The 72089-nt window shown below is 35.4% G+C and overlaps 2 protein-coding genes across 2 annotated transcripts in view; one reads left to right on the forward strand and one right to left on the reverse strand.

Annotated features, from left to right (window-relative positions):
* Nucleotides 1-11716: 11716 nt before the first annotated feature.
* Nucleotides 11717-44350, reverse strand: LOC136819677 (Fanconi anemia group J protein homolog). Its single transcript, XM_067075922.1, has 31 exons — nt 44159-44350; nt 41618-41729; nt 41443-41478; nt 40537-40625; nt 39769-39884; nt 39309-39511; nt 38731-38820; nt 38228-38330; nt 37546-37653; nt 36998-37093; nt 35864-35999; nt 34689-34735; nt 34200-34355; nt 33833-33879; nt 32679-32925; nt 31973-32113; nt 31111-31179; nt 30174-30224; nt 29893-29964; nt 28396-28468; nt 27952-28008; nt 27247-27350; nt 26452-26586; nt 25602-25627; nt 22965-23029; nt 20716-22550; nt 20211-20265; nt 19628-19774; nt 18303-18427; nt 13142-13233; nt 11717-11902 (listed from the first exon to the last, which is right to left on the reverse strand). Exons 6-30 carry the CDS (start codon nt 39413-39415, stop codon nt 13189-13191), a joined length of 4137 nt encoding a protein of 1378 aa, XP_066932023.1. The 5' UTR covers nt 39416-39511; nt 39769-39884; nt 40537-40625; nt 41443-41478; nt 41618-41729; nt 44159-44350; the 3' UTR covers nt 11717-11902; nt 13142-13188.
* A 13889-nt stretch (nt 44351-58239) lies between these two features.
* Nucleotides 58240-72089, forward strand: part of LOC136819695 (uncharacterized) — an 18296-nt gene continuing 4446 nt past the window's right edge. Inside the window, exons 1-14 of the mRNA XM_067075936.1 lie at nt 58240-58904; nt 59506-59620; nt 60438-60562; nt 60894-60943; nt 61282-61342; nt 61797-61932; nt 62514-62702; nt 64623-64657; nt 65023-65098; nt 65931-66004; nt 66658-66745; nt 67637-67701; nt 68176-68302; nt 69087-69220. Coding sequence (XP_066932037.1) covers nt 58293-58904; nt 59506-59620; nt 60438-60562; nt 60894-60943; nt 61282-61342; nt 61797-61932; nt 62514-62702; nt 64623-64657; nt 65023-65098; nt 65931-66004; nt 66658-66745; nt 67637-67701; nt 68176-68302; nt 69087-69220 — 1887 coding nt within the window. The 5' untranslated portion in view covers nt 58240-58292. The remainder of the gene's footprint in view (nt 58905-59505; nt 59621-60437; nt 60563-60893; nt 60944-61281; nt 61343-61796; nt 61933-62513; nt 62703-64622; nt 64658-65022; nt 65099-65930; nt 66005-66657; nt 66746-67636; nt 67702-68175; nt 68303-69086; nt 69221-72089) is intronic.

Consider the following 72089-nt stretch of genomic DNA (forward strand, 5'->3'; position numbering starts at 1 on the left):
ACGTAGAAATAGAGGAACATAGACTTCTCTGATACAAGAATAAAGAAAAAGGGCTTTAACTAACTATGTGAGAACGTAAGTCGTCGATGGCCAAAATATCAAGAACATGTTAAGAACATTTAAAGGCTTCGTGGACTCTCAAAAGATCCATTTTCTTAGGATATCGCACAAAAATACGCATAAAATAGTGAAAATAAGAATATTTTAAGAACATTTTAGGCTCAAAACTTGAAAACATTCAATGGCTTCCAAAATTTTGGATGGATATTTACATCAATGTTCCCGAAAGTGAATTCGTTTGATCAAATAAAGGTTCGCGTATTTAAGGTACTTCTGAAATAGCATCAATCAAAACCTCTTGGAAGATCTAAGTAACTCAAAAATAATCATGAGAAAATTCAAAAACTTAAAATCTTCAAATTGTGACCCATTCGACTAAACATAATCATAAGTTATTAAATATAAAAGAATATAAATATCTTTCCAACGATATAAAGCTCTTTGTAATACGACAACTGGTTGGAAAAACAAAAACACTGTACACCTTTTGGAGACAGGATTTAAACCAAAAGCAAGAGAGTATAATAACTTTGTCATCAATTTGCGTGGTATAAATACAGCTGTGAGATGTGCTAAATAAGTGATAAGGATTTCGAGTACACGTTTTTTTGTAAAAACATCCAAACATTTTGAAGCCTTTGGGATGTTCTTAGCTTTTTGGGATTTAAGCATAAAAGTGCTCTTAAAATGTTCTTAATTTTACAATTTTTTGGGAGTTTGGAGCAATTTCACGAAATAATTTGGATGTTTAAGAGCTCATAACTTGTTCTTAAATATTGGTCATCAAAGCCTTATGTTCTTATGTGGTTTGTTCTTATTAAAAAACGTGTAATCACTACCAGATACGAAAAGAGAGAGAACCCCATCGGGTGCGATAGAAAATAAGACGCCATATGTTTGTCATATTCAAAAATAGAACGTTTTCACTCAATACTGCATAGTTTTGATTGCTGTGATAAATGCGTCTTTCGTTTCCCTTCAAAAATGTAAAATACGTCGTCAAAAATTGGGAACGAAAAGGCTAAATGCGTCTTTGCTACTCTGGCGTCTCTCAAATAAACATGATACTTCGGTAAGTAAAACACGTCTTCAATATACAAAAAAAATCATAAAATTAATAGATACATTCCATCGGAAAGAAAAGTTTTTTCTTACATTTCATGCCACTTCGGCGATCCTATGGAAGCATGTGGTTTTTTATAAGAACAAGCTATAGGTACAAGAACAAATGGCTTCGATGCCCAAAACATTACGAAGAACAAGATAAGAACATTTGTTTCTTGATTTCTTAAGAAAATGATCAAAAATATTTGAGAAAATGCCTAAAATAGGAACACGCTAAGAATATTTTTATGTTATGAAATTTAAAAAAGTTAAGAACCAGAGGCTTCAAAAATTTTGGAAGTTCTTAAAATCCCCGTTTCTTTTTTTAATTTCAATACTGTACTCTGGACCATTTTTCAACAATAAGCAATAAAACTTGCAACCAAATTTGTTTTTGGCTTCTTTGTTTAATCCTGTGTCACAGACCTAGGGACCTAGGAAAAATTACTAAAATTACATACAATGACTCGCGTTTATTTGCTTGAAAGCATCGAAAAATATACAAGTGACGTCACAGCAATCGTCACCTCTCATCTACTTAGAGAACCACTTTAAGTAATATTTTTTATCCAAAGTAACCATGCGTTTCTCTTAAGTAACTAAGCATCTTAAAATACACCCGATTTCAAATTTAACAAAATGGAAATTAAGAACGAAAACTTTGACAAAAACAAACGAAAACATCAATCTGAAGAAGCTAAGCAAAACAAAACATACACTCTCGTATCCTGCTTAGATGACGATGACCAAAGCCGTCTTAAACGCCGAAATTGCCACCACATGCACACAATTAGAGCTCTACCCAGCTTCAAATATTTGAGCGGTTTGGTAAAAATCCGCCAAATTAAGTTCCTGCCAAATTGAATTCCAACCAAATTTTTGTACTCATTCCCCAAATGCGTGCTATTTCAGGGCCTCGCTTAATAAAGTTTTAAACCTGCCCTGTCAGGGCTTTGAAATTAATGGTTGGTATGGTGCAACTTGCCATAAATCCTGGCTTAAAATATGTTTAAACATACATGATAAAATTAGCATTTAAAGCTCATTGACGTAACTATATCCTCAATTTTGAAATGTGATAAATCCTATCTACGATTATGACAAGCCCAAAACAAGGAACTTGTAACTAAGTTTAAAACATGTTGAAGGAAATGTAAGGCAAATCCTAACAACTTAAGTTTATCTGTGTTAATACAGCAATGCATCAATTTTTGGTAATAATTCAAGATTATTTCCTAGAGTTGCAACACTCATTAAGATATTTTAAAGATTATAACGACAGAATTTATCTTTTTCTTTGTGCTCTCAAATCCATAATAATCTTATGAGCGCAGCACATTTCTGACCAACTTAGTTTAGATTTACCGAAGTTTAATGCAATAAACAGTTTGAAGAAGGTTTTGTTACCAAGGACGAAACTTACTAAAAATCTTCAAGCTAAATGATGAAAGTCCTTGATTTTGTGGTCTAGACAATGTCGTTAATATCATCAGATCCATGATAAGCCAAACAGAATCTCAATTAAAACCCACCCTAAATCGGACTTAAACTTACTAACATTGACCCCGTTCTGATTTTTATTCAACCGACTTTTTCACCAGGGATAAAGTCATTGAATAATGTTACTATTACCATAATCACAAATACAATGTGGGTCTCTTTAACTCGAACTTCTTTAAAACTCGAATGTCTCCTTAACTCGCGAACAAGTCTTATGGTCTTTTCAGTTAACAATGCCTTATATAGACATTACTCTATATAACTCGAAATTTCCTTAACACGATAGTTGTTCGAGTTATGGAGACTCTGCTATACTCCAAAAAAAATTGTATTCGTTCAACACATGAAGACAACATGAAAACCATAGACTTACAAGTCTAATTGATGTATATTATGATGATTAAAATATTTCAGCCATCCAGTGATTGCCAAGAACTTTAAAATCATTTTAAAACACAAATTTCCTTAGAAATTTATCCATAAGGGAAGTATATAGCAGATGGAATAAAATTCTTGAGATTTTTTATGTTGTTTTAGCATGAACTTTTTAGCAATCTCTACAAAACTCAAAGTAAATAATATGAATCACATTAAGCCGATGACGCTTCCCCTGGCTTTTCCTATCTTTTTAATACTTGGTCATATTTTACAATATATTCATATTCTACCTACGCTTTCCTCTTTCTTTCCTCCTGTTTCAACATCGGAAATTTAACTTAATGTCTCTCCATCAAATAGTACCAGGTCAAATTAATCAGATATATACTTGGTCATTTTCTACCATTATATTCATATATTCTACCAACGCTTTCCTCCTGTTTCAACATCGGACGTTTGATTTAACGTCTCTAACAACTAATATCAGGTCAAATTATTCACAACACTAACTACGAGATGACTGTCCTTTAAAGATCTCCAAGGAGATTGTAACTAGAATCTTCTTCTGGATGAACTTAGCTGTTTGATAATTTTTGATAAGGCTGAGTCCAGTATAATGTAGATTGAGAGCACTTGACGAGGGCGACATTTTGAATGAAAAACACCGGAATTCTATCACGCTATCCAGTCTTACAATCAATCAAAAACACTGAAGTGGACTCCGGGCTAAAAGGAGGTCTAAATGGAACATTCTATCTGACACAAAGCGATGTTTCAACATTACTCAAACAACGATCCGGGAATACTTTAAACGTTAGATGTACGTTGAAACAATGTTGTGCTAGAAGTACGTTTTGCCCTTGACTTCTGAAATGTCATATTCTCACAACATCCAGACCAACCTGCTCGCTCCCTGCTTATTATCAGCTTTTTGTTGCTTAGCTGATAGCAACAGATAACATTCTCTGGCGTGCATCAGTAACGTAAATAAAGCCTGGAATACACTGGGACGAGATTGAATCCAGACTACTTCCTTAATGTTAAGAGAACCAGATTTCCAATGCGTTCTACGACCACAATCAAAGAATCCTTTATCGTTCCTTCAAGCAAATTACCACAATCAAGAGTAAATAAACTATGGCCAGTAATTAACCTCGCCATCCTCTTTTAAAGCAAAGTCAAAAGAAAAGGCTGGTCACCCGTAAGTCCAGAATTTGATTTTCTTTCTACATTCAACACATTCTAAAAATAATTTCAAAAGAATAAAAAGCCATAGGTATAATGCTTTTTTTATCTGATAATTCTGAATCAATTTATTTTATCAATGGTTTAATTGATCACATATCAGTTTGTGTTCGAAGAAAAATTCTCTGTTAAAACCAGTAGGACCAGTAAGAGACATTACTTCATCCAGGAATGAATTGGATCTTTGATTGGAAAAGACAAAGCCGCACATAAGAAAAGTGGATTTAGCATTTGAACCCTTTGAGATGTCAGAGAGAACAATTCATCATATATGACGCTACGGGGGCGCTACAAGTGTTTTTTTTATAAGGACAAACTATATAAGAACATAAAGCTCACTGGCGGATTTAAGACAATAGAGCAAGTACGTCAGAAACATGCGAACGAGTCCAACGCACGCTAAAAAACAATGAAATTACAGTTACAAACCTCTTCATCTCATAAGTTCGACAGGGTCTAAAACCACCTATGAAGCTTCGATGATAAGAACAAGTTAACCCTATTAGCCCCAAGCTTTTTTGACTTTTGTATCCCCAGGGGGGGGGGTAGAATCTACCACCCTCGATTATTGTCGATCTAGAAGAGCTATGGCCATGAAATTTGGTACATATGCTCTCCATCATGAAACAATTTTCCAGGAAGAAATAAAAAATTGATGACGTCATTCAAAAACTGATGACGTCATCACAAAATTTCCACCTGTCGGAAAAAATCCCAAATATATGGTTTACAAAAATGTCTATTACAGTCGAACCAATAAAGATATTTCAATTCTGTTTAAAGATTCTGAAAGGTAAAAGACTGTTCTTTAACATAATTGCCGGTTTTGCAATTTCCATGAAGAGTTTTGTTTAAAATCTATGCTGAAGATGAGTAAAATTTTCAAAATTTGATGACGTCATAAATGATGACGTCATCATTTTCAAAAATTTTCTTTTGATTTTTTAAGTTTGTATTATCAATGCCTATCACGTGTCAAAATTTGAAAATGATTGAATAAATAGTTTAGAAGTTATCAGCACTTTAAAATGTTGAGATTAAAGTGATTTTAGCTGGGTTTTATGTCATGTTTCACAATAAAGTCATAAAACCTGATCTGGACAACCTATGACCCTAAAATTTTGCACAAGTACTCTTAATAAGATTTTGATAAAAGTCAGAAAGTTTCAAGTCGTTTAAAAAATTTTTCTTCGAGATATAAACAAAAGAACTCCAGCGTGGTAGATTCTACCCCCCCTGGGGCTAATAGGGTTAAGAACATCTTAAGGCTTTTAAGAGCCCTAAAACACCTATTTTCTTAGAAAAATGGACAAAAATACTCACAAAATAGTGAAAATAAGAACATCTTCAGAATATTTTTAGGGCTTGAAACTCAAGAAGTTAAGAACATTTTGGATGTTCTTATAAAGAAAATGTGCATGATTTCATATTTGACATTGCGAATAGCAACACTTTAATCGTTGTTCAAAGATTTAACTGCTAAGAACTTCCAAAATGATTGCTGGGATATATAAAATTTGTTCGAATTACAGAGAGATTCGAATCATACAAAGTATTTTATGGGTCTTTCTTTCGATGGTGACTGGAGATAAATTGGAATAATGGAAGTTCGATTACACCGTTAGTTATTTCATTTTAAGGCTTTTAAGAGCCCTAAAACACCTATTTTCTTAGAAAAATGGACAAAAATACTCACAAAATAGTGAAAATAAGAACATCTTCAGAATATTTTTAGGGCTTGAAACTCAAGAAGTTAAGAACATTTTGGATGTTCTTATAAAGAAAATGTGCATGATTTCATATTTGACATTGCGAATAGCAACACTTTAATCGTTGTTCAAAGATTTAACTGCTAAGAACTTCCAAAATGATTGCTGGGATATATAAAATTTGTTCGAATTACAGAGAGATTCGAATCATACAAAGTATTTTATGGGTCTTTCTTTCGATGGTGACTGGAGATAAATTGGAATAATGGAAGTTCGATTACACCGTTAGTTATTTCATTTTCTACCCAGTAAAAAATTATTTTCAGGAATTTTTTCCTCATCAAAAAGAATTCCATACAAAATTTGACTAGTTCATTGAGGAATGTTATTTATTTTCCTTTCCCTCGCCCCCTGTAAACAAAACTTGACGAGATTATCCAGACTTATAGTTCAATAGCTCTTTTCATCGACGAATATTTGTTACGTACGAATGTAACCAATGTTACAATGTTAAGATGTCGATTATCGGTTTTATTTCTTCAATGATTTCTTCCTTAAAAACCACGCCCTGAGCCTTATACCACAAACAGAGAGGGAAAGATTGTTGGTGCAGCAACCTCTACTAAACCCCAGGTAGTATAGGGAGTATGAATCCACTAGTGGATGCCAGCAGCCTAGTAAAGTGGAGTCTCACTAACTCGAACCCGAATTGGGAACACAAAATTGTTCGAGCTAAGGCAGTTTCAAGCTATGGAGTAAGGTTTATGAGGCATTGACGAGAAGACTATTGTTCGAGTTAAGGAGACGTATTCGAGTTATAGAGGGCCGAATTAAAGAGACTTTGCTATATAACATGGACGGCCATTGGACGGCCCATAATAACATTGGGGACCATAACTCAACCCACTGGGGACCATCACTCAACCCACTGGGGACCATCACTCAACCCACTGGGGACCATCACTCAGCCCACTGGGGACCATCACTCAGCCCACTGGGGACCATCACTTAACCCACTGGAGACCATCACTCATCCCACTGGGGACCATCACTCAACCCATTGGGAACCATCACTCAACCCACTGGGGACCATCACTCAACCCATTGGGGACCATCACTCAACCCACTGGGGACCATCACTCAGCCCACTGGGGACCATCACTCAGCCCACTGGGACCATCACTCAACCCATTGGGGGGGACCATCACTCAACCCACTGCGGACCATCACTCAACCCATTGGGGACCATCACTCAACCCACTGGGACCATCACTCAACCCACTGGGGACCATCACTCAACCCATTGGGGACCATCACTCAACCCATTGGGGACCATCACTCAACCCACTGGGGACCATCACTCAGCCCACTGGGGACCATCACTCAGCCCACTGGGGACCATCACTTAACCCACTGGAGACCATCACTCATCACTGGGGACCATCACTCAACCCATTGGGAACCATCACTCAACCCAATGGGGACCATCACTCAACCCATTGGGGACCATCACTCAAGCCACTGGGACCATCACTCAACCCATTGGGGACCATCACTCAACCCATTGGGGACCATCACTCAACCCACTGGGGACTCATAAATACCATATAATAAAAAATCTTTGTAGAAGAATACCGTAATAACTCGTCGGATAAAGTCAAGACAATTTCAAAATAATACTTGACTTAAAATTCCAAGACGATACATAATTAAACACACAAAAATACACGTACTTAAAATCAAGCCAAAGTATTGTGAAACATTTAAACAACCAGAGAATCTTCTGCCAAAAAAGAACATAAAAATTTCTTTGAATTCGTTTGGAAGTCCAAAATAAACACTTGATTTTGTACCAACAATAACATAACCACCTACACAAATTGCCTCGTCATTATTTTTTGAACAATGATGTCATTCAGAAATAACATGCTCTGTTTCAGGGAGACACTATGAAAGTCTGTTACAGGTTAGGACTTTTTTACTCACTGAAATGGACGGCCAAAATTCTAATAAAGTATAAAAGTCTAATCATAAATTGAAAAAGTGATGCTTGCGTATTACACGTTTTTTATAAGGAACTTGAGGCTGAAAATTGCACGAAAAATAAGGAATTATTAAGGAACTCCTCAGGCTGAGAATAAGTAAACAAGTTAAGGAACATAGAGTTAAACTTGAATCTGCACACATTTACAAAAGCCTAAACAAACAGATGACAAACTATTGACGAAACGACACTCAATAAACGTCTTTTTCTGTACTTTAGTCCATTGTTATACTTATACATAAGTTACATACAATAGGAAATCCAAGGTACTTTGAGGCTGAAATTCTCTAGCAAAATAAAGAAATCAGGAGGCTCGGAGCCAAGTTAAGGTTCCCTATAATAAAAACGTGTACTTTTATAGAAAATAGTAAACATGGATAGACTTTAAAAAATAATGATAAACGTCTCGACCATATTAGAACTTGAAGAGGGAATCGAGCAGCAGGACTTGACAACAACATACTGTATTATCTGAATGAGGCATTTTCTCTCTTTCTCATGATGCGGCTTGTTTACTCTCTCAGTACTGTGAGAAAATTAATTTTCAATGAATTCTACAAACATGATTCATTCAGCTAGGACAATTGAAAAATGATAAATCTCAATGGCTTAAATTCGGTTTACAGTATTTTATGAATCCTAAATAAAGTTATATGAAAGTCTTATAAAAAACAAATTTCTTTTAAGAATTTTATAAAAAACATACGTATAATTCCAGTTGTTTTAAAGTCACAAATTAATTTCGAGTCATCCACTCATCTCCGTTTCGAGAAATCCATATTCTCGCCTTGCCGCTCCTGGCCACCGCCCGCCATACCGCCCTTCTTATTCATTGTCAATACCATTGTTTCCAAAAAAAAATCAAAACATTTCACTTTGTAAATGATGACGTCATTTGTAAGCCCCATTTGTTTGAACATCAATCTAGCTATGATCTAAACTTAATCACTTACTAGTATTATTGATAAGTAATACCAGAGAAATCTAAAATTAACTTCTGTTTATTTTGCATAGGCTTAAAATGCTGATATTCTATTATTTTTTATTATAAGATCATTCTTTTAGTAAGAAAATTCATATCCTTGATAATAAACACCCTTGTTTATTTTAACAATTTGATAGGAACATTATTAATAAATAATGCCTAGCCCTGCTGAGACATGGCTGGTTTAAATCCTTAATGATTCATAATAGGTTCCGTAATGATTTTACTGCACTGTGTTACTACCCTTGCAAACGGATTAAGTAAAGTAATGTCTTATTTAGCTCTCTAGACAACTAGCAATGAAAATTCATACAGTACAGTACAGTACTCTGTTCAACACTAGGTAGGGAACTTTAGCATCTAGGACGGCAACTTTGAAAAAGTACGGCAGGATTGAACAAAAAGACAGCCCTTAGGGATTGATATCTGGATCGCATCTAGATACTTCTTTTCGTATCAATTTTCTCATGAATTTTATTAATGTAATTAATGGACGTTCTCAAATCTCAAGAAGACTTGAAAATCCTTTTTAAAGTCTTTGGGACAAAAACGGTAAAGGAATATAATAACAATAGTTTTGAATAATATGCATGAATTCCTCGATAATTATAACGTCTATTTTACTAAAACTTGACTACATTTCAAATTTGTCCACGTGATTTTAAATCTAGGTAGAATCGGACAAAAATTGCCATTTTATTTTATGATTTATTCCACGTCCTCATTCAAGTCGTCCTAGATGCTAAAGGTGCCTCTACTTCACCTGAGGGGGGGGCTAAATTTCCCTCATAACATTTTTTCCCCAGCGTTTTTGGACTTTGAGCTATCGTCTTCTTCTAATTTTTTTACGTTATTTTCCGAAAAATATCTTCTTATCACTGCTACATTTATGTTAATAAGGACTTTTAAGAAAATTGGATCGATCAAACTTGTATGATAAGGTAAATTTCGAAATAAGCTTTGCCCTCTAATGGGGGACTCTAATGAGCGCAGCATGGAACCCTTAACTCATTTTAACTCTTTTGAGCATCTTTCCATTTTTAGTAGGTAGAGCATATTTGGGCGCTGGGGCTTGAGATATCCCTAAATATTATGACCTTGAAATGTTTACCCAGTAATAGATATGGATATAATTAAAGGGACATAACAGTACTTGCGAAATTTGTAAACAAACTGTATGCAGCGGATACAAAATCAAAACAAATGTCACATGTCAAAATAAAAAATCAAACCAAATATGGCTAATTTTGATTGTTCAATTGTTTTAGAAGTTTGTTTTGGACACGTGATTTGAATTGTTCTCTTTAATGACACGTGGTTCGCGCAATGTTTACATTTTACTACTTTAATGTCCCTTTAAAGATGATTTGCAAAAAGTTTACATTTTAAAGACTATCGTTCGATTTGACTGAAATTTGTTCCTGAAGGCTGGGTAAAAAAAAAGAAATATAATAGTAACGGACGGAATTTGACCCCATGATTTTTGGGTACACTCTTTAGACTGGTTCTTGGTCTGTAAAATACGTTTTGTCACGTGTGTGGATGGTCGAAAAATGTTGGGACCCCTCGTTTTTTAAGTTTTAAAAATATTTTAGTCTATAATTACCTTATTTTGGAGGCTTTTTAGAGGTTTTGCAACACCATCTCTTGGTCTGTAAAATCATGGATTTAATACAGAGACTTTGGATAAACATCGAATGAAACGGTGGAGAGCAAAGTATTGTATTCCCAGGGGGGGACTGGGCTTGCGGACTGATGGTATGTGCGGGCCAAAAATGGGCTTTTAAAATTGCACCCTGCAAAAGTCGATGAAAATCATACCCTTAGAGTGCATTGTTCCCCAAATTTTCAACCCTTTTCGTGCTAAAAATTGTCAAAATTCTTCCATTTTTGGGCCAAATATCTAGATTTCTCATGAATTTTCTGAAATTTCTACCCTGACAGTACATCTCTAGTTTTTCCGACCCTTACAGTGTATTTTAAACATTTTGAAAAAGGTACCCTTAGGGCCCGCACCAGCTGCCCCCCCCTCCCTCGGGATTGTATTTCTTTTGTTTCAGAAAACAATCAATGTACAGGCTTTGTCCGCAAAGGACAACTGTCATGGCGGCTCGAAGGACTCTGATTTTGAAAAATGATTAATACTCTTATTTCTAAAAAGTTCTCTAACTTTTTCTATTCGTACTTTTGCTGGCCAAAAGTTTGAAAATAAATGCTAGAATACCAAGCAGATACATTTAGGAAATCTGGTGTGAGAAAAAAATCATCAGACGAGTAAAATCAAACAAAATGCTTATAACGACACGAAATTTTGAATTGGGAATATCTTTCCAATATTTCTCCGAGAATAACTGAGATTGACATATATTACATGTAAGTCTCATAGCTCCACTGTGGTGGAGAACTTAAAGTCTCATTTGGGAATTGGATAAGTGTATTTTGATAAAAAATGCAATTATAATACTACGAAAAATCATTTAATGGTGGAAGGAGGGTGGACAATAATGTCATTACTGCGGACAAGGCTTGTACATGAGAAATTGGCAAAAATCAGCTTGTTGTTTTTCCAGTGTCTATAATAAATCCATGGTAAGATACACAATACCAGAAAGTGGCAAAGAATTGTTGATAAGAGATGCACGAAGGGTTAAAAAGCAAATAAGGTAACAACCGAAAAATATTAATTTTTGGTATATAACAGAAAATGTCTGCTGTATTTACGAAAATATTACTACAAATTTACATATTTACGAAAAAAAAGATAAAGAAAATGAAAACCGAAATCCACAATTTATGAAAATAGAAATAATAGAACTGAAATACTTAAAACACATCATGTAAAGCCTGCAAAGGATTGGAAGCACCATAACAAATTTCCTAGAAAATGTGGAACAAGGATATTTACCGTATTTTAAGACCATGTTCGCATGTGCCGGTACCGTTTCACTCCGAAACGGAATGAAGCCGTTCTATTGGTTAGAAGTGACGTAACACTTGAATGTAACCAATAGAATGGCTTCATTACGTCACGTGTGAACATGGATTAAATCACGGGAACAAAATTGGTTAAAAAGTACGATCGGGAAGATTTTTGTCATAGAGGGCAGGAGGAATTCGGAAAGCAAATTGATAAAAACTTTATTTTACGTCACTTTCTCCGTATTTTTTGCCGCTTTTCGCTGATAAGATCACAATGGATCACAGCATCTTTCTTCGACAGCATCAAGATGTTATAAGGGGCTCCCAGCGGTTTGCGTGAATGCGTGAATGGGCTTTATCACTTGCGTGAATGTGTGAATTTATGCGATTGCGTCAATTGCAGGTCCGCCTGCGGGGGGGGGGGGGGCTCTTATAATCAAACTTTTCATTTCGGTCACATTTGCCACACCATTGTCGAGCAGAAGAGTTGTTTGGCAGAATGAATGCCCTGTTCTTACGAGATAACAGTTTAGTAGGCACGCTTGACAATACCGTAATTTCTCTAATTTAATACGACCAAAAAAATAATTATTTTGGAGGTGTCGCACTAATAATAGGAGGATATAAATTGCTCTGAATCTGGAATCTTTTTATCGTACTAATAATTAGAGGAAAAACTTTGTAAAGGCGCGCTAAATTGGAGGAAAAATAAAAAAGACAATTTTTTCTGTCAAACGACAAAGAGATGGTAGCCAGATCATTTGAAGTATGTGGCATCACAACAACTGATCCAAGCAAAGTGAGAAGTGGAGAATTCTACGAACAATGCATGGGTAATGCTAAAACTATCTTAGATTTAGAGGACGATGCCACTGAAAAAGACGATGACGATGACGACCCTTTTGAATTGTAAATAATATTTTTGAAAATTTGAAAAATTTGAAAGAACAAAACTAATCCTGAAAAAATCAGTTCGTACTATAATTAGAGGAAAATTTGAACTTTACCGTATTAAATTAGAGGAAAATCAAAAGTAGGTAAATGGGTGCTCGCACTAATAATTAGCGGATTTAAATTAGTTCAAAATGACGAAAATAATTTCCTCGCATTAATTAGAGGACGTATTAAATTAGAGAAATTACGGTAAAAATAAAACCGTTATTACACATTAAAACAGAACGAAATAAAAAACCTTACCATAACTTAAAAGAGGGTTACGTCTAATTTATCTCAAATAGCCTTCACTATGATGGGTTGGATTCGAACAGGAACGTCTCAGTTTCTTTCTCCTAAAAAAATACAGAATTTACTAAATACTTTCTCTTGCAGTACCTTAGGGGTACTAATTTTCGCGGTAACTTATTTTCGCGAGACAATTTTTTCGCGAAATAATTTAATTTTCGCGGGACTTATTTTCGCGAAGACGGGAATTCTAAATTTTCGCGAGGATAAAATTTCGCGAATCAGCCCCTTTTTAACCGAATAGACGATATCGGCTTAACGAAATTCTCCCCGAATGATTACCCATGATGCATTGCGCAAAAAAATTCAGTCAGTCAATATAGTCTGTGAATTTTTTTGCGCAATGCATCATGGGTAATCATTCGGGGAGAATTCGTTAAGCCGATATCGTCTATTTCTTTCATTTTCCTAGGGGTTCAGGCAAAAATCATGATTTTAAATTTTTCGCGAGGATTATATTTTGCGAATTTCGCGAATCCACAGGTTTTTAAAATTTTCGCGGGGATTATATTTCGCGAATTTCGGAAAAACTCGCGAAATTCGCGAAATATAATCCCCGCGAAAATTGATACCCTTAAGGTATTTTGAATGAATAAGTTTGGCGGGTTAAGTTTAAGGAATCTCCAAATTTTCGCTATTTTAGACCTTAAGCCAGGTTTTTTGCTCATTCAATAACGTTTTCGGCCAAAAATATCCTGTAGCCACCAAATCAAATTCCCAGAAAATGTTTTCCCTTAAAGTAATATTCGGTAGCAGGGGGGCATAAACCACTCCAATTTTGCCTACCGAATTTCATAAAACCACACAAATACTGGCTTTATTCGCCTATTGAAAACCTATCCTTTGACATACAAAGAGTCATTTTTAAACACCAATAAGATTTACACATCAATATACGAGACACCTGTCCCTTTTGACGCCGACCCATTTTTGCGTTTCTTTTTTAGATGTGGGCTATTATGTATTAAGGGGGAGGCTTGATAAGGTATGGGAAATAACAATATGATCTGTAAAGTGCATATTCACTTCACAATTTTCTCTTCTCACAACTTAGGCTGCACGCATTCCCTCTGATTTGATTTGATATACTTTAAATGGGATAAACTTTCGCAGGGATTAAATTTCGCGGATCGGCTCCAACGCGAAATTTAATCCCTGCGGAAGTTTATCCCATTATTAAAGTATATCAAAATAAATTCTGGGGATGCACGGAGCCTACTCACAACTTAGCTCTCACAACTTAGGCAAGCTAAGCTGACAAGTTACAGCCTTATATAGCAGCTACAAATCTTTGTTTTGTAAAATGACTTGATTTTCTTCGAGCGGAAAATCAAAATTACAGAATTAAATATAGTGTTCAGCATAAGCGAAAGAACAGAAAAATCTGCATTTCGTTTTGTCTTTAAAAAATCTTTGCCACCTTCATAAAATCCTGTAAACCGTACTTGGTAATGCAAATATGCCAATGAGGAACCCTGTAAAATTAAGGAAAACATCAAAACAGTAGCTAAGATCACTAGAGTTTGAGCTGAATGTCGCTGTCTTTGTAACCTCGTCTGACAATCTGATGATAGGTTTGTCTTCTCTTTCCTTTTGATTACTTTCAACGTATGAAATATACAAACCAGAGCTGATATTCCTCCAATAGCGTTTAACAATGAAGAAACAAAAACGATGATCTGAAAATTGATAACAGTATTTTCAACGGATGTTACCCAGAGCCAATTAAATCCAATCGTTAGTGAAAGTAGAACTTGTATTCCAACTAAAACAAAAACACCTTTCGATTGATCCAGTTGATTCAATGGACAAGCAACAGCACGGTATCGTAAAACAGCTATTATTAAGGTTGTCGAAGTATCGTTGAAGATTACAAACGATCCAAGAGATATTTTCAAAGCCATGTATTTACATTCTAAACCGTATAAAAGACCAGTAGCCAGCACTGGAAAAACACAAAAACCAGCAATCAAATCAATACATGATAACAAGAGAAAAAGTTTTTGCGAGATTGAAAGTTTCTTGTTTGTTTTGATCAATCCGTAGATGAACGCAGTGTTACAGATGATGTTTAAAACTGCTAATATAACACAAATAATTCCTAAATGAGTTTCAAATGTTCGATCTTCGGTTAGTTTCATTAGGTTCTGTTGAATGGTGATGTCTGACTTGTTCAATAAATTAATGTAGCAACCATAACGTAAATCGTTAGCATACTTCATATTTGACAACTCTTGGATGGTGAAATTATACTTGTTGGACATTATTTGTATCTCTTGGAGCTTTGTTAAGTTAGGTACAGTTCTCCTTACTTTAGTTAATAGTCCAACTAATATTCTTCAATGTTTCAAAAATAAATAGTTAGTACGCAAAGTCATTATTGTTTTTTAAATTTTAATCAAGATTTTTTCTGCTTATGATTTTTTTAAACGTCGTAAATGACTTCTGTATATATTTGAGTTTCTCATTATGGTTAAGGAACCGTTTTTCAATGATTAGAGTTTTGGTGATGGAAACAATATTGAAAAAGTCGTGATATTGAAACAAGGGATTACAGGAACAGGAACGTGTAGTGTCATTTTCCTCGGAATGCATGTTGGAAAGATAATTCGGGAGTTGATAAGTGGTTGTACAGCAATTTTAAAGAAGATTTCTGGAAACTTTCGTTCATCATGATCCTACTTAAGTTAAAGTTTATGAAATAAAAGATGACACCAAATTTGAGCTATATTTCAAATGACGAATTTACAAAACTTAATTCCATCAATAAAGTAAAGTATGGTTGCTATCTCAATTTATTGAATAGCTCAGACATCACCATTCAAAGGAACCTACTGAAACTAACCGAAGATCGAACATTCGAAACTCATTTAGGAATTGTTTGTATTACATTAGCAGTTTTAAACATTGTCTGTAACACTGCGTTTATCTACGGATTGATCAAAACAAACAAGAAACTTTCAATCTCGCAAAAACTTTTTCTCTTGTTATCATGTATAGATTTGATTGCTGGTTTTTTTGTTTTACCGATGCTGGCTATCAGTCAGATATATGGATTAGAATGTAAATACATGGCTTTTATGATCGCCTTAAATTCAATGGTCGGTTTTAATGATGGTTCTATAACTTTGAATATTGCGATACTGAGGCACCGTGCCATAGTTAAACCTCTCCACCAAAACAATGACAAACTAATAACAAGTTTGGTCATTGTTCAAATCACACTATCACTGACCATAGCAGGTGGCTGGGTGATAATTTCTTTATTTTACGCAACGGCATCAAATTTGGAAATTCTGCTTTACATATGCGGTTTTATTATAGCTTTTTGCGGGATAGCAATTACCATTTGTATCATATATACTCTTTATTCTATCAAAAAGCGTCAGAAAATTGACTTATCGACTGACTCGAAAATACGACTCAAGAAACAGCGGTATTCAGCAAATACATTGATGGTTCTGGCATTTATTTTAATGGTTACGGTATCGCTTCAAAATGTTTCGATGAGCAATTTATATTTGCAAGTTCGAACAGAAGATTTTAGAAGGGCAGGGAAACGTTTTCTAGACTTTAAAAGAAATGGCGATTTTTCATTGGTAGCACTCATGCTTAATACAATCCTTAATGTTGTTGTTTTGATATGTCGTTGTCAGAATATTAGAACATTTTATACGAGAAAACTGTGCAGTTGCATGCAAAATTAAGCCCTTCATCGTGACAGCCGTTCCGGAATAAGGTGTACATGTACGTCATGCTCATTATTGATTGGATACTGCAGGTAGGGACATGAAAGCGCCGCAGCCCGTGCATCGTTTAATAGCAATCAAAGAGGCGGTTCAGTTGAACATAAATTGACGTTACAATTTTGTTGCACGAGCCTTGGAATGCTTACCTAGTACCATCTATGATTTTTCGGTGATATTGAAGAGTCACTACATTTTTATGGCGACGTTATGAGCCCTTTAATAACTTTTGATAGAAAAGGATTACACAAGTTTCGTATGGTACAATGCATTTTATGAGGTTACCAACGGTTTATACAAGACAAGACAAGACATACTCCTTCCCAAGTAAAAATAAACGCTAACCTAAGTCAGAGATCACGGTACAGGAGAGTAAATATAGTATAATCGACCGCCGGAGGCGGTTTCTTTCATAGTGGTACGCTAATCTCGTTTTGCCTTGACTCATTACTTTGTCTACCATTTACTTTCGGCTTTTTTAACTAGATTACCCAGGTGTTTCTCTTTTTTTTCGCTGAATGTCTTTTATTCGGAATTTAATAATCGAGACATGAAAAATGACTATATTGTAATCTGTTTTCAATGAATAATCTAAAATGTACTGGAGATGACATTTAGGCGTTAATAATGTGCGCGCGTGACTACGCGTGATGGAAGGCGGTCGTTTCAGTGTGGTTTAAATCCACACTGTGACCTAGTAAGTAATATATTGGACGTATAATCGACCACCGGAGGCGGTTTCTTTTATAGTGGTACGCTAATCTCATTTTGCCTTGGCTCATTACTTTGTCTACCATTTACTTTCGGGTTTTTTACTAGATTACCCAGGTGTTTCTCTTTTTTTTTCCTGAATGTCCTTTATTCGGAATTGAATAATCGAGACATGAAAATGACTATATTGTAATCTGTTTTCAATGAATAATCTAAAATGTACTGGAGATTACATGTAGGCGTTAATAATGTGCGCGCGCTCTTTTGCGAGCGTAATGCGTGATGGAAGGCGGTCGTTTCAGTGTGGTTTACATCCACACTGTGACCTAGTAAATAATAAATAGCTGCTAACAAAACAAACTAGGATGTGTTGTTAATTAAAACCGTTTATACTGGTTCAGAAACTTTTGAAACTTTTTGTGGCTCTTGCAATATGTTTACCCGCCCAACGATAGCACAGAAAATCTTTTTCGGTCGTTTCCGGTAGGAAAGATGACATATTCTTGACCTGACGGAATATCACATAGACTTCTGTTCATCCTCTAGCGAAAAGAGCTTCTTATATAGAAAGTATATCTATAGAGGCCTGCGATTCAGACTAAATATTCCAGGATACAAATATCAAATGATTCTGGTACAAAATAAATAATACCACAAACCTCAGCGTAACTGATAACTTGGAATCCAACCAGTTCGTTCAATGATGGTGTATTAGACCGACATCCAGCACAATATAAGGGAATGTAAACACAATCTGAAGCACGATCGTAATATGAGTTGCAATCTGTGGAAATATTAACAAAATGTTATTAAATGAGATTCAAATCGGCCACCGTGTAATTAGGTTCCTATGAAATTACTGTCGGACGTGCTAACCGCACTGGCACAACTTCAGTATCTTTTAAATTGCTCGTAGGCCCAATTGTAAATATAAGAAATAAAAATAAAAAAATAAAAATAAATTGAAAAAATAAAAAAAAACGCCCCCAGAAATTCACCCAAGGAACATGTATGCAAAAATTCAAAAGTCTCCAGCGTGCCCAAAAATTTTTAGCCTCGTTTTGAGGCTAAAACTCGTGACCATGCCCCTAAAAATCAAAATTTTGAAAAAACAAAAAAAATGCCCCCACATATTCACCCTAGGAGCAATTGTGCAAAATTTCAGCTGAACCGGACAATTTTTGAAGTGTCCAGTGTGCCCCAAAGTTTTGAGGTGACTGACGACTGACATACTGACTGACATACAGACATACAGACATTCTCAGATTCTAGCTCAACTTAAGCTAAGAATTCATGATATTCATGATGTAATCTTATGTAATCTTTTCGTTGATTGACACTCCGAATCAAAACATTTGGCCACCATTATTGGTGGCAAAACAAATGCGTTCCCCAATGTTTTCCAAGCAAGGACCCCCGGAAAAAATAAGAAAATATTAATACAGAAGTCCAAATACTCCAAATCAAAGAAAAAACTCTTTCATTGAAATTCTTTAATTATCTGCAATAGATTTCCAAAAGATATTTAATTCTATTATATTACGTCACAAGATATTAAGCTTTCTTTTTCGTAAACCCCCGGTTTCAATACAAAATAGGTTAGCGGGACAATTTTTTTGCCACCAATAATGGCGGCAAGTTGTTACGTCACATCTATTGTTTAGGCGCAAAGATTACATCATGAATATCATGAATATAATTTGACAAGAATTCTCAAAAAGAAAATGGCAGATAACATTTCAGTGTTCGGTTACACAACCTCTACTCCAATATGTGGTAAGCGGCCAGCCAAAATTCCGCAATCCATATTTCCAGATGTTGAAAGTTTTCCCTGACCTTCAGACTTTTGTCATGTCAGAACAAACTTTCTACAACATGTGGCAGAAAAGCAAGATAATAATTATGCACATGGTGTTCTGAGGAAAGCTTCACGAAAAATATAGATGCATTTGTTTCTAAGATCAGTTCAATAAAATAAACTTACTAAAGCCCTTTGCTTTACTCCCTTCACTTTCCGGGAGATCCCTGGTAATTTTCTCTTTTAAACTTTCCGTGGGTTGCACTTTGAAAACACTAACGTGTGTTGATGACGTCACACTTCGGGGAAGATCGTACGGTACCGAGAATAAAGCTGAACAATAAGAAGAAAAAAAACGTTGAATCTAGAAGAGTTTAGAAGGGTTTTCTGCATTAAAATATAGATATTGGCAAAGTTGATACGATGGCTAACTTCTCTTTGTAGCAGATGCCCGGCCCTGTATTGAGTGGTCTAGGAGTCGCCTCGTTAAAGTCGCCTAAGATATTTGCCAACTTATAAGACAAGACACTGGGATATAGTATTTGGATAAAGTACATTACTCCAGGGTGAACTGTAAGTGACGGGCTTCTCGAGTTTCTGTCTACTCAGTCTCCCTTATTTGACATGGATCAAAAGGCACATGTGGTAGTGAAATCTCAAATTAGTTAGTAGACTATGAGCTGAACATAAGGTGAGTGCGAATATCGACTTTTTCAGTTGCAAAAAGGTACCCAAAAAGGAAAGCGTTTCTTAATAAAATCGTACTTACACTTTTCTGAATGAAGAAGCAGCCCGCAATTCTTGCAAGCGACAATATCATCGACCTACAGTTGCGACGGAAAATTAATATTTCTTTATGTTAGCATACTAAACAATTCTCTTTTCACTTTCTTATGAGAATTTTGCCATGTACTTACAAGTATTAAAAGTTAACGGGTATATTAAAATACATCTAGACTAAAAATAAATGGTATCTGAGCTAAAAAGAGCTTAATTTTGTGCCAAAGTAACAAAAAAAACACTGACAGCTCTCCGTTTAGTAGTTCGCTATCAAACTTAGGTCAATGAAGACACATATATATGTGTTAACACTTATAATGGTAGTCCTAATTAATGATATAGTTCAACTATAACTTGAGCAGTCTATCCCTTAAAAGGTCCATAAAGAAATTCCAAGAGCACATTTTGTTTATATATAAAAAATATTCCAATGACTATGGAATTAGAAAAATTATATCCATTGCAATGTGAAAGTGAGTGGAATTAATACTTACCATTGCTTGTTCTTTTTCACAATGGTTTTCATCTTTGAGAATATTATCGACACTTTCTTTTCTTGTAGTTCTTCTCAGATTGCGACCAATCTTTTTACCTTTTGTCCTACGTTTCACCATTCCCAGTGTTTTACCCATTGATGTTTCTAATTGGTTCGTTTCATTGACATCGGGATATTCTGATTGGTCAATTTTATCTTTCTTGGCAATTGATTGGTCAATTTCGTCACTTAAACGTTTTTTGGAAGATGGCGGCACAAATTTGAAAATTTTCTTGTTGTTTGAATTTTCGCCTAAAGGTCTTGTCGAGGAATCATCATCGATTGTAATCTTTGGCTTAGTTTTATTTGATTGGCTACGGGTTCTTAATGTTTCGTTTCGATTGGTCGACGTGGAGCTTAAATTCAAAGCATTGTTTTTTGATTGGCTGACTGGTTTGGCTGATTGTTTCTGATTGGTTAATGGTGGACTGAAGTTTTGTTGATCTTCTTCAAAGTCAAAATCAAATAAATCCATATTCGGGCTTTCTACTGTTGCTTTCTTGACAGTCGGCTGAAAATCACACGTGGTCGAGTCTGCATCTAACAAAGAGTCATTTGATTGGTTGAGAAAACTCATACTTGAATCTAATTGGTCGAAACGCTGAATGTCCTTTTTTGATTGGTTAAACGGGGCACTTTGTTTTAAATCTTTAACAACAGACGATCTTTTTTTAAACGTGCTGCTGATGTTATGAACTATACTGTTTAGTGCGGGTAGCTCTTTTTTGACATCGCTTCCAGTTTTCAAGACCTGAGTACTTATCATGGATAGCTCTTCGTCATCACACACTTCGAAACTCATTTCAAAATTATCATTTTGTTTCTCTGAAGGTTTTCCAAGTTTTCCATTGTTCTCGCGTGTTTTTAACTTATCTGAACATTTCTGATGATTAGGATCCCCATACAATGACTTCTCAATCTTCTCTGTCGATTTTGGAAAATTGTTCTCACTTGTTTTTAACTTATCTGAACATTTCTGATGGTTCTGTTCCTGTTGATCGCTATGATCTACTGGTTTTATTGGATTGTTTTGTTTGTTTTCAGGGTACACAAATCGTGAAGCAATATTGAGGCTCTTCCGCTGGTTGCTAAGCTTCGTCTCGGGAAGATTTTCTTTAGACATTCTCGAAGAAGCAGTCTGGTTATTTGTGGTATGCTCGGGAAGGCTAGTTTTATACTCATCGATAGAAGACCTTGCAACATGATCTAGTGAAGTACGGCGTAAACAATCATTTTCTTTTTGCTTGTTTTCCTTTGAGTCATTTTTCACTGGAGACATTTTTGTACAACTCAGCGTTTCCTTATTCCGAAGACTCCTACTCAATCTTTGTTCTAATTTTTGTTTAGTGCGAATATCAGATTTTAAATCTTTACAATCTTGAAGATGAGTATTTTGTTCGTCTTCCGTCTGAGTCCGCATTTCACCTGATGGCCGTTTCTTAATAAAGCTACCAATAGAATTCACACGATTAACTGTATTATTCATGCCCATTCCTCCTGTATGAACAGGAGTCATTTCCCTTTCACACGCTTTTGAAATACAGCATTCCGTTTTGGATTTCGGGAAAACATTTCCCGTCGATATTTCGTTTTGCATAATTGATTCCTTCGATGCTGAATTCTTTGTTTCTTTGCTGTAACCGATTGGTTGTTTTCCTGACGTTACTTTTTCACTCGTTTCCAGTCTTTTTAGTTTTGGGTTTGTTTGGTTTTCAACAAATTGGGTGATAGATGTTAAACAAAATTGAAAATCGCGAAATGTTTGGAATCGACCACGAACCCATTTTGATAATCCTAAAGATAAGAATGAAAGATCATACTCCAGATTGTTGCTGATGATAAAAAAAGAAATAAATATTACGGCAATTCCCACCAACAAAGAACTACGATTAGCGAGACCTCGGGGGCACTGACATTGACCGATGGGGACGGGGACTCTGTCAAATATGAATGTTTGGGACTCTGTCAGAACGAAAAACCACCCTGTAAAGTTCCAAAAATGAGTAAAAGTAGAAGAAAAGCGAAAAAAATTTCGAATTTCTACCCTGAAAATTAGTAAATTTAGGACCATGGCAGATAGCCTCAAAAAGAGACCCTGTCTAGCGACACGTCCCCGTATCCAATTTTTCCATTCTTGCCTATCCCGGGAGCGACACTTTAAATACCAAAACTAATATTTAATAAAAAATAAATAATATATACTGATACCGTCTCGGTATTTGGGTGACTTTTGAAAACGTTCATCAATCATAATGATGGCGCCCCAATCATTCCTTTAAGAAAATGACAATATCAATTGAGAAAAGACAAACGCTAGTTCTCTTTTTAATTGCAGGAATAACAAGCAACATGCTGAATGGACCTACCTAATGATTAACATCAGATGAAAATAAGAAAAAAGTGACAATAATTGTACAAAAATTCAGAATGGAAAAATATAGCTTGTGTGTTGAATAATGTAAAATGGTAAAAAGGAATTTCCCCAAATACGAAAATCACTTAAACCATTCAGGCCCAAAAAACCTTTTTTTAAGCTGTTTTTGGGCCAAATTTACCCAAAAAAATTTTCCTTAAAAATCTGGCTCCGTCACATTTTGGGCATTGCCATTTTGCATCATTGTGCAAAAAATCAGAAAAAAATTATGAGTCAACATTGAGAAAAGCTATATTTTCTTATTTGGTTAAAGGGAATTTCCCCAAAATACGAAAATCCGTCTTTTAAGGCAAAAAGAATTTTCCAGGAAAAACCACTTCAGCCATTCTTTAGAGAATCTTGCCCTCCATCTTTGTACAAAAAATCAGAAAAAAGTAATGACAGGATTTTGCACAAAGTCCAAAAAACCCTATTTTTAGGCAGTTTTTGGCCCAAATTTGCCCAAATATATTTTTTTTCGAAAATCAGGCTCCGGCACATTTTAGGCATTGCCATTTTGCATCATTGTGCAAAAAATCAGAAAAAAATAATGAGTCAACATTGAGAAAAGCTATATTTTCTTATTTGGTTAAAGGGAATTTCCCCAAAAATATGAAAATCCGTTTTTTAAGGCGAATAAGAATTTTCCGGGAAAAACCACTTCAGCCATTTTTTAGAGAATCTTGCCCTCCATCTTTGTACAAAAAATCAGAAAAAAGTAATGACAGGATTTTGCACAAAGTCCAAAAAACCCTATTTTTAGGTAGTTTTTGGCCCAAATTTGCCCAAATAAATTTTTTGTCAAAAATCGGGCTTCGTCACGTTCTGGGCATTGCCATTTTGCATCATTGTGCAAAAAATCAGAAAAAACTAATGAGCCAATCCTGAGAAAAGCTGGTAACAAACGGACGGACGGACGGACGGACGAACGAACGGACGGACGAACGGACATGGGTTGATTTATAGTACCTCCACCGGGGTACCCGGAGGTAGGTCCAAAAATGTAGCTATTCTATAAGTTAATTTTCGCACTGGCGTCATACCTAACTAATAGAGTAGCTAAATGAATGACATGGAACCTTTTTTGAATCTCGGGTATCATATCCATGATATGCACCAATGCATTGTCTTCTGATATTACATCACGGACTCAATAGCTGATTGGTTGCAAGTGATGTATTAAGTGGTATACGTCACTTAAAACCAATCAGCTGTTTGGTCTAAAATCAAATGTCAGAAGACCGCAGCATGAAGGTAGAGCACTCAGCTACGGTGCACACGGTCGTGATTTCAATACTACTAAAAAGTTCAAAATGGTACTTGATGCCTCTCTCAGGGTGTCTACGGATTGTTTTTCAGGATTTTCAAGGTTTTCAAGGTTTTTTTGGTCATTTTAAAGTGGTTTTTCAAGGTTTTTTGGCCAAAACTTTGGCACTTTTCAAGGTTTTTTGATACTCAGTTGACATGGCTCTTTACAGGAATTTTGGTTTTTCAGAGTGGTAGGTGAAAGAAAAATAGAAGACAGCAAATAAAATGTATTTGCTTTTGGTGCCCGGGGAATTACTTCCACAGTTAAATTTCTATCTCCCTCTCGAGAACAATACCACAAAAAGAAATACTCCAGCTCCCTAGTCTTCCAACTGTAAAAATAAAGAATTAGAAGCAAAACCAATTGTTTACAGTGACCGAGGAGGCGCAACCATGGTTTGCGCCGACGAGAGAAAATTTTGATTTTGACCCTTTCAAATGGCTAAAAAACGCCTTGTTTTTGATTTTTTTTTAAACAAAAATCAATTGCCAAAAGAGTTGTTTTAAGGAATCCTCGAAATTTTATTGATAAACGGCCATTATTCCAAGACGCCCTGAAGTGATTTGAAAACTGGGGAACAGTCGATTTTTAGGGCTCATGCAGATGGAAAATTAGTGACAAAATCTCAGCTAATGATAAAAAAATATGTGACAGAATCGCAACAGAAACAGGGAAATATGGAATTCTCTAAATGTTATAAAGGTTTAGCGCCGCAGGCGGTTTTTTACTTATTCTTGCTTTTCGATTGACTGGATGGTGCATTTCAAGGTTTTTAACGATTTTTCAAGGTTTTCAAGGTTTTTCCCAGAAAATTGATAGTTTTCAAGGTTTTCAAGGTTGAGTGGTTCATTTTCAAGGTTTTCAAGGTTTTCAAGGTCCCGTAGACACCCTGTCTCTGCTTAATGCTTAGCAATTAAACAGATGGGGCGAGGGTAAGTTGAGAAGACCAGGGGAAATTAGTAGCGATCTCCCCCATCTTCGGCTACAAATAGCTAAAGAAAGGGGAGCATTCGGTTTGCCCTCACCTGCAGTCGCAAACTTACTTACTAATGTCAGAAGACATTGCAATGGTGTATATCATAAATATATATTAAAATTTAGCACTACCAACCAAATCATTTACCTGTGACGGATACAACGTCCAACAGCCTGAAAAGATAAACGTGGTAGAATTTATGAGAAGTTGAACCTTTAAGGTCTTGTAATAAAATAGCCAGAAAATTAAAGTTATGATTCAAAAAACATTTCGACAAATATTTTTCAGCATAAGCTTTTCGTTTTATTAGAAAAACATCATCAGTGCATATACTGATAACTTTAAGGTCTTGTTATACATAGTTTCACTAACAAATACACAACAACACATCACTTGTCTATCTCTAGAACTATTAATTTAGAACAATGACTGTTTATAAAACGAATAATAAAAGTTAAATGAAGGAAATGTAGAAACAAAAACTAAATATTTTAAAATTTTGCAAATTGGTGCAATTTCTTCTTCGAAAAATTAGTTTTTCGTATTTAGCACAATTTAAATTTAAGTCTTTGTACAAAAAATTAGGAAAAACTAATGAACAGATTTTATAGTCCAAAAAACCCTATTTTGGGGCATTTTTGAGCATTTTTGAGCCCAAAAAAATTTCGTTTCGAAAAATGAGCTTTTTCATAGGAAAAACTAATAAACAGATTTTTAACTCAACTTTTAATCTCATCCCCTTTAAATCTCTTTGCATATCATAAGAATTAAATTTCCCGTTACAAAAAAAGAAGCGAGTTTATGCATTTGCACTTTTGAGGACTGAAGCGACAACCCGTAGGTCTGGCCTGCAAAGTCGAGGACGGTCAAAGTGCTGATTTACCGTCATCCTGAATCAGTCAGGATGTAAAACGATTAAAAGCTTACCGTCTCCGCTGCAGAAAAAAAACACAGATATATAAGCTCTCTAGAATATGATAAAAAACAATCACGTTACCTGATTGAGAGCTCTGAACGCTTGCATTTCATACCACTCTCCGCCGTTCAATAAACCACGTGATACATTGGCATTGTTATATTTTCGTTTCAATTCCACTTGAATATCTTTGACATTGGGGAAAGGAATACCAACCTAAAAATAAGTAAGTAACGTAAGTTGGTCTAATGTCGACGTCCCTCTTCTAATTTCGACACCCTTCTTTTTTTTTTAAATAGTAGGATAATCGGAATGTTAGAGTCGCTGATGCAAACTATTTTTCTTTACTTAAAAATCAGAGAAGAAAAAATCTTTTGTCTATAAGTGATCCCAACCTTCTTTATTCCTATCTCTAAAGAAGGGTGACAAAATCAGAAGAGGGATCACCATCGAAGGTGACCCTGAAGGCTCTCTTTTCTTTAGCTTTCTACTTAGAAGCAGGGGAGGAGGCTAACTTTATTGTCGCTTCTTTAGGATGATGCATTGAATTTAGTGCTTCCTTTGTCTGCTTGCCACATTTTTCAAAATCTGGCAGTAAAATGTTACTCTAGAATTTAAATGTAAGCGACGCGGACAGCGCAACTTTTTCTTTTAATTCAACAAGTTATGTTTAGGGTCCGCATTTACATCTAAGGGTTGGTTCTTCAATTAGCGGTGCGAGTAATGACCTCGTCATTTTCGCCATTTTGTGAATATTTCTGCCCATTTCCCAGAGGAAATCGGATGTTTTGGAGTCCGCAAAGCCTTAAGCTTCTTCACCTTTAAATGTACGCCCACCTTAACTTGTTCTTATAACAAATTGGTGAACAGACTTACCACTATAACAGCTCTAGCGTTATCATCAGAGAAATCCAAACCTTCGGATACTTTACCACGGCATACAGCAAACAACAGTGCACCATTAAGGACTGAGCCATCTTCTAGAAAATGAAGAAATCGTGCATGTTTGTGTCATTTTACTCTAAGGTCCCAAATTACCTTAAGGGAACAAATTTTCGCGTAAAGAAAATTTTGCATAATTTAATTTCGCGGTTCACAGCTCAAAATTCAGAAATTTCGCGGAAGTTAATTTCGCGGTTGAGATAATTTTTTGTTTACAAAATTGTCTATTTTGCCCAAAAAGACCAATTTTAGAGGTGACTTTTTAAATCCTAAGAATATTCGTGTTTCATAGAATTTAATTTCGCCGATTTGTCAAAAAACCGCGAAATTAAATTTCGCACAAATTTGTTCCGTAAAAAATTCTTCTCTCAAGATATAGGGAGTTCCGAATAAAATAAGGTAATTATAAGCCAAAACCAGGCTATTTAGAGCACTTCAGCTTGTGATAGCTAATAATATTTTCAAAAATAAATAAACGAGGGGTCCGAAAATTTTCGAAAATCAATAAGCGGGGAGACGTTTATTCGGGACCTTAGAGTATATAAATTGTTTTTCTTTTCACCAATTCAATGTGAAATGGCTTGTAAATTCAAATTGATGAGTAAGCAAACGATATCACTCTTATTTATAAACAAATACCTGTTTTATATTTAGCAGACACCGATGCATAATAATTACCCAAAATCTCATCGAAATCTGCAAGAGAGAAAGAAAAGGAAATCAAACGCACTTTGTTACATCTGGTTTCAACTTCAAAGAACTTGCTCAGGTTGCCAGGTATATGCGATTATGGTATGAGGTATGAGCCATTACAGTCCCTTTTTCACACCCTTGAAAGTCTCTCAAAGGGGTACAAAAACCATCAAAAAGCAAATCGAGTCTCTGTAAGGGTTCCAAAATTACGAAAACAAAAAATTGACTACTTCAAAGGACATAAGTTTTAGAATTTGGACTAACATTTTAAATGGGGAAATAGTTTCTCTAAGGCTAAGGGTGGAAAAAACGTCATTGAGGGAGACCAGAAAGCCGATCGTCTAAATTAGAGCTTACTCAAGGAGAACAAGGTGAGATTCTACAACTTACCAGCTTTGTCTGAGCCACGAGGTTCTGAATGAACTGTCTTGCAAAGACAAAGTGTGTTCCATAGGTCAATAGTCTAGAAAAAGGAGGGAAATGATAGAAAGTGAAAAAGGGTGCTATCTACCACGAAGTAAAACCATTGACTTCCAAGCCCCGAAAGGACACGAGCTTCCTGGATGAGAAATAAAGCCTCTTATTTCCCAACCTAAACGCGTGACTCGCGTGGCTTCCACACAAACGCTACAATCAAGCTCATAATATTTGAGAAAAAAGGGAAATTCACCGGGAAGTTTTGAAACCACAATCGATTTGTAAGTGCTCTAACTTAGGTTGGAAGGGTAGAGTTTTAACTTTAAGTTTTAACATGAGACTTAAAACAGTTCAAAAATAGTCCAAAAAGGCTCAGAATATAGCCTGGAAGTCTGCCAACCCCTCCCAAATTGAAATTTTCGATTAAATTAAAGAGATAGACCAAAATCGACTTTCTCACCGGAACTTTTAAATCTTGAAAAACGTTGAAATAACCGAAATTCTCAATATATTTCAACCATGATTGTAGATTGAAAGTAAAACATATTGCCAGATTTTAAAAAATATACCGCATGAAAACAAAGAAAGTGTTAGATTTAATCCGCCGACTCTAATTGCGACTCAAATCATAGGGCTTCACTTTTTCTGGCTTGAGAAAAGTTGACTAAAGATTCATCTCTAACCCCTTCGGGTCTTTAAACTCAATAGGCTATGCCTTTTAGAGTGAATGCGTGCCATGCGCGGAATATTAGAATCTGCTCGGTAATATCTGCAAGGTATAACTTTAGACAGGAGTCGTTTAGTAATATACGTGCGTTATATAATAATATGATAACTGTTTCAGAATAATAACAGTTTGTATATAAGCTACAATTTGTCGATTCGATTATTTGTTTCTTATTTTCTCCTATAAGGTTCCGAAAAGAGGTGTCCCCCGAAAATTTTTCGGACCGCCCCCCAACTTTATTATTTTTGAAAATATTTTCATCTGTCACAAAGCTTCTTTTTTTTTGGTGGGGGGGGGGGGGGTGTTTAGGAGGTAAAATTTCGGACACACACTTTAAATTGGAACGACCGTAGCATGAAGGTAGAATCATGAAACATGAAGCTACGGTGCGCAAGGTTGTAGGTTCGATTCTCAGCCGGGTCATACCAAAGATTCCCAAAATGATACGTGATGCCTCTCTGCTTGATGCTCAGCAATTAAAGAGACGGATCAAGGGTTAGTGGAGAAATCCAGGGAAAGGAGTGGCGCCCTCCCCTTCCTTCGGGTGGACAGCTATACGAAAAGGGAGCTTTCGGGCCTCGACTGCGGTCGCAAACTTACTAACTTAAATTGGAACCTCCCTCCCTTTTTTCGGTACCTCCTACTATTTGGGGCCTTAGACTTTTTGTTTTCTAGCATGCTAGACTAGCATGATGAGTTTTGTCTAATGAGGCTCAGTTTTCCTTTGAAATTTTATTGTTTACCTTCCATCTTTTGATGAGTTTCTCCATCATGCTGTATGAAGGCAAAAAACACAAAACACCTTTTGGAACTGCCTAGAAAAAGCAAGAGAAAACATCAAGAAGTTTCATACAAGTAATAAGACGTTACATTACATTTCTTTAGAAGTTCTTTAAGGGTTTTAATTAAAAACACCCTGATAAAAACTGGTTTAAGCTCTTTACCAAAAAAATGGCAACAATTTGTAAGAAAGACGGAAAGAAAAAAGCTTTGAAAATGAAAATTACTGCTTTGCTATGTATACCTTGCATATCTGTAAAACAGCTTTTCCAACTTCGTCTTGAAAAGCAAAAGTCTGAAAACAAAGTTTCTGATAACTAAACTTTCAATACTGCGATAGGAGAGGGTATGGGTTTGATTTCTTCCCTTCTTCAATAACCCTCGCCCATTTTTTTTCCAGGTTGTCTTTCCAGGTTGCCAGGTAGGTCAGTCGGTAGAGCATTTGCCTTATAATCAAAGGGTTGTGGATATGAACCACCAACGCAACTTAGCGAATGATTAGCTTGGATTGTTGAATCTGATCGAGGCGGTAAGTTACTGAGAGATGAGAGTAGGTGTATCGCTCTACCTCAGTATTCAGCGCAAATACAGAAGGAGATACCTTATCGGGGAAAAATATTTGTCACTTGCTGGTAGTTGGTAAGCGCATTAAGGCCGGGGAAAATTTTCGTCGGGGAAAAATATTCGTCACTTGGCCAAAATTTCGTCACTTTTCCCCGACGAAGTTTTCCCCGATAAGGTAGACTCCCTCACTCTTGGCTCCACCGACAGCCACCAGATCAATATACCTATTTACTTATTTTCCAAGTAAACTCGACCCTCAAACTATGGTTCAGTGCCCACCCTAAGATTTTAAATCTTTATGACCCATTGTGAAATTTTCTGCTGATTCCCATGCAAAACCACGGTTCCCTTTTTAAAACCAATCTATACGATATATGCTGACCTTGCAAAGACAATGCAAAATATTTACACGGCAATAAAAAAAGTAGACCAATCGTTTTAGAATAAGACATTAAATTGTAAAATAAAACGACCAACTGACGTAGCACGCGCTGCTTTTTTTAAGATTCATTTTAACATATCTACAAAGTTTTCGCAAGCTCAGCATTTCTTTTTCAAAGCGATTTAATTATCGTTAACCTTATGGATGGAATTATATTAGTTGTAAAATTAAGTACCTCAGAATTTTGAAAATTAGCTTTGATGGCGATGTTTGTTGGACCAGAGCCAATGTTGCCAACCAAGACCTGGAACGGGAATAAACAGGACCATGTTCACACGTAACGTTTCCGTTTCGCTCCAGAGCGACACGAAGCCATTCTATTGGTTAATCGTGACATAAAACTTGAATTTTATCAATAGAATGGCTTAATTTCACTTCAAAGTGAAACGGAACCGTAGCGTGTGAACGTGGTCTACGATACCTTTTCGCTATCGGTAAAAAATTCATCGGTAAAGATAGTGACGAAATCTTTACCTGTGAATTTTTAGCTGACGATTTATTTTTGCCGACGAATTTTATTTACAAACTCATCGAAAGGTTGTATGATTCAAGCCGTAAACCAGGGACCAAAACCCTGATAGTGTCTGACTCCAGGTTATCAGGGCAGTGTCCAAAAGCTCGCAACATTACATTTTGTTATTAGAAGCTCAATTAAGTCTTAAAAGAAACGCATGGTGGAGTATAACATTTTAAAAGTTAGTCCGATATGTTTCAACCATATTTTATCGTAACTCGCAAAAAAACATAAATTTTGCGTCATAACAACATTACAACTAAAAACTTAATAACTTTTGATCGCGGAAACTGGTGTTTTTGCGAGTTGCGCTAAATTCAAGAATCTGAACAAATCAGGCAAAGTTTGAAAAAGTTTTACCTGATGTTTGCCCAATTTCTAAGCCCATAACCAGCTCCTTACAATGAAATGTAACGTTGCAACCTCTAAAACCTGCCTTGATAGTCTGGAGGACATGATAAAAGGTAATAATAACCTAAAAGCTTGAACCGACAGATTAAGGAATGGAAGAAACACCTTTTACCTGCGAGTCATCGATAACGTGATTGGCTTCTAAAGAAATCGGGAAATCGACACCCAATTCGGATGAAAAAGATTTCATCGGGGATAACGTACCAGATGTCAAAACAATCGTTCGCGCCATTTCACCGACTTGTGAGAAAACCTAATCGATAAAAAGTTAGACTGGAGTCGTTTATAACTCATGTAATACAGTGTTATTGTTATTATGTAACTATACAATAATCGTAACGAGATAACATCAGTTTGTATATTTTGTCCCTTCCATTATCTTTTGTCTGAATAAGTGGTAGTGGTATAAGTGTCAGAAAGTGGACTTAAATATTATACGATGAATTATACGTCTTATTTTTAATGAACATTTGTGCCGCGACCCCTATATCAGGCTCGCATTATGCTTAGCATTCTATTGTTCTTAAACATTAGGAGGGCCATTGTTTATGTACCAAAAACTGAGCCTGCAAAATGCAACATTAAAAAAACAAATTAAGAAATCCATAGATACAGTTTTAAAAAAATGTTTTCACTTGTATAATTTCCCTGCTTGTAATAGATTTTTACTCTGATGATGAATCTTTTGTGAGCGAGGTTGAATACATATATAGTTTTTACTAAACAAAATGAAGCTTCTGGTTTTTCCTTTACAATAAAGCTGTTAGCCCAAGGCAACATTTTCAAGAAAATTATGACAAAATAGTCCAAGTACTTACAACTGCTGGATTAAGACACCACAAATTTAATTTGTATGTCCATACTTTTTCACTACGATTCGATTTCCTTAACCAACCTCCCGGTGCTGTAACAATGACCGGCTTCATGACCGTTGTTCGACATAAGCCTACACGATAACCTTCAGCAAAATCTTTAGTTTGATCGAACAGTTTTTCTAATATGAATATGATTGAAGATAAGGTTGCAAGACTTTTGGTGTTAATACGAGGTGTGTCGTCGTCCTCTCTAGAAAAAAAGAATAAAGTTCTAAAAAATTGGTTCAAATTTAATACAGATTTTTTATATAAGAACATAAGGCTTCGGTGGCCAAAATATAAAAACAAGTTTTACAATATTTCTAAGGCTTTGCAGACTCTAAGAACACAATTATTTAGGGAATTGAACAGAAATACTCCCAAAATGGTAAAAGTAAGAACAGGTTAAGAACATTTTTAGGCGTCAAATTTAGACACAGATATCATATTCCTTTGACATTAGGCAAAGTTTAAACAATGTAATGCATTCTTCGCAGGTACCACTTTCAAAAAAAAACTCCGATCAAAGATGACGGATATACGTAAGTCCAGGGTTTATAAAGGTCAGTGATTTGAACCTCTGCCCCTTCCATGATGGCGGATTTTCATCAAGTTACGTAACTTAGGCAAAACCCAAAAAACTCTACAAATCACTGTACGAGATTAGCGTGTGGCATTTACATATGTTGAGCCTTATCGGGAAAACAATGTCGGGTTTTAATTAGTCTGGAAGAAAATTTCGTCGGAGAAATTTTCGTTACTTAGAGGCATTTTCTTCACTTTTCCTTGAAGAAAATTTCAAATTCGTCATTTTTCCCCTACTAAATTTACAATTTATACACGCCTTCCCAAAGACTAAATTGCCCAAGCTCCAAAAGAAATGGTTTCTCTCACTAGCTCGAAAAGAGATCTTGTAATTCGACGTTATTAAAGCAATGATTTCGGTTAATAAACACGTACAAAATTTGGATTTGGATTTAGGTTGGGGATTAAAAAAATTGGGTAAAAGTTTTGATAATAAAATGTCAGGAGAAGATTTTGTCGGGGAAAATTTTCGTCAATCCCTCAAAATTTACGTTATTTTCCCCGTTTTTTTACGTTTTTCCGCGAAAAGGTACCTGTTGAAAGCGTCTTGTTCTTCAGATACCAGTTTTTCGAACGCGTTCTAAAAAAAGGGGTAAAAGACAGTTAAGTTTGCCACAAAAGATACAAAAAAAAAACAAAATAAGTTAGGTGTAATAGTTTAACTCGCAGTGGACGAACTTAAATCAGTCTAGAGCCCCTTGGAAATTTTAAAATTTCAAGTTTTTACCCACTGGAAAAATGAAAAAACATTCGTTTACGCCATGGAAATGTTATATATAATGGAATGGCACATTTTTGTCCGTGTGAGTGACAACATAAAACAAAAAGAATATGGAAAACAAATAAATATTCTTTGTTTATGCTTTAATTAAAGCTAGAAATAAATCCTCTCATACATACTTGATAAAGTGTGAGAGTATGTGACGTCATTTTAGCGGGATCCTCAGCCAACATTTTGACCATCTCCTTCCCAGTCCACACCTTAGCCTCGTTTTCGAACCCTCTTTTATCCAGGCTGTCTTTAGTCTTGTTGATCCAACCCAAAATACCATTACACTGTTGGAGAATAAACGAAATGAAATTAAATCAAATTATTAAAACGGGAAATTGGAGCCTTGATGTCCTAGGTTTTTTCACAGATAGATCCCGTTACCACATCTGACTTAGCAAGACATTTCACGCTCTATTCTCATAAAGTGACGAAAAGTTAAGTTTGATATATTCGTTCGTTTCTGTAGCCTTTAAAGCGTCTGTTAACAACATATTTTTACAAAATATATCCGTTGTTAGCCTTCCACCTATTGTCAAATTCGGAACATATGAATAATGTCCATAATGTCCAATAAATATTTTTACATAGAAACCTTTTCAGATGCTGAACGTACTTACCAGGTTAAGAAGACAGTTATGCATGTTGACTGATATATTACAGCTGACTGAAAGGAAAACAGAAAACGGCGTAGATAAACATAAAATTTAGATAATAAACTAAGAATGGTCATGTTATATGTGGCCGGATAGCTCAGTCGTTAGAGCATTCGTCTTTGCGTGGGTTCGATCCCCGGTCACCGCCAACTTAGCGAATGAGTATCAGCGTTGATTGAATAATTAGATCTGCACGTTAATTAACTGCAAGCTGAGAGTAGATGTGGTGGTCCACTTCAGCATTCGATCTCCCAGTTCAAGCGCAAATAGAAATTGGGGTTTCCTCACTTCTTGCTCCGCCGACAGCCACAGATAAATCTACTTACTTATTAAATATTTCACTTTCGTGTACATTAAAACAAGCTTGATGCTAAGTGGACCTACCTGACCATGTCAAAAAAGATGAGGGAAAAAATCGAGGGAAAATAAAGCGAAAAAAGTTACCAGTTTCATTTGGCAGTTTGTGTGGGGAAAAAAATAGGAAAAGCTGATGATAAAATCTCGAGGAAATCCAAATACAACATTTCCTGCATTTTTCCAGCATTCCTCGTTACATTTAACCTTACTCATACTAGGATTTTAGGGGCGGTTCAAAACTATGGAGGGGGCTTTCCCTGTACCACCCCATGACCTTTGATCTAGTGGGTCTTTTTGGATGAAATTTGGCACACAAGATCCTTGTCATAAAAGGTAACTTTTGAAAAAAAATTTCATTAAGCCCAAAGTGAGCAAAAACCAAAAATTTCCTTTGTTCTCATAAATAGCTATTGTATTCTGAAGCTAGATAAAAGTTAGGAATTTACAGAAAATTTCATGCCAAAGGGTCTATTATACAAAAGTTATTAACATTAGCTTCACCCCGAACAGAAACAGCTCCCCCCCCCTTGTGTGAAAAGGGTTAAGGTCATGTTGTTTTGCATCTGTGTTGACAACAGAATAAACTAATGAACCATTCACGAGAAAAGTTGATTTATAGTATCCTCAGGTAGGTCCAAAAAAACCCATCCCTTAAATAATGGACATCGACAGTGGAGATTTGATCCGAAAAATCGAGGGCGGTAAAAGTGTCGATTTACCATCGTCATTGGTCAGTCAGGATGTAGACAAATTAGAAGCTTACCCTCTCCGTTGGTACTTACTCATATCGCTCAGATCTTTGACAGTGTCATCCAGTTGGATAGTTGTCAATTGAACACTTCCAGCTTCTCGTGCAGAATCCTCAATGTTGTGTGCTTCATCCAAAACAACAATCTGGTCTTTCAAATTGATCATCATCTAGGAAACAAAAAGAACGTCGCTAAATTCAATTATTTTAAATCAAACTCAAATCTTTCAAACTTTTTCAAAAACCCTTTTCAGCGTATGAAAAGGGACTAAACATGGTTTTAAAAAAAACAAGTACACAAGTACACAAGAATTACCTAAAGGGAAGGACCGGACGTTTCGCCTGACGGACATTTCCCTGGCAGACGTTTCCCCGACAGACATTTCCCCGATAGACAATACCCCAAACGGACTTTCCCTGAACGGAATTTTCCCCGACCAGGCATTTCCCCAAACGGGCGTTTCCAGGACCATGACAGACATTTCACCTGACGGATGTTTCCCAGACCGGATATTTCCCCGATAGACTTTTCCCCGGTAGAATTTTTTCCCAAAAAGTTATATGATTTGAGAAGATCTCATCACTAGTGCTGCAAGACACTCCAGTGTTCAGTAAAGGTTTTGTTAAAAAAGGATCAATATCAATAAAACAAGTGATACTTTTATGGACCTACCTGGTTATGTATTTAACACATTAATAATTGATATCTACGTGAGTGTTACCATTAAACAATCATTCAGAACACAAATAGTGACGATCTATTAAAATTAGTCGTTTGTTTCTTATAAAAAAACGTTTAGAAACCAAAATTTCATGCTCTTGAAAAATTCTTTCATATTCAAGACTTTGCGAGCAAAAAAAACATCGATCTCATCGAAATATCGAGTAATTTGGCTAAGAACATTGATGTATGCTTATTAATAGTGATTCTTATAGATAAAGGTCACTATCCCCCGGATAGTGAAACTATCAGCGAGATTGAGAATTGCTTGAGATTGAGAATTGATTGAGATTGAAAAAAAGTCTAAATAAGATTTACTCGTTCAAAGGCCCAAAGTATTTAAAATATGTAAGATGATTTGAGAAAATCTCTACGTTGGAGTTGAATTCCTCAATCAAAGATAAGTATCCGTTAAATCTACTAGCCAAAAAGTAAACTGACATGTACCTGATTACGAATCAAAGGATCGATGAGATAATTGTATGGACAAAAGATGACATCAGCACTTTTACATAGATCGCGACTAGCATAGTATGGACATCCCTGTATAAAAATAATAATAAATACCGATTTTATGTATCGGAGTATATCGAGGGCGATGGTAAGTGAAGTCGACGCAAAACAAAGTCGATACTTGGTGTACGACGCTATATCGCTTTTGCTCACCTAAACAGACGACGGTTTTCCGGTGTTTTTACCGTCGTCGGGCAACGTGGACGGCGATTTCGAAAACATGTCAACTTTTCTTTATACCGTCTCCTTCGATTTGTCTCGAATACATAAAATCGCTAATTCTCGGAGTCACAAATAAAAGATTTGGTAGAGTTTTGTTAATATTCAGGTCAGGATCATAAAGGTCATAGAACCAAAAACTGCTTAGTCAAGTCTTCTAATTGGACCCTCTGAAAACATTCAAGGCAAATGGACTTGGTGAAAGTTGTATGATTACGAAACTTTACAAGAGAACGAGACGAGAAAAAACTGAATAAACATACTTTGACTTTTTTACCAGCTGTGACAAGATCTTCTACATCCCAAGCTTTATTGAACTTTGGTCTTGCTGTCACTTTATGATAATTCGAATGAAACTTACAACTTTTTCCCTAAAAATAAGAGAAAATAAAAATAAAAGCACCAAATCAGCATTTCATTTAACTTTCTGAAGGTACGAAATTTTGTGCTAAATAGAACAGTCTAAAATTAACTCATGAGCAATGATCAAGGAAGTAAGTCTTACGATGGCAACGACCTATAAACCCTGGATAAACTAAGGGATACTTTAAACAGGGTTTAAAACCGATCAAACAGCATTAAACTTTCAAATTCATTCCTTGCAGTTCTCATGTTCAATTTTGCTCATTAACCTGGGATACGTGTTTTTTCTTATAAGAACATCCAAAATATTTGAAGCCTTTCAATGTTCTTAATTTCTTTTTGATTTTTAAGCCTAAAAATGTTCTTAACGTGCTCTTATTGTCACTATCTTTGTCTGTTTTTGTCTATTTTCCTAAAAAATCGGGTGTTTTAGTATGCACAAAGCCTTAATAAAATGTTTCTAACTTGTTCTTAATATTTTGGCAAACGATGCCTTATGTTCTTATATAATTTGCTCTTATAGAAAAATGTGAACAACCCCTTCTCCACACAAGATTTCTGTCATATAGTTGCTTTACCCACCTGATATCCTTTGATGAGGTTTTTACATTCTTCATTTTTATCACGACTTTGTGAAACTGCAGGATGAATGCACAGATATTCACGACTTCCAAGTATCCCCATTCTAGAAATTAAAAAGCAATATTTATAGCATTTTCATAAAGTTGAAATTTGCTTTGGGAAAATTAGATGGTTTGAGATATTTAGCCTACAGAAACCTTCTGTGGTCCTGAATAAAACCTCAAAGTATTTTTCTTTAACTATTTTCTAAAATTGAGATAATTTGAAATTTCTAAAATAAGATTCTTACACGGTCCTTACATTGAAATTCTATTGTTTTCTTACTAAAAGTCAAAACTTTTAACTTGAATATCTCAATGTTGCAAAAATATTTGGAGAATTTCCTCCGGACAATAGAAGAAATCCACATGTCAAATATCTCGAACCATCTGGCTATCCCTTTAATATTGTATTTTCGATAATTGAAGAGATTTCTTGCTTTAAAATAGAACCGAATTCCCAACCTGGCATCTTTGTATACTGTCTTTCTCAGCTCCCTGATGATCTGACCAATTTGTTTGTGTGTTCTTGTACCAAAATAGATCTTTGGAAGTCTAGATAGAACAAGCAACTTATTTTTAGACTTTTTAAAAGCAATGGTTTTTATTTCTATCGAAATAGATCAACCAACTCAAATTTATGAAATTCCCTTATGCTGTAATGGATAATTAAGCAATATACAAAGGGCAAAATAGCTCACTAGTTAACGCATTAATTTACAGCACATACGTCCAGTATTATGGCCCAGTAGCTGAGTCGATAGAGCATTCGCTTTACAATCTAAGGGTTGTGGGTTCGATCCAGGTCACAGCCAAATCAGCAAATGAGTAGCAAAGATTGGGTAATCTGATCTAAGTGGTAAGTTACTCACCTTGGCTCCCACCTTGGCATTTGACCTCTCAGATCTAGCACAAATAGAAAAGGGGATAGACTCCTTCACTCCCGGCTCCACCGAGAGCCACCAGATGAATATACTTCCTTACTTTATTCATCTTTTTATATATATATTAACAAGGAAAAACAATCCGTCAAGTCATTTCACCTGTCTGAAGCTTGAATTTTTTCTTTAGAATTTTTCGCTCCATCTTTGGATGATGAGGTGCATGTACCATCTTCAGATGATAAGTGTTTCGGTTTCTTCATTTCCATTTTCCATGTGTTCTCACTTGGTTTCAAATCATTCTGGTTAGGCTTTTCAATGTCGTCCAACACTTGTTTACTTTTAGGTTTCTTCTTACCTGACCTCTGAAAATAATAGGGTTTTAATCTTCAATATAGATACCCAAATTGGTGATCAATTTCTCCTGTTTCCCTCGATCTGAGTAATTTTTATTTTTCAACCTTCAACCAAGATTTTAATTCAAATAATACAGTAATGGTACAAGTTCATTGGTTTCCACCCTTAAATTTAAGAAATGTAACTCTTACCTGAGCATATGTATGCAGTAGTTTCAACAAAGAATATAAAATGAAAATATTCAATTTATTAAACTGCTTCTTACAGATAAACTTTTCCTTGATTTCTTTGCAGAAGGAAGAAAATCGTCATCATCATCATCTTTATCTTCTTTATTTCCTTTTTCTGGGTCTTTTGTAACAACTACTGGCTTTTTAAGCTCTAAGAAAGATTTAAGTAAAATTACAAATAAGTATCAAAACAGAGCTTACTTAAAACGGCTTAATAGACCAAGTAATCTATCTTTTAGATAACCAGCTACTACCAGCTAGTTTAGAGATGTTTTACCATAGGTATCTTATTAGAGCCACTCTTTCTTTCTCAAGATACAGCAGTTGAAGCAAAATGATGCATTATTTTTCCTGATTAGATCACAGTTGTAAACACAGTTCGGTATCCGACAGTGTGTTCAAAAGGAACAAACAACTGACATTAGTATCTCCATAGTCATTATATAAAAATCCCTGCTCTGGAAATGAATTTTTTAAACTTTATTTTCAACTTTTCTTTTGTTGTAAATAAAAGGCAAGTTGCGATTTGTATACTTTTTGATCACGTTATCATATTCGGCTCTTGGGATTGGTTAATATTATAATCACATGATCAAAATGCAAGCTCTAACGGGTAATAATAGAAATAAACAAAAGCCTTCCAGACCGGGTTTTTTTATAATGACTATGTATCTCCATCAACATCTAATGTTTTCCATAAGATATCTTTGACTAATTATATCAATGGACAATTATACAACATGATAATGGCAAATTCTGCGTTGTATAAAAGAGAGCAACGGATTCAAATGACTTTGACCAACCTGGTGTTTTAGTGTCCAATATCTCGATTTTATTGTGTTTGGGTAGTAGATCATCATCTGTTATGTTTTTACTTCATCATTCATTTCACCTACAACAATGAAATCAACTTTATTATGGAACAGAATAAACCGAACAGCACATTTTTCTGTAAACTTTGCTAAATAAAGATCAGGGAGTTAAAAAACTATGTGGTCTAAAATTGATAACAGGATATACAAACTTAGAGGTTTTTCATGTTGGTTTTAAGATACTTAATTTCCGCCAAACGTTCGAATCTGTAGTGACGCCCTTTATACAAATCCAATGTTTGCTTCCTCATAGTAGTGGTAATCATGTAACTTAACCAAACATGAATTGAAATGAATCTCAACTAAGCATGATTTAGGCATACCAATTATTGAGCTGGTTTTATCTACGCAAAAAAATTCGAATAAGTCAGATGTGCACTACAGCTGAAAGCATGATGGCATTCATAGTGTGTAGAGGGGTCCAGCCCCCAGCATTTTTCAGGGGGGGGCTAAGGAAAATAGAAATAATAGAATAGAAATAGAAACATAGTCCCAACCTCCACAAAGCAAAATATCAAAGAAATGTTGCATGGAAATTCTTGATAAATTAATTGCGCGACAGGCAAAATTTTTTTCAAGAGGGATAAAACCTTCCCCACAGCATAGATTTTTAACATGATTCAAAATATCTTCAACCTATCAGCTCTGCCCCCAGTTCTATTACACAACACTCAGCCCCCTAGCAAGCTAGCCCCCAGTATTTTTTGAAAAATACAGCCCTCAATCAAGCAAAAATGGTTTAGCCCCCCCCCCTTTAAGCTCAGGGGGTGCATTCTATGGTATTATAGCATTAGCTAAGAAATTTTCTTCTCAATCCAAGAATTCAAGAATACCTACATTTTAGAAAATCGCTTTCCATTCTCTCAATCTTCTCTGAAATAGAATAATAAAATAAAACATGTGAAACAGTCAAATTTTTGTAAAGCTGGACAGAGCAAAAGGACAATTATTTTTATTTCCAACTTTATTTCCATATATACCATTCTAAATATAAAGTTATAAGAACTCCAACCTTTTTGCGATTTTTGCCATGCCAAACAAGCACAAAGTAAAGCCAAGCTCTTGCCACTACCAGTGGGTGATTCAAGCAAACAGTTCTTCTTCTGCTCGATTCCAGATATTATCTTTAAAAAAATTAAGAACAACTTCACTAACCATCATAAAAGCTTCATCATTATACTGTCGACCAGTAGATGAATACAAAAATAAGCAAAATTCTTTTCAATTAACTGGTACCAGTATGATAAATTAATTCTAATTATAATCAACATTTTATCTAACCCCAGAGAAAGTGCCTGGAGAATTTTCAGCCAAAAAATTAATTTAACCAGAAATTAAAATTAAAAAAACAGTAATCAAAATTTCCTCTCTCTTTATTATAAATTTTTTATTTTATTTGCAATCAAAATTAAAAATTCAATATTGATGATTCTGATGTTGAATTTAAAAGATTCATAGGGGAATTTGCAATACTCTGCGGTGTAAAAAACACATTTTGAGAACCCACAAACAAAAGGGATTCACAATTTATGTCTGTAATAATGTGAATTTAAAGGAGATTACGTTTATCCATTGTGAAGAGGTAAGACAGACTTTAAAAAATATGGTACCTAGGTACGGTAACTTTGTGTAATGCCGATATACTGTATCTTGTCTAATTCCGCCATAGCAGCTATCTGGTCTTTTAAATGTTTATAAATTTAAAACCTTTTGAGTAACCTGTTTAAAAAAAAAATCACTCTAAATACTTTGCAGACCAGAAAGTTCCTATGACAGAATTAGACAGTTAGTGGAAATACCTCCATTTAAAGCAAGTTCAAAGATCACAATAATGACTTTCTTTTTATTACGAAAATCAAACGAGTGAGAGCAAGTCATTGAAATTAAAAGTCAGCGCTCCGTCGCTGTGACGTAGGTTTTGTAATCAATAATAATTACGGTAATTTTCAAAGTTTCTTGTTTCTACATCATATTTTAAACCTCTTAGTAGGAGAATGTGTCATTCTATAAGAAATTTTATAACACTTCACGGCAGAATAAAAAGACAATTAGAAAACGAAAGTTTCTTTGTTTATCATTTTCGCATTTATGGGGAAGAATGAAATTTTCAGAAGATACTTTATTCAATATGAGGATTTCCATTTCCGTAAATCACGATTCCCCATGGTTGCGAAATGGTAGCTATGGGTAATTCCTTTGTTATTTTGCTGTTTTCTTTTGTTCTATGTGACGTAAAGACGATTCATAAATTGAAGTACTTCCGCTAACTGTTAGACAAGGTATGTCGGGATTACACAAAGCTAAAGTTTAGGCTAGGCTAGACTTAGCACTTTTCTCTTTCCTATTCCAACAGAACAATGCTTACATAGTATGACACATACCGTCAACTGCTCTAACTTGGGACAATTTGTCGAAACATGGGACTGTTGATATTCTGGCCTGTATTTTCACTTACTGTTAAATCTCTTTGACAACAAATTTGTTTTGATAACTCCACCAAGTTTATCAATCATACTAGAGAACGCCCGCCTAACCGCCTATTGCCTGATGGGATTAACAAATAAAGAGTGTGTAACTTGCCGTACAAGTGACGTCAAACGCTCCATCGTTTTGCGTTTTGCCACTAATTTGTTCTTCTTTGTTCCAGACATTTGCGTGTGTTCCACTACAGATTTTTTTCATATTTCCATTTAAAAGACTACTCGGTGCGAAAGAGAAATCGTGTATCTTTTATTACGCCGTTCATTGACTCAAATCAAATGACTTTGGAGGTTCGGTGAAATGGTGGCCGAATTGCCGTCCCATGTTTTGTTAGATAGTCCCAAGTTAGAGCAGTTGACGGTAATACACATATTGACAGAGAAGTATTCCCAATGCAAAGTTTATATCAAAATCTGCAATAAAAACGAAAGTGGTCTTTTCTTCTATCTCAGTGGTTTTCTGTAAGTCGCACCATTAGAAAGTCTTTTTCATAGTACCCCCCCCCCTTTATAAAGGGGAAACCTTTACAAGCAGTTGGGTGTTTTTAAGATAAAAACGGCAGTTATTGCTCTTTTCAGTAATTATTGCCGAAAACGGCAATTTTTTAACAATGAAATGTTGAGTCAGCAGAAATGTGCTGTCCTTATAAGGGCAAAGATGTCAGAGGTGCTTCAAAAATGTAAAATTATATCGAGGGAAAGGTTTTTCGTATCTTTAAAAGTGATTTTTTTAATTTTTCATTGCTCAATAACATGAAAAGTTCTGAAATGATATGTAAAAAAAGATCCTGCATCGATGCCGAAACACAGCTAGTAGAATGTCAATGAGAAAACAGAACCCCCGAAATGTAAGTTTGTTTACATAATACATACATATGACTCTACTCGATTTTGTTATCTGCATCTCCAACGAAAACCAGTTGAAAACAAAACTAAACAAGGCACAGTGTGCCTACTTTGAAAAATTGCCGTTTTCGGCAATAGTTGCCGAAAAGAGAAATAATTGCCGTTTTTATCTTAAACACCAAACACCACGCACCCAACTGACAAGTTTTGCAGCAGTATATACATACCTTACTCATGATTGAAATCTGAGATGGATAGGCCTTCACAGGAAACACGACTTTAATACCATTGATATGATAAAAGTGATCGTTGTCAATTTGAACTGCAATATGTTTCTTTCTTGGTTTATTCCCATCCATTTTGACTTTATCCATATTCATGCTTTTTCCAACTTTGATTCACTCGAAAATAAAATGGCTGCCGGTCACTTTCGTTTTCACAATTTCCCGCGCAATTTATTTTTCCCGCCCGGGTATCTTTCGTGTGCACCGCATCGAGGAGAGGAGAGGGGGCACCCAAGGCGTCGGAGAGGGTGGTGAAGAAATGCCCTTACCCCCCCCCCTAAAAAAAGGCTTTCATTTTCGCGATTTGGAACTGCTGTAAATCTTTTTACGAGCAGTGGCGGCCTGGCAGGGGGTGCAGGGTGTGCAGTGCACCACCCAGAAAGACCTGAGAGGGGCGCCAAAAAAGCTTTTCAAGGGGGTGCCAAAATTTTTTTTGATGTTTGGTTGGGCGATTTGGCGCCCTTTGACACGTTTTAAGCGCCTTCTATAAGTGTAATGTAAATTTTTTTTCGCCTGCGGCGCTTCGTTTTATCCATCAGGGGTTAAAGAGGATGCGCACCCCCAAAATGAGAGATTGATCGAAACTGCCCGCTGTGGTTTTTGTGGTCTTATGCGGACTAACTTTCTCCTTTTTAGAATATCTTTTAAGCTGTTTGACCTTTCTTACACCAAATTTTTTTGCCTGCGGCGCAAGAATTACAAAGAACCCTTATTCCTGCCAACTTTTGAATTTTTGTGGCCTCTTCCAGCCATTGATCTTTAATGGAGAGTAAAGTAAGACCAGGAAATAACAAGGAACTAGATATCAATTTATTTACCTTCGTATAACTAAGACTTTGTTAACCCAGATATTCTGGGCGTTACTTTCAACAAGTCACTGCTCTTACAGTTTAATATTTTCACTTAATGGTGGAGGGCGCAAATAAGGACAAAAATACCAGGGGCGCCAATTTCATAGTTTGCACCACCAAGAAAATTAAGCCAGGCCGCTACTGTTTACGAGGGTAATGTTTTACATTATCAGCACAATATCATGGTCGAAATCTAATGAGAATTAAACTTATTTATTTCCTCGTTTTTCTAAATTTGGAGTTCGGGTTAGAAAGTCCGAGAAAGTCGATTTTGGGCCATCTCTTAAATTTAATCGGATTTTTCAATTTGGCTCGAGTTTATGGGCTTAAGTCTAATGTTAAAACTCAGAGTTAAAACTCTACCCTTCCAACCTAAGTTAGAGTGCTTCCAAATCGATTGTGGCTATAAGATTTCGTATGAATTTCCTTTTTTTCTCAAATATTACGACCATAATTGTAGTTCACCACTGTAGTCTCGGGAAAGGAATAACTTGGAAAATAACATACAATAGAGAGGATTAAAATCAATAGCATGAAAGGAATTGAGGAGGCCCCCAAGCGGTAACTAAATCTGATCACGATATCACGCATATATTTATTCGTCAATCACTATCATGAGTCTTTTCGAAAATCAGCAAAAAAGTGGCTCATCACTTTGTAAAACTTCAAATCACGTATCATATCACGGCTCAAACATTTTTCAAATCACAATCACATTTCGACCTCTGATCACGCAATCATGAAAATAATTCAAAACCACGTAATCACGCTACAATGTACAAAAAAATCCCTATCACGTCATCGCGCAAACCACTTTGGGACCTCCTTAAGTGATTGTAATATTTTCACAAATATAAATCATTTCATTTTTGCTGGGAAGAAACCTTTTTCGCTAGACGATGAGCAGAAGCCTACAATGGCTCCTAATCGATCATAGCGTGTGAACGTGCTACGTTGGGGGATCAATTAATATTTAATCAGGCAGTGCAAGTAGTGAGATCACTTTCGTTTAACATCGTCCACTCTCTTCCCCCTTGTCACACGGAAATACAACGATCGGCTAGGGCCCCTTAGTTACACCTTACCGTTTGATGCATTATATTACAGGTCGAATGAACACGTATGCAATAACAGCATTCTTGAAACTGTACATGATTTCACTTTTTAGCCTACAAATTCACTTGTGGTTTTCCCAGACGGTGTTAGAAAGCTTGATACTTTTATGATTCGATAAATGCATCATTAATTGATAGATATACAGTAAACTCACATAACCTACACTTATTCGAATAATTCAGTTATTCGAAGCGTGGCATGGCGCTCCCCTTGGATTTGGATCGTCTTACCCAATTCAGGTAAAAACACTCCCGGTTATTCGAACTTTCAGTTATTCGAAGCGATTTCTACTCCTTATGGGGCTAATTATACTATAGGCTAAATTGCCCTCAGTTATTTGAATTTTCCTTATTTGGGGCTTTGGGAGATCGTCGAGTGAGAACATTGATATTCTGCGATTAAAACACTTTTCAAAATATCAGGTTTCAATAGTTGTGGCAATTCACACTCTTCAAGCAATTTCTTCAAAAGTTTGGTATTCTACTTCGACGGTCCAGGCTGAACCAAAATGCCTCTATTTCAGAAAGTTCATTGCTTTGCAGTTCAGTTGAAAATCTGGCAGGAAAACGAGTTTATCAGTTATTCGAACTCCCGGTTATTCAAAGTAAATTCTTATCCTTATCCTATGGAGCTTCGAATAACCAGGAGTCTACTGTAATTAAATTTAAGTTTTCTTTAGGAATTGCCTGTGAGTCAAAAAAAATGTTTTCAAATTTTAGTAAGAATAAGAATATCAATTAGATAAGAGGAAAATAATTGGCCTTAATTAATATTTTACTATAATAAATGTTCACTAATATATCTTTTTTTTGAAATTTTCTCTTCCTTTAGTACACACTACGCACATTTTGGGTTGCGTGAGAAAAGTTTGTTTGTGACGACGTCTGGGACCGTTATTTATACGTAATGCGCTATACAGATTGTTGTTACATACATTTATTATGTACGATTTCAATTAACATTAATACAATAATGAACGGGTGACGAGGGCTGAAACGGAAAATGTATCCTGTGAATCAAATTCCGACTGGTCCAAATTTCATAAAGTTTTGATTTATATTTCTCGAGATATTCAACTTTTTGTATTTATGACGTCATCAATCATGACGTCATAATCAGGTTTTCTTAAGATATCTCTAATTATACTGAAAAAGAATTTAAGTTACACCGAATACGGTATTCTACATCCAAATACGCTTCCAAAAATGTATAGTTTGTTATGGTTTAGGGACTGGAACTGGGGCGGAAAAATTAATGCAATTCTGGGAAATGCATTAAGTTACCCAAGCTAGAGTGCGAATGGTTTAAAATGAAATCAACGCAAGCAGCAATATGCACAATCGCAATTTCTTTTAACATTTAACATTACATCATAGACCCAAAAGCAGATTGGCTCGTTTTGAAGTGACACGAAATCAACATCAGTGGCGTTATGCACAATTGCAATTTCTTTTGACATTACATCATAGACCCAAAAGCAGATTAGTTGATTTTAAAGTGATATGAAATTAAATCCAGTCGTATTATGCACAATTGCATTTTTTTGACATTATATCAGATTGCATTAAATCAAGTTGCGATTTTGTGCTCGTTGAAAATATATTTGTGAGTGGAATATTATCAAGCAAAAAAATTGAAAAAAAAAGAAAAGAAAAATGAACAATGAAGAAGAAAAAAATCAACTTCTTGCAGAAATGTGGTATAATAATTACCATTTTCACAGGAGTGATTCTTCAATCTTATATCATAATCACTGATTTTGATGAAATAAGCACAGATCTTCGTCATGTGTTTGCTGGGTTCTAGGCGCTAGGTCTCTTTTTAGCGATGTCTCTCTGAAGCAAGACGTAATTGCTTTGAAAATATTGAACAGTCTCTGACCACACCTGAAATTTTTTGGAAATCTTTTCTAAATTCACCCATCAAAGGTTATGACTGTTAATCTTTGGAAAAATGTAGTAAAAAAATATCAGAAACCACTTCTTTTCTTGGTTTTGAGACAAAGAAGCCATTAGAAAGAGAGAAGAAAGGCTTAGAAAGAAAAACCATTTTCTAAAAATCTTTTAAATCTTTTAAGATAGTCCTCTTCGCGAATTTCTTCACTTTCTTCCTCGTCAATTTTATTTTTCGTAATTTTCAAATAATCAGATCGAGGCATGGAACTGGAACTGTAATCCCTATTGAAAGTCGCTTTTATTTAAAAAATCACCACTGAATTTTTGAGTTAGAAAATCTACGAATTTTCGAGGATTAATAATTTCGAGCCTAAACTCATCAAACAGGTGTATTTTTCATAACCGAATTACTTCCAATTTCTCAAAAGTTTGCAAGAAATTTATCAAAATGTGTCCACGTTGAACTGCAAGATTACAACTGCGTGTTTACTTTTGAGCCGTTTTAATGACATACCGTCGTTTTGTATAAGATTCCCATTTCCTACTAAGATTATTGTCACTTTTCCGGAATCTTTCTGCTTTTTTTCCCGTGATAACCGGCATGATATTGGAAAGGGTTTTCTTTTAAAGCTACGGGAAATCTTGTTTACTCACGATTAAGCTGCCTCAGTTTACAAAGCTAAAATTAATCTCGGACACAATTTTATAAATAAAAAATAAATAAAAAATAAATCATAAATAAATCAAAAATAAATAAAAAATCTTTCGAAAAAAATTGACTTTTCAATTTTTTTTAATTTTTTGACAATGATTTTGATTATCAGTTCGTTATAATTTGAAAAAATATTCCATATAAAATTACTCCTATTCATAAATTCGAGATAAATCAAAAATAATTCAAAAATAAATCATAAATAAATCATAAATCAAAAATAAATCAAAAATAAATCAAAAATTAAAAATAAATCAGAAATAAATCATAAATCAAAAATAAATCAAAAATAAATCATGAATCAAAAACAAATCAAAAATAAATCATAAATCAAAAATAAATCAAAAATAAATCATAAATATCGTACACCATTTTTCGAGTGATTTGCCCCTCGTTCCAAAGCTTATTTTTCAAGTCCTGTTTTTTTTCCTCTAGAAAAGTGGAAAAGGGAATCTTAGTACGGAAATGGGAATCTTATACAAAACGACGGTACGTTTGAGGTTCAAGTGTGAATTTTGGAAAAACTAGCCGGATGCTGTAAACTAGGGAGATGAATAACAGATTATAATAGCAAAAATCGGCCGTTTTCGTGATATTGTGATGGGAGCTTGATGAGAGACTGATGAACCTACCCTGAGTATCAGAGGCCTGTTCTAGCTTTTGCTTGAGTTTTCTTGATTTAAAAAAACACTTCTTTTTAATATATAACAATTGTTGTGGATGAAGATATGAGCTGTAAAAACATCTATTAAACTGCTGTAGAAACTGCTAGAAACTTCTAGAAACTTCTTTAATAAACCGGAACCGTCGATGAAACGCTTAAAATAGCTGAAAATGCAATATATTTTGTCCATACAGCAATTATTTAGAGGATTTATGTAATGACTAGAGAATGTGTAATAAAAGTCTCGTAAAAAGTCACAACAATACATTCTGTCAATCAAAAGCAAATATAACCCGTTCCCTTTTTTGTAAGCATATGTTGACTAACATCTTACTGTTTTGTTTTTTTTGTTTACAAACAGAAATGCTAAATAAATAATGGCTTTAACTTAAGTTGTTTTTATTCGACCTCTTTATTTGTCAAGTTGAAAGGATTTATTAGAAAGGACAAAAACAATGTGAAAATAATTTGCAAACGTATGTAATGCTTGATTGAAATAAGATATTCTTACAACGAAATTATATCCTTCCGTTTATTTTTTTTTTTTTTTTTTTTTTTTTGCATACTCAAACGTTTTTTGTGGAAAAATCTCTATAAATAAAGGAGAAAGAGGAGAACAAGTCGATGATGAAATTGCAAGCATTTGCAAAAATACCCTTCCGTATAGTGGCAGCATGGTTCTACAAGTGAAAAAAAGGCTCCAGGGTAGATAAAATGATGATCTTCGACTTCTAAATAAGGAGACTGTGCGAGGCGCGGGACTGAGGCGAGGAAAAAGGGGCCACCACGCCCAGTTTCTAGTTTCCCGATTATCCCGATTATTCCGGTGGTTGCGGAAGTAAACAAATATCGGATTAGTATAGTACGAGATTTCTTCCACAGAAATTTCGATTCTTCAGACGAATTTTTGGTGCAGAACTTCCAGCTGCCCACAGTGGGGACCAAAAGAAAAGTATTCCAAGAACTGATTTTGCAATCTCAAAAGAGTTGACTGAAAGCTCTCACTATTCCTGTCCAATTGAAGGTATCTTTTCAGCTTTTAGGCTTATGTGTGTTATGCAATATTTTATGATTGAAAGTTCTAGAACTTGGTCTTGACAAGCACAAGAAGAGACTCAGCTCTCTACTCTGTCACTGTTTGTTGTTTGTTTTTGTCATTTTTGAATTTTGTGGCGGGCTGCTATCACCATCAGACAGGAAAAAATTTAGCCTTGTGTACATTTTATTCCTTTTTTCTTTATAAAGATTTTATTGATTTTATGCGATATCAATGGCATTTAGAAATGAGGGAAAAGATATAGATATTTTGGCAAATGCGACAGTCTTTTGAATAAAATTACTCCACACACACATTACTTTCCCTCAGCCAATAAAAACATGATAAATTATCTTGTCTCTAGGTAACTGGGCTGTGGCAGTGTGGAGTATAGTAATTACCATGAGATCGGGTAACTTGCATCAGTGGAGGCTAACATGCATAGCCCTCAAATGAACAACCTGGCTGGTCATTTTTAAGATAAATCAAAGCAAAAATGGTAAGATAGAACTGCGAGCAGAGCTGCGTAGTTGTTTTGAAATTTTGCTGCTTTGATTGGTAAGTCATTTGATGGCTATGCAAGTTTCCTTCCACTGATGCAAGTTACCCGACTTCACGGTAGTTATTCAAAAGAATGTTGCGTTCGCCAAAACAAAAAACGTAGGTCGTCATTAAAATGAGGATTCTGACCGGTAGATTTATCAGAATTGGACGATTTTTGTTTGTTTTGAAAGAATGATGGTTATTCTTAAAAACGAGTATGTTCTTGATGGTTTGAGACTGATTCAAAATGACAGATTTGCCAGTCACGGAAATCCTTGCATTTGCACGGGGTGTGCATTTGCAACGGTTTCAACGATTTTTTCCGACCCTGTACAAATGAGCTAGAACGTGTAAGGCAAAATGCGCGAAAATTAACAAATCTCAACTTTAAAATGAAAATGGCATAAAAACGATGACGAATGGCATTTTCATTTTCTCTTTAGAAGATTCTTTAGCCTTTTTAGAAATTTTTTGAAAAGTCAATAACGCTGAATAATATAAAAGCCCCACAGCCACACCAAATGCTAATATTAATATATACTAGCCTATAACGATAAGAAGAATATGAACGTTAACAGATTCCCCTCTGTCTATGAGGTGATCAATAAAATATACTATCAAAACATTTCATCATGCCAGCCAAGCAAAGCACACCAATAAAACAAATATCAAAACCAAAGACCAATGGTCATTGTATAAAAAGTCCATTTTCAACATAACCAATATCAACTGGAACAAATATATCCATCAATAATCGATCGCGAACCAGAAACTTTCAATAAATCAAAATCATCATAACTATTTAAATACCATTCTCATCAATATAAACCAAAACATATCTCACCATGTAATCAACATATCAAATACCAATATCGAATAACATTAACAACATCCTCTCATGGAGGACGTAGCCTTCCAGAAACAAGAACTTGATTTAATTTACTGGAAGACGCTCCCCGTTTCGTAAGGGAGTCAGCTAATTGCTTCGAAGCTTCGATCCACTTGATGGACATTTTATTATCGTGTATCATTTCATAAATGACACCCATTTCAATGCGTAGCCTTTTCTCCGATACCATAGTTGTTGAGTGAACATTTTGTACCAGAGATTTGTTGTCGACAAATGACTTTATGGGGATTCGATTCTTCTGTTGATCAGATTTACCGTAAATCAATTCTGTTAGAAGACATCCGATAACGAAAACACTTTCACAACCATCAGCAAGTGACAATGTTTCTGCAGCAAGGGTGCTTCTCACGACACGTTTAATCTTTGTAGACGACCAGGAAATGGGACAGCATTTATCTCCTTCGCCAAAGAGAAAAACAACTCGACCACCAGTACTGGAAGTTCCGTCAGGAAGATTGGCGAACGATGCATCATTGAATAACATTAGCTTAAGATTACTCAGTTCTCCAAGACGTGGGAACTTGATTTGTAACGCTTCAGATTTCAACTTTCTGATGACTTTATTCGCTTGAAGTAAATGATCTACTGTGGCTCGATTGGTTATCATACTCAGTTCAAGAACGTCATATGAAAGATCTGGTCGTGTCTGTGTTGTTGCGACCCAATTCAATTGACCGATTGCTGTTCTCAAAAGTTTTTCCTCTTCGGATGTCACTTTATCGTTCTTTCGTAACTTTCTCGATGGCGTGATTGGAATCTCCTTCATTGACTTTACGTAGATCGATTGCGATAAAGTTGTTTCATTTTGGTTGGTCGAAACTTCCAATCCGATGTATTTGAAAATATCAGTTCCCTTAGAACCAACTTTGTAAATTTCACACACCTTCTTCACAACAGTCTTTAAGAAGGTCTGTGAACCAGCATACAAAAAGTCATCAACATGTAGGATAAACATTCCTGCAAGCTGGTTAGATGAATCACGCCACATGAACAGTGCTTTGTCGATGTTTGATTGTACGCATCCAAGTTTTAGTAGTGTTTCTCGAATCGTAAAATACCAATTACGGGATGCATCGTTGAGCCCATACACTACTTTTCGTAGCTTCCAAACTAGGTTCTCAGCTACTTTTGCTTCAGTGGGGGGTTTGACATAGATTTCACGATGGATGTCTTCTCCTTGTAAAAACGCTGACTTAATATCAATCATTTCGATAGGCCATTGCTTTGTAGAGGCAATAGCAAAACATGTGCGAAGAGAGTCCTTGGATATTGTGGGAGAGTCACTTGGTATATCTGATGTCTCTTCAAATCCTCTCACTACAAGTCGAGCTTTAACTGTAAGGTTAGGTTTGGGTTGTTTCTCAGTCACTACCCATCTTGTTGAAATCAAGGGTTGGTTTTCGAATTCAACCGGTTCATATACGTCAAATGACTTCCAATTAAGAAGCTCTTTTTCTTTAGCTTCTTTGACAAGTTCTCTTTCTTGGTCATTTGTGGGATGAAATATAGCATTGAAATTGACACTTTCACTGGTATTTTCCCATTCAATCGCTGAAAAGTCAAGACATGAATGTTCACCATTTTCTACATTTTCGACATTGAACCACGATGCAAACTTTCCTGTCGCTTTACCTCCTCTGCTGATGATACGGGCAGTTTCCCATTCAGAGTTATTTTGTTTAATACGCACAATGTCCTGTAGTCTAGGAAAAAGTTGTCTTTCTGATACAGCTGCAGGCATTGGTGGTGGTACTACATGTGTTTGATCTGAGGTGGGTGGTATAGTAGCATCATCTTCATACTGAATTGTCACTGGGCTGTCAATCGGTTCTGTAGATCCGGTATCGATGATTTCCGATTTGTCACATGCTGTTGGGACTGTAACTTTGGAGTTAATACGTTTGGTTGGATTACTGTTTGGATTTGGGTTGAATTCTTCTCCGACTTTGAGGATTCGACAACTGGGAACTCTTACATAAACACTTCCATGGCGGACAAAGATAGTTTTTCCGTCCTGACCAATAACTTTTCCAGGACCTTTCCATTTGTTGCTAGACTCTCGTTTGTAGTATACAGCATCACCGACTTCGAAAATTTCGCTATGGCTTCGTAACTGATGTCGCAATGCACGCCTGATTCGCTCTGATGATTCAGCTTGTATAAATGCACGTCTCCCTGAGTGTAGACTGTTTAGATGTTGATAGAAACGTTCAGATGTTGTTGTACCCTCTAAAGCTGGTGGCTTATCGACGATCACGGATGGAAGATTAGGATTTTGTCCAAACAAAAGCTGATAGGAACTGTAGCCAGAGTTCATTTGTAAACAGTTTTTTGCATGAATTGCCCATACTAGGGCAACATCGGGTTTCATTTTTGGGTTTTCTTCCAGGACCTTTTGCAAACATTCATCAACAACGGCATGGTTACGTTCACATAATCCATTTTGCCATGGACTTTCTGCTGCAGTGTTTCTGACTTCGATATTAAGGTTAGCACACATATCCTTATACTCTTCATTTGCAAATTCACCACCGTTATCTGCTAGAAATTTCACTGGACAACCGAATCCTGATCCGATCCACATAAGCATGACTTTATCTACAATGGTCGACGGCTTTTTATCGTTTATAAATCTGGACATGGTGAATCTTGTAGCTGCATCGATTAAATGAAGAATGTATTTACCGTCTTCCCACTTCTTGAGATCCATCACTACGACTTCATTGAAGGTGGTGGCTAATGGTAAACTGACAACTGGCCTTGCAGGAGTTTTCTTAAATTTACGACAAATTTGACAATCAGCTGAAATAGCATCAATCACTTTGGAGCAAACTGGCGACAGAACTCCTGCATCTCGTAATAAACCTTTTAAGCGTTTCGGGGACGGATGAGCAAACTGCTTATGAAGTTTTGTGACAACTGCGGAAATTTCCTTATCGCTTTCGACACCGGTAAAGCAACATTCTATGTCAATAGATGTGTCTCTCAAAGGGATGCAATAATGGCCTGCTGATGTACTTTGTAGGTTAACAACATTTCCGTAAATTTCAGCTTTATCGTTCACCAAATCAAGTTTCATTCCTGCTTTTTTCATTGCATTTTTACTTAAAAGCATCGGAATATCACTATCAATAATATCTGTTTCAATGGTGCATCTTTGTCCGGCAAGGTAGCAGGGCAACAATGCTTTACCTTTTGATTTGAGTCGTTCACCACCTCCAAACTTGTAAATAGTTTCACTATCTTTGTAAATAATCTCACTTTTTTCACTGTCACTTAGTGAGTCGATAAAACACTCTATCCAATCTTGTCCAGAAACTGTCGACGAGCATCCACTGTCGAGAACGGCAGCATTGGTAGATTCTGTTAACAACACTGTCATTTCATCATTATTTTGGCCCGTAAACAGAGCAAATTGTTCAGTCTCTATGTAGAATGAATGTTCAAGATTTTCATAAGCATGAGGGCAATCTTTCACGAAATGTAATGTTGAATCGCATGCCATACAGCGGAGTATGTTTCCATCACCATCCAATGGGTTCGTTTTGCGACTGGTGGATTGACCTCTTCCTCTGTTGAACGGTCTGTTTTGGTAGTTGGTGAAACGTCCTCTGCCTCGTCCTCTGCCACGACCCGCGATTTGGAAATTTCTGTTTGAAAGTGATGTTAGCTTCCTCCTGGTTCGATTCATGGATATCCAATTTGATGCTTTTAGATGGTTCGGTTGCGATGGGTTTTGCTTGTTGTCCAAAGAACTTTTTCAATGAGTTTTTCATTTGTTTATATAACGTGGTGTGTTCATTATAATTAACTCCTGTCAGAACCATAAGACGATCATTATTTAGCAACCCTGAGTTCTCAAGTAGTTTAAATGCCAGGACACTTTCTGGCAACTCCATTTTGAATTTTTTTGTTTTATTGTAACGCTTCTCGAATTCAAGTATGTACGTACGTATCCATTGTTTCGCCTTCAACTTTCTTATATCGATCGAAATTGACGTAATATTCGTACACTTCCGCCAACTCATCTTTTTTAAACACTGTATCAAAGAACGCTATCAAAGTTTCTACGCCATCGTCTTTTTTTAGATCATCAAGATCAACTTCATTGAATACTTTGTCTCTTATTTGGGATTTGTCATCCTCTGGTAGAGACAACGCTACCGCTAATCCTTGCTTCTTCTTGGCAAGGTTTGTGACATAAGTCCAAGCACGCAATTCTTCCACATATCTCGTATAAGGTTTGTCATCTCCAAAGGCTGGGGGCTTTTGAAAACTTTCTGATGATGCCATTTTGAACCACTTTCTGCTACCATGAAAAGTCAATAACGCTGAATAATATAAAAGCCCCACAGCCACACCAAATGCTAATATTAATATATACTAGCCTATAACGATAAGAAGAATATGAACGTTAACATTTTTTGTCCAAGGGTTTAAATTTTGATCTGTGCATTTTTTTATAATCAAGTGTAACATTTTTCCACTCTGTGTAAGCAACGAGTCGCAGTGATTGAGTGTATTTGCACGGGGTTTTTTCGTCACTTTCGTTTTCGACCCGTTGCATTTGCCGCATGTCGAACCCTGTGCAAATGCAAGGATTTCCGTGACTGTTTGCGTCTGAAGGAAATATTATAACACCAAAATTAGATAAAAATTGCATATAACTCACTCTAGCTCTTTGGATATTGAAAATAAGGTATGAAAATGGGATATAGAAAACTTTCTATAGAATTTTCCCAGCATAATCCATACATGAATAGAACTATTTTCAAAAGAAATTGGTTTTCAGAAATTTGATTAAGACAACGTCTAAATCAAAATTGTCAATTTGAAAATTTCTAAATTTTCAGTTTGGACTTTGCATCATCGAAAATCTTGAAATATTTTATAAAAATCATAAATTTTACATGCATCGGGTCGTAAATTTAAGGGAAAACACAAATATGTTCATAGTTTCTCCTTCTATTACCACTGGGCTTAATAATTTGATTTTAACTACACCTACGTTTTGGGGGCCACAAACCTGCGTTTTGACAACCAGGGGTATATTGTAAAATCTTATCAAATAAATCTATGCCAAAAACCCTCTAAATCACATTTCCAAAATATGGTCAATATTTTGTAAATATTCATATCTTAAAGATATCTTGAAAAATCGCTAAAATTGCAAACCTCTGTTTTGGTGGCCATTAAAAAAAAGCTACCTATCTTTAAGCGATTGAAAAATATTGTTGAAATTGAAAATTTAAAAAAAGAACTTCCGGGAAATAAAGTAGAGATGTTAAAGTTTTTCATGCAGCAAAAATTTTTGTAAAACCTCTTTTCCTCTAGATTTTAGAGAAATTTTAAATTTGATAGACGTTTTGGGGGCCACATACTGTATTATGAGAACAGTGATATTTTGTTTTCTGTTGTTGCATTTTGCAACCGTGCACCCTTTGATGCAATACCGTGAACTGCTCTAACTTGGGACCATTGGTCGAAACATGGGACTGTTGATATTCTGGCCTGTATTTTCACTTACTGTTAAATCTCTTTGACAACCAAGTTTATCAATCATACTTTCTGTCATAAGATGTCACGATAACTTTCACTGATAAGTGCTCCCTTTTTAACTTTTTTGTTTTCATTCAAAATGACCGGACGCCGATTGGAGAATAAGAGAACGCCCGCCACCTAACTGCCTATCGCCCGAAACGCTCCTTCGTTTTGCTACTAATTTGTTCTTCTTCATTTCAGACACTACAGATTTTTTTCATATTTCGATTTAAAAGCCTACTCGGTGCGAAAGAGAAATCGTGTATTTTTTAATACGCTGTTCATTAACTCAAATCAAATGACTTTGGAGGTTTGGTGAAATGGTGGCCAAATTACCATCCCATGTTTTGTCAGATATTCCCAAGTTAGATCAGTCTTGGGCATTAAATTGGCAAAAAGGAATACTCCTTTTTGGGAGAACGCAACAGTCTTTTGCATAACTAATTACTCCATACATCAGTGGATGCAAGTAAAACCAGCAGGAAATTACATATTACTGGCTTAATAATTTTTGTTCAAATCAATCTATTGAATAACAAATTACTCCAGTATTCATGACTTTCCCTCGGCCAGTATCGTAAGTTGGTCTAATGTTGACATCCTTCTTCCAATTTCGACACCTGTCTTTAGAGATTGAGGAATAATGAGAAGGTCGGAATCACTGATTGGAACTATTTGCTTAGCGATCAGAGAGAAATAAATCTTTTTTCATTGGATTCCAACCTTCCTAATTCTGCCTAATTCCTATCTCTAAAGAAGGATGTCTAAAAAAATTTTATTTTCAGAGTATTATACAAAATAAAATTAAAATGGATCAGCCACAAGTGACTTACCGCTATCCATTGATCAGATACTTCTCCTTATTTGCCATTGCTTTGGTTATTGATATGTTACTATCAATATTCTTATGGATTGGAAAACCTGACAAAACAGAAATCATGCATACCATTAAACATTATTCTATTGATAAATCAGTCTTTGATCTGGCTTGTATATCTGTAGGACGTTGTATTCTTCTGATTCCAATTCTGGCAAGATTGGAAACAAAAACTATCCAGAATACACAACAAGGTGGTGGATCAAGATCTGGCTCACAAAAAATACTAAAATTTCTATCATTTATTTTGATTTTGGGAAGCATCGTTTTTGCAATTTACAAAGGTGTTAAAGTCATTCTCAGTTTTGAGGATGGTAAAGAGAAGGATTTTAAAACCACTGATTATGCATTGTGTATATCATTTGCTATCTTTTCGTTACTGTTCTCGGTTACCTTACTTGGATATTTTCAACATTTGAAACGTCTGGCATGTCATTATGCACAGTTTGGAGATGATGCTGAAATGGGTAGTGATGAATGTGCAGACAAAAACGAGCCAAAGAAAAAAGTCGACGTTGCAAGATTGATGAGCTTATTGAAACCTGTGAGTATGACTGTGAATTCTTTTTTGCCAACTTTTAATATGTTAATAATTGCATAACTCGTGTAACTTATGGTAAGTTAAAAAAGACATAAGTTTGGCGCAGAAAATTGGGGGCCTTAGGCATGGTCATTTATACGTTAAAAGAATCCTATTAGGATGTAGATTTCAGAACTATATGGTAATAGAATTAATTTTTTGGCTTTTTTAAGAAATTAGGGAAAAAAGTACTTTATTGAGGTCATTGATGATGTCATAAAACTCAAAATTTGAATATCTCAAAAACAAATGATCAAAATAGGACAAAATTTTCACCTTAGATGCATATTATCAAGAGGGAGCAATTCACAAAAATTTTTTTTGAGAAATGATGACGTCATCAATTTTTTAGCCAAAATAGATTTTTGGTAATTTCTGCTGACATCATCAACTATTTTTTTTTCAAAAGTTAGAGATTGATTTGAGACAAAATTTAATAATCCCTTGATAAGTACTTTTTGAGATATTCAATTTTTAAATTTTATGAAGTCATCAATTATGACGTTTTTTCAATTTTTCAAAGTTATTTTTTTTAATGCATTTTCGATAAACCTCTTTTTCACAGGAATCTCTGAAAATATTTGTGGGAACACTTGGACTGATTGGATCAACAGTATCAAATATGTTAGCCCCACTGTGGTTTGGTAAAGTCATTCAAGCAGCAGCTACTGGCACTATGCGTAAGACTTCAACTTTCTTGATTTTTATGTAATCAACACAGTTTATCTAGATCCAAAGAGGCTACATTAACCTGGAAGGCAGAGTTTAAAAGTATCTTTAATCATAATTCATGTATTTACTGCTACATCACTTTTAACAAGGGGTGATGCAGGGTGATGATCAATCAACAATCTAGTTGTAAAGAATTCAAAGAATTACTTTAGGTGTACAAACTTTCGCGAGCAGAAACTTTCACGATTTTCGCGAATTTTGGCCCTTTTCGTGAAATTAGTTGTATTTAAAAATTCTAGGAAGGGCCATTCGCAAAAGTTTATGCTAAAGAAAAATCCTTGACAAAATAGAAAATCTGTAAAACTTCAAACTTTGAATAGAATGTAACATTTATGGCACTTTTTAGCCTGCTAAAAGACTAATAAGTCAAAGGACAAAAGTTTCAAGCCATTCCAAGAAATATTTGTCCCTCTTTCTCATTTTTACGTCTGTAATCGCAAAAGTTTATGCTCGCGAAAGTTTGTCCGCCTAAAGTAATCTGAATTTAAAATTGAGCTTTAATGGTGTTAAGTGTTCCCATTTCATACCAGACACATGCCTTATATCAGGCTGGTCTCTCCTATTGTTTTATTGTGATCAATTTTATGCTGGATGAAAAAAAAGTTGTGTTTCTTTCACTCTTTCTGACCAATCTTGGTCATCCATTTCAATTCAATGTGAAAAAGCTTGTAAATTAAAATTGATGAGTAAGCAACGGTGTCAACTTATTCAAAAACAAAAACTTTTTATGCTGTATATTTATTATATTATTTTATCTATTTTTAGATGATTTGAATAAACAAACACTCGTTTTATTCTTGATCTATGCGGTTGGTGGTTTTGCTGCATTCTTCAGAGCTTGGCTTTACACTTTAACTGGACAAAGTTTAGTTGCTCGTATCAGAAAACTGGTCAGTATTTATATTAGGGTCTTTTAAAATGTGATTTTTATGAATTTATAGAATCCAGTTGAATTCATCCATGTAAATTTGGATAAACTTTTCATGTTTTTCTTAAAAACCCAAATAACTTTCTTTATTCATTCATTGCTCAGAGAGAATGTATACTTTGCAATATGCATAATATGGACAATTCAATTATGAACTTTCTAGACTTTCTATATGATGATTTCTTTGACTTTTGTTAACTTTATTATTTGTGTGGAATCTATGAACATCATCAGGGCAATCATTATTAACATTTCATCATTTCTAAATAATTTTTCATTTCTTTTATTGTCAGTTGTTTGCCCAAATTATTGCTCAAGAAGTTGCATTCTTCGATACTAGCAGGTATTATAATTTCGATCTTTTCTATGGGTAAATATCTTGGGAAAACTCTAAAAAGAAAGTAACTGTAGCTCTCGTCTGATTCTATATGAATAATACCCAATTTTTTTTAGTTCTATGGAGTAGAAAGGCTTTTTGTTTCCCTGATTCTATCACAACTTGCATTCCAGAAAAATGGTATTTTCTCAACTAAGGGTTATGAACACAAATTTTATGAATATGGTACAATATGAATTTGATGCAAATATTATTCGGTGGTATTATCTTTTAGTGTAAGAACAGCCAAAGGCTAGCTATGTATCTTGATTTCATTTCTGATCCCAATTTTTTGATTTTTTTAGGACAGGAGAGTTAATGAATCGTTTATCTTCTGACTGTCAAGTCCTTCAAAATGCACTTTCAGTGAGTCAATGTTTCATTTTATTCTTACTTTGAATTTAATTATAAGTTGATAAAGAAGTATTTTGGTTACCAGAGACGTTGGTCCAGCTTACTCACGACCCAATTTTTGCCTTGCCTATTCTAAAATTTTGAATTATATTATAGTGGGCAGTTAGCTGTCTAAATTTAATGCATTGCCCTCTTTTAACGTCAATGCAATGACTTCTTTCAATCTTTCTTAAGCTGAAATTTTTAACTGTTCGACTTTCTGCCCATTTTCTCATACTTGTGCCCTCTTTTAGTATAAGTTTTCCTTTAAACGAACTGGTCATGGAGTTGTTTTAAATCTCTAGATCAGACAAAAAGATACAATTACCAAATACACATATTCTCCACTAAAGAGAGCTCGAATCATTCATCTAATGTTTTAGAAGTTTAGAAGGTGACTTTTTTCTGTGTTGACTTGTTTTAACAGGTTAACATTTCAATGTTGTTGCGTTACACTCTTCAAATCTTTGGTTCCATTGGTATCATGTTTTATGTCAGTCCTAAACTTGGCGGTGTTTTGTTGGCTGTTATTCCTCTAGTTGGTATACTTGCACAACGATATGGTAAGGTTTTGTTTGGAATCATTATTTATGAGAGAGGGCACTATTTTTTAAACCAAAGTTATTTCCTTTTTGATATCTGATATCTTAAAAAGTCAACTGGCGAGTAGACTTAGTTGTTTGTAATTCATGTAATGTAAGTGTTACCGGTGTTAAATAATAATTCAATAAGCCTAACAAGATTATATATCAGTTTCTTTAAACTACAATTTGTCCCTTCCATTATTTTTTGCTTGGCTTCTAAATAAGTCGTCTAGCATGCTAAAATGGTGTGCATTGAAACATTTTGTACTTCCCATCAACCGTAGCGACCGTAACATAAAGGTAGAGCATCCAGCTATGGTGCGCAAGGTTGTGGGTTCGATCCCCAGCCGGGTCATACCAAAGATTCCCAAAATGGTACTTGATGCCTCTCTGCTTGGTGCTCAGCTCAGAAGGATCATCAAGGGTAAGTAAGTGGAGAAATCCAGGGAACGGAGTGTCTCCCTCTCCTACCTTTGGGTAGACAGCTAGAGAAAAGGGAGTGTCGGGGTCGTCCTCGACTGCGGTCGTAAACTTACTACTTTACTTCCCATCAACCACAGGTGCATATGTGCGTGATGTCCAGAAGACCTTCCAAGATGAACTTGCCAAGTCTGCATCCAGTGCTGAAGAGACCATCAGTGCTGTAAGAACTGTCAGATCTTTTTCACAAGAACCTAAAGCAAGAGCAGAATACGACCTGGCAATCGATAACAGTTTCAATGCTGGTGCAAAATTAGCCCTTGCAAGTGGTAAGTAGTATATTTGTACAGTCAACTCACAACTCAACCAGGGGGGGTCTTGCAGTTACTCCTTGACACTATGTGGAGTAACTGCAATTTTGGATATTTTCTACAGACACCACCACCCTTGCAGTTATTCCATAGTGTACTAACTGATTTTACCCTCAAAATTGGTGTATACCACCCCCAAAAATGCCAAATTTGGCAATTTTTTCACTGAATTCCTCATTTTTGATACCATTTTACTGCGTACGTCTTATTAACGACCGTTCAAGAGTTAAATATCTCAATCATTTTCCAAGTTTGTTAAAATATGTTTAATGCCTTGATTGAAGAAAAAATTTTGTGATTTTTTTTTGACTTTTGAAAAAAATGGTTGAATTTTTTTGCTTCCAGAATTTTTAAAAACCTAAAATTTTAAGTGAAAAATGGAAAAATGTGGTCACTTAGTACACCATATCCTACCAAGATCGACAATTTTGGGCTTAGGCACCACCCATGTTGCAGTTAGTCCACTGGTGGAGTAACTGTTTTCCCAAATTTTGGTTTATATACCACCACGGTAGTAATTGTCATAGTGTTTATATAATAACTGCATGACCCCCCCCCTGACTCAACTAACTTTAGGTGCTCAAACTTTCGCGGGCAGAAACTTTCGTGATTTTTGCGAAATTCGGTCCTTTTTGCGAAAGTAAATGTCTTTGAAAATTCTTGGAAGTGTTATTCACGAAAATTTATGCTCGCGAAAAATGCTTGACGAAATAGAAAAATCCGTAAAATTTCAAACTTTGAATAAAATGTAAGATTTATGGTACTTCTTAGCCTGTTAAAGCCAAATAAGCCAAAGACCAAAGTTTCAATCCAATTCAAGAAGTATTTGTCCGTCCAAGCCATTTTTCCATTTTATTTTTATGCCTTGATTCGTGAAAGTTTATGCTCGCAAAAAAGATTATTTCGTCAAATTCGCGAAAGTAAATGTTGCAAATTTCGCGATTTTTTGACCTCGCGAAATTTTCTGCTCGCGAAAGTTTGCACGCCTAAAGTAATTCGAACTTCTGTAATTCGAATCTTTCTGTAATATCCTCTCTATACTATTAAATGGATTTATGAAAAATTCATGTCACGCTATAGCCCAGCGTTTGACGACATCCCCGATCATCATGGCCGTGCTCATTGAAACATATTCCTAATTTTACGTCCGCTTAAAACGGTAAAATAAATTTTAAGATTCAGGTTTTTTGGAGAAGAAGTCATTGCAGTGTCAATCTGTCAAAAAAAAATTAAAAACTTACTTTTCCGTGGAAATAATTGACGTTTTTTGCAAGTTTGCAATATATATAATAAGTTTTAAACCATTTTAGGTGGTAATATTTCGTTTTTCGGCTTATGAATCTAAGTCTTTCGCCCATTTACTATCTCAAAGGCTTTTTGATGCGTTCAGCTTTACCTGTTTAGGCGGGTACGACACCGGGTGACGGCTAGATATAGGTTTTTATCATTTCACTATGATTGCTGTCTCTAGGAGCATTGCGTGCGTTCAAAAACACTTAACCGGCGTTTGTGACGACAGGAACCGTCTAGTTCAAACTAAACCATTATGTTCCCCTCAAATAGGAAATAGTGTAAAATTCTCTACAATCCGAATCTTTCTCCAATCTGAAGAGGATTCTCTACCCTTGAAAATCGAATTAGAGAGAATCAATACGAAAAATAAAACTTTTCACCACTGGACAATCCAAACACCAGATAGGTCGTAAATCGGTTTGGTGCATCCGGTGCGCGATAGAACGCTAAAGAAAAAAGTCTGGTGTCAAGGATTTGCGTATTTGGAAAAAACATCGGACAGTACGGTTTGTCGACAGGGTCGTTTTCATTGTCGGGTTTCAAAAGAGATATAATTAACTATAATCGGTGTCTTTTCTTTTGCAGGTATATTCAATGCAGTCATTGCAGTCTTAACTACAGTAAGTTGAAAGCTATTTTTTTCAAGTCTAAAACTATTTAATTTTTTTACGTGCAATCTTACAATTGTTTGTCGCTAAGATGAAAATCTGGTGTTTCGAGAAATATAATATATTATATTTAGACTACCTTATCGGCCTTTTTTACGGCGGTACTTATTGATGTTATTTTTTTTCGCCTCTTGTGCAATAAGGACCAGCGCAAGGGATCGGAATTAAATTAGGCCCTGGCTAAAATCGGAAAAAATGAGCTCTGACGTAAAAGGGGTCTCCGTAAAAAGGGTCTCCGTAAAAAGGGCCGATAAGTATGGATAAGTTATAATACAATTGCCAAATTTTTGAAAATCATCACTTTCAATTTGTTATAGGGTGCAATTGTGTTGGTATTATGGTACGGTGGCAAACTTGTTCATGATGGATCCATGAACGTTGGAAACTTAACGTGTATGTACAATTTCTTCTCTAGCTTCTTGCATTGCTACTAGTAGCAGACAAACCCTTAGGATCGTGGGACGCAATCGCATATTATTGGTTCGAAAGAAGATAAGATAAGATAAGAAGAAACTTATATGCACAGAATTTCATGCTTTTTCCGATGGTATCAATGATGTTCGTTGAATTCAACTTTGAAAAATCGTCAATTCTTTGAAAAACTGACGTCGTAGAAAAAGGGTAAGGAGATTTGCCTACGACGTCAGTTTTTCGAGCATAGCAAGCCTAAACCACGCCCCCCCCCCTCAAAAAATCTGTTTGCTTAGGAAACATTATTTACGGCTAGCTTATCTATTCAACAAATAATAAGTTTTGTATTGTAGTCTAACTCTCGTTGAAATTGATTAGATTGCGTTGTTTCCGTTTTCATTTGGATAATCGTTAGCAGCTTTTATAAGGGAGAACCTTTTCTTTACACTATCAAAACAATGAAAATTAAGTGCTTGTAAAAAGATATTAGCAAGTGTATGTATGTGTTTTCTCTGCGACGGAGACGGCAAGGTTCTAATTTGTCTAGATCCTGATCAACTGAGGACGACAGCAAATCAACACTTTTACCGTACTTGATTTAGCGGGTCAGAACTGCGGGTTATTTCAAATCACTTCAGACAATCCGCCGTCCTTAAAAGTGCAAATACATAAACTCGCTATTGTCCAACTGATGGTGAACGGACAGTAAATTACTTTTCTATTTTCATCAACGATTGAAGTTTGTATCTTATTCGAAGTTACCCACACACATTATTGGATTTGATTAATCTTTTTGACTTTCTTCCCTTTTCAGCTTTCATTTTATATGCGTTGAATGTTGCGATGGCTTTTGCCTTCCTTTCCTCACTCTATGGTGATTTTATGAAGGTATTTTTCATTTCGTGCTTATTTGATTCTACACTTAGTGAATTTGGTCCTTAAAGTTGGATGTCCACTGGGAAAACAGGTTCCTCGCAAATTTTTTGTTCGCAGAAAATCAATTCAGACATGTATGACTGGAATTGAAAAATCGATTGTTTTATTTTTTTGTGACATACCAAAAAAATAATTAAGTGATAAAAAATGATAACTTTTTCATTATCTAGGGTTCACCTTTTTTCATGATGAAATATAGGCTACACACGTCCCCTCTGATTATGTTTTGATATCGGGGATGTGTATCATGTATAAAATTCCCGTCCGACAGTTCCCCCCGTCTTTGTGTTTTTGAGTTTTAGAAACTTGATTAGCTTGGTGAATAAGTTTTATGTGAGAGATCTTTAGATTTCATCAAATTTCAATTAGAATTTGAATAGCTACAACAATTATTGGATTTCTTAAACTTTTAAGAAAAGAAAGAATTTAAGAAAAAGGAATTTTATACACGATTAGCATCCCCTACATCAAAACATATCAGTAGGGATTGCTTGCAGCCTAGATGAAATAGATCTTTGATTTGAAAATAAATCTAAACTCTGAAACTGAGATTTTTGATATTCACCTCTTGTAAAACTTTCTAAACTATTTCACGTTTTTTGTAGGCTGTAGGTGCATCAATTCGTATTTTCGAATTACTTGATCGTTCACCAGAATTGGTACCTGGAACTATTCAAATGAACGATGCTAAAGGTATATACACGTTATTTTATAAGAACATTCAAAATTTAAATTCAAGCCTTCGGATGTTCTTAACTTTTTGAATTCTAAGCCTAAAAATTTTCTTAACATGTTCTTATTTTCACCATTTTGTGAGTATTTTTGTCCATTCTCCCAAGAAATCGGGTGTCAGTAGAGCGTCGAGACGTTCTTAACTTGTTCTTTATATTTTGTCCATCGTAGCCTTAGTTCTTATACTTTAGGCGTACAAACTTTCGCGAGCAGAAACAGTTTTGGCCCTTTTCGCGAAAGTAAATGTCTTTAAAAATTCTAGTAAGGGCCATTCGCGAAAGTTTATGCTCGCGAAAAGTTCTTGACAAAATAGAAAATCTGTAAAACTTTAAACTTTGAATAAAATGTAACTTTCATGGCACTTTTAAGCCTACTAAAAGAGTAATAAGTCAAAGGACAAAATGTTTCAAGCCAATTCAAGAAGTATTTGTCCCTCTAAGCCATTTTTTCATGTGAAAATTCTCAATTTTATGTCTTGATTCGCGAAAGTTTATACTCGCGAAAAATATTTTTTCATTAAATTCGCGAAAGTAAATGTCGTGAATTTCGCGATTTTTCGTCCTCGCGATTTTTCGTCCTCGCGAAAGTTTCTGCTCCTGAAAGTTTGTACGCCTAAAGTAGTTTGTTCTTATAAAAAACGTGTATATGTTCGTAAAATAATCTTTTATACGCAGACACCCGTAAAAAATACCAATTTTTAGCCCATTTTCTAAATTTAAAATGATAAAACAACGACGTGATTTTCAACACAGATATGAAAATACTTAACAGTAATTTTTTCATTCTTACCGAATATTCATTGTTAGCTTGGTAATTTTTATCTAATTTCTTTTGTTTCCCCTTTTTATATAGTATCCATGTCATTTGAAGATGTTTATTTCACCTACCCTGCAAGACCTGATAATCAAATTTTGAAGGTATGTTACTACACAATATATTGTCAGGCAATATGTAATAAAGAGTTGACACAATATCTATATTTCAAACTCATTTTGTTTCATGGTGCTCAGGCACCAATCATCAGTAAAAGTCAGGCAATATATTGATGTTAGAGCACCTGTTATTTACTTCGTACATTGCGGTCCGAAAACGACAGTGTCAAATATTGTTCGTCACTATATTATGTAGTCTAAGTAGCCCATAAACAGATCAAATCAAATCTTAAAAACTGGATCCGTTTTAGAGTGTTTTGAGGGTGTAAAAAGTGAAAACCTTTCTACATCGCCAAACCGGTGGGCGACATTTTTTACCAAAATATTTGCCCCTCCGCTCGCTCACCAGGGCCCACTAAGTGGTGTACATTACGAAGAATTAGTAATTTTTGTCTTATAGTACAGTAGAGTACTCGAACCACGTTTTCACGCAATGAATTCATTTTCGATACTTTTCAGGGTTTCAGTTTTGAGATGAACCCAGGAGAAACAATTGCTTTGGTTGGACCATCAGGTGGTGGCAAAAGTACAGTCATCAACCTTCTCGAAAGATTCTACGATCCAGCACAAGGTCTTGTCAAACTTGGTAAGAGTGTATTCTTCTTCGAAGTACAGTGGAGTCTCTTTAACTCGAACCTCTACAACTTTTTGTTTCAGTCACTAGAATATATCTCGTTACATCAAAATAAAAAAGCTTTAAGTCCATTTTTGTTGTTTTGAGAAAATCGACTTTAGATTATTTTTTCTTAAATCCATTAACATTTGAAATATTTTTGTGTTAAAGTCCAAAATTGCTTCCACGCTTAACTTAAGGCTTTTTGACCTAGACTGAAGTGTCTTAAGGCTTTTTTACCCTGAAAATTAAGTAAAAAGTAAAATTCTTGTCTTTATAAAAGCTTGAAATTAGACCACTTTAGATTGGTTTTTGATGGATTCAAGCCAAAAAAATCGATAAAAAATTGGGTGCAAAGCATCGATATGGTTTCTCCTTGACGGGAACTGGGAATAAGTTCGTATTATAGAAATTCTAATAATAAGTTTGATTATGCGAGAGTCTACTGTACTGTCAACTCTTTCTAATTCGAACCCTTATAATTCAAATAGAAAGTCGTGTGAAAAAACTTTGTATCTTTGAATCTTTCTATAAATCCTACCGTAGGTTGGTCTAATGTCGACATTCCTCAACTAATTCCGACACCCTTTTCAGTGATGGGGAAAACAGGAAGTTCGAAATCACGACCTTCCTATTAATCTCAGCTCTAAAGTTGGGTGTCGGAATCAGAAGAGATATGTCAACATTAGACCAAGTTACGGTAGTAAATTTTTAGTCCCTTAAAGTCAACTGTACTTTCCATTCTTGATTGTTTTAGGTGAACATCCGATGTTTGATATCGATACTGATTGGTTCCGGAAACGCGTCGGTATTGTCAGTCAAGAACCTGTCTTGTTTGCAAAAACCATCGCCGAAAACATTGCTTATGGTAGAGATGCTACCAAGGAAGAGGTAGGTTTTGTCTTTCTTTGTTAGTTTGCCTCAGGGATTTTGCAAAGAGGGTCAGGAAACGTCCATTAAATGTCACGAATGTCACGCTGATGTTATTTGATCGGATCAATTCTCGAGAGATTTATTTTTCTTGTTTTCGTGAATTTCTGTGAGGTCGCTGACTCACGAAATTTAATCCAAGCGTATTTTCCAAACCAGATTCTAAAGGTTAAATCAAGTACACTGTAATTGTTTTTTTGTTCTTTTTTGCAATTTCAGGGCTACTTTGTTAAATTAATTTTGGCTAATGCACGAAATAAAATTCTAAACGAAATTTGTTAAAATGTTGACAAAGACAAAAATCCGCGAAATTTTCTGTATTTATTTTCATGGATTTTTTAGCTTGACTGGTTCCAGGGGCGGTGCGACACCCCTGCAAAACATGCACTCGCAGGGTATGCTCCGGAGTCATTTTTGTCGCAGCTTGTTTTTAGCCTACCCGGAGTTGTTTTTCCGGATCATTCGTTAGTGTCATTAGATTTATTTTACTGACTTAAAGTCCGCGGTAAATATAAGAAAACTGTTTATCAAGTCGCGTTACAGGAAGCGTGAATTCCAGTCTTCATTTTAGATTTTGTGCACAAAACGTTTTGCAGCCCCTGCACCCTGCAAAATTTTGCAGAAAGACCTGGATGAGGTCAAAATGCAGGGTTTGCCCGGGATTTGATGGCTGTTAGTGACAAAACGTTAAAAGTCAAGACTCGTCAAATGGCTTTAGATGCTTGGAGAAGAAAAAACAGAATAGACAGTCCTGATTTTATCTATTTTGTCGCAAATTCTGAAGAATTTGAAGCCTGCACATTTCCAATCTTCTCCGAATTCGTCATTTGAGCCTGAGGGCTGCCTCAATGTTTGTTTTTCTTCTTATGGTTATCTTCTGAAATCCATTGCAACAAGGAAAGTCAAATCTGTAAGGTATGTGGTATTTTTTTCTATTATTTTTCATGCCTGCATGTTATCAATTATAATCTGATAAGTGCAGGAAAAACTGCTTCCCTTCCCCCTCTTTCTCTACTTATCTGCCTATGGCCTATGACTTGTCATAATTTTTGGTAATCAACAAAACTACTTGTTGTGTGTGGTGAGTGAGTGGTGAGTGAGTGGCTAATCATGAAATATTTGTAAGATATTTGATCAATCGGGGTACGTAGTTACTGTTTGTTTGGCCAATCACTCTGGCTAAGAAAAGGTTGACGACAGGAGATGAATTTGTGGCAATTTAAGAGGCAAAGAGACAACCAACCTATTGTGGTTTTATTTTGAAATAAGAGAAAGAAAATAACCTTGAAAATTTTGTGATTCTGACCTTGACACCCTGCCTAATGTTTTCAATATGTTTTGGCCGGTTAAAAAATTTTTCTGGGGAGAGAAAAAGAGCTGTGTGGGTTTTTCGCACACTATTTTGAGGTACACAAACAGATTGTATTTGACTATGTTTAGTTTGCGGGCCAGCACCTGCCAGTCAAGTACTGGTCATAAAAACTGCACGACAATCTTAAAAATGATTTCTCTATTTTGTTTTAGTTCTCTTCCAAATGGAAATTGCCTGTACAGTTCCATTTCTCTCCATCTTGTGGGCAACAATTCTTTGATGGATACACTTCGATGCCTTGCACATGTGCAGAACTTTTCCTGAATTGTAAGTATTATTCTCAGAACCAAAACCCATCCAAGAAGTTTAGTAGATATTGGCTCAGTCATGAAGCATTGCGGTTGGCGGTTACCAACAGTCAGCCGGTTATTATATAAGATTAATTTCATTGGTTGTCCAGTTGTCGTTTGACTTAAATTTTGTTGTTTTGTGTTTGTTAAATATGTAGGTGTAGCTTGCAAAGATCCTAATTCCCTCTTCATTATATACTTTCAGGTTAGTTGCCATCATACTGTCCAGTAGCCCCTAGATCAATGGATTATTTTGCAGCTTCACGTGGTTGGTACGAAATTTTTGTAAACACTGACAAAGTCTGCTAATAAGATGAGTGAAACCATATTTAACTTAAAGGAAACAACAGAATGGAATAATTCAATCAAAATGATGATGTGTACCTAACATTTAGTTTCTTGGAAGTTTTTGGATTCAAAATTTTCCCTTTATATATATAGTATAACATTTATAACACAACAACTGGATTTTGATACCAAACATAAAACATGCTGCATTATGTACATAATGAATAAATGAGTTTCTGATGACATGGTTTGTTTTCTATTCGGATTGGGGGTTATTTACCCCTGGTACAGGATTCCCTGCTTGATTTGGCAAACAGTTCCAAACGAGACACCAGAATGGGGCTAGACTACAATTTCAAGATGAACCAACTTGAGATTTCAGCTTCAGTACAAATTCTAGTTTTGGATACTTTAATGCATCACATTAATCAATTTTCTAATGAAATACTCTTTTCTTGAGCAGTCTGAATAAAATTGTTTTGCTCTTTTTCTCTAAATTTTCATTTGAAATGGCAAAAGGCTTTTATTATTAATCTGCTTGAAATTATTTAAGTCACCTTTTGGCAGCAATAAGATAAATAGATTTGACATAATAAGAATCAAAATTATTAAAATTTTTTAGACAGTTTGGTAAATATTATTATTATTGTTATTGCTATCATCACGATCAGATAAAGATTTTTGTATAATTTATAATCTTTTGTGTGCTATTGTATTATTTTGCTATCATTTTTCACTTTTTTGTGTAAAGTTCAAAAAGTTCTTTAAAAAATTCATGATAGTTATAATTTTTGTCATTGATATAATGAATTGCCAAACTGCCAAATTGCCTTTCTCTTTCCTTAATTTTTTCCATATTTTAGAAGCCACTCTTTTTTTG

This window comes from Clytia hemisphaerica, unplaced genomic scaffold, assembly GCF_902728285.1.
Source record: "Clytia hemisphaerica strain Z4C2 unplaced genomic scaffold, Clytia hemisphaerica genome assembly, whole genome shotgun sequence".
NCBI classification, from domain to species: Eukaryota; Metazoa; Cnidaria; class Hydrozoa; order Leptothecata; family Clytiidae; genus Clytia; species Clytia hemisphaerica.

Coding starts and splice junctions, on each gene's coding strand:
- LOC136819677 (XM_067075922.1), bottom strand. CDS start 39,415: ATGGAAATGAAGAAACCGAAACACTTATCATCTGAAGATGGTACATGC. Junction 37,654..38,227: donor ACCTCATCAAAGGATATCAG/GTGGGTAAAGCA, acceptor TCTTATTTTTAG/GGAAAAAGTTGTAAGTTTCA. Junction 36,000..36,997: donor ATCCTTTGATTCGTAATCAG/GTACATGTCAGT, acceptor TTTGTTTCCTAG/ATGATGATCAATTTGAAAGA.